Source organism: Molossus molossus, unplaced genomic scaffold (assembly GCF_014108415.1).
Source record: "Molossus molossus isolate mMolMol1 unplaced genomic scaffold, mMolMol1.p scaffold_m16_p_12, whole genome shotgun sequence".
NCBI lineage: Eukaryota > Metazoa > Chordata > Mammalia > Chiroptera > Molossidae > Molossus > Molossus molossus.
In genome coordinates, this window is record NW_023425347.1 from 28,061,111 (window position 1) to 28,133,199 (window position 72,089).

Below are 72,089 nucleotides of genomic sequence, written 5' to 3' on the forward strand. Positions count from 1 at the left end.
AAAAAATGGAAAAATATCCTGGGGTGAGGATAAAAAAAAAAAAAAAGAAAGTACATTTAAATGTAGGAGCAAAGCACTCTGGGAAACTTCCCATCCTTCCAGTGTAGACACAGCCTTCCCACCCCCTTCATGCTTCATGCTAGTTTCTGTCACAACCCACAGAAAGCAGCCAGGTAGGATCCCTGCTGGATGGTCAAACATAGTGCCCAGAATTCAGTCCAGGATGCCCAGCTGTCCAAGCAGGGAGAGAGAGAATATTCTTGCCTGCCTACCCCAGAGTTCTCTGTGGCCATCCACTTCAATGACCTTGCAATTAGCTGATCTAATCGGTGGAGAGTAAGCAAAGAGCATGTGAGGAGGGGAAAAGCAATGTGTTGTATGGGAAAAACTGTTTTGCTACAGAGGCATCTTTCAGCAATTAAATTCATAAAATCTGTTGGAGGATATGGAATATAACTAAAGAAAAAAATAGTTAAATTAAGACCTCTAACTCTATCCCACCCCATCTCTGCTTTCTTTGTTACTTTCTTCCTCAAGGGCAAAAAAACTCCCAGAGTTATCACCTTATCCAGGCAGATTCCCAGAGTCACATGTCTAACCTGGGTATCACATCTGCACTCCATACCTTCTTCTCTACTTTTCTGTCTAACATCCTTATTTGCTGGTCCTAAATCTCAGTACGTCAAAATGTCAACCTCAAATGTCATCCTCTTGACTCATCTGTTTTCATGACCATTTTTACTGGCCTCCTGTTTATTCAAGACCCTGACTTCTTCCACCTTGTCTCTCAATACAATCAATTGCCAGGTTATTTTCTTCTACCTTGGTAATAGCCCTCAAATCACTTTGCTACTTTCTAGTCTATGTCATAGAGCTTTAGGCCATTATTTCTCCTTGAATTAAAGATTAAATTAGTTTTTTTGTCTATCTCCTGCCTATCCATGTTCCCAGCCACGGTAAACACTGCTGCCAGAATAACATGCTTCTTGAAAACATTCAGTGGCTCTCTCTTCCACCAAATAGAGAAATAAAAATCCCAGGAAAGAAAGGAAACAAGAAAATAAACTGTTCCTTCCAGTTTCTAGGGGATTCCGCAGTCTGATCTCATCTTATATTTCTGTCCATCACTCTAAACCAAACTCCCTTAGGCACAGTGTCTGTGTCAGGAACGAACTTGCTAGAGTGTTCATCTCTCTGGAAATGCTCCTCAGTGCTCACGACAAGTCTCACCTCCTTAACAAAGCCTTCCGTGATCTCTCCCCTGGATATGACCCCTTTGCCTTTGAGCTGCCTTCGAATATCCTCATGTAGTGACTTTTAACTCTTTTAAAATATATTATGGTAATTTATAAACCTGTGATATCACCCACAGGTTGCTGGTATGCTCAATCCAGGAGCCATATGTATGCTTACACCTTCTGTGGTACTTATCCCAGAATTTTACATTAGTGGTCTCAATTTTTTGGTGTATATTTCCATTTTTTTTAAAAAAGGCTTGAGCATATGCCAATCCTTTTTTAAAATCCACAAACCTTTTGTGGGCTGAATTGTGTCCCCCAGGAAGATAGGTTGAAGTTCTAACCCCTAGTCGCTGTAACCGTATTTGGAAATAGGGTCTTTGCAGATGAATTGATACTGGATTATGGTGAGCCCTAAATCCAATGACTGGTGTCATTACAGGGAGAGAGGAAGATTAGGAGACAGAGACACAATGACACAGAGGGGAAAGGCTATGCAAAGACAGAGACAGAGATTGGAGTGATGCAGCTACAAGCCAAGGATCACCAAGGGTTGCTGACAACCAGTAGAAGTTAGGAAGAGATAAGGAAGCTAGGAAGTCCTGTGGCCTTCTATGGGATTGTGGTCCTGACAACACTTAGATTTTAAACTTCAAGCCTCCAGAATTGAAGAGAATAAATTTCTGGTTGGATTTTTTTCTTTGTTTTTAAGATTTTTAGAGATTGGGGAAGGGAGAGAGAGAGAAAAAAACATCCATGTGAGAGTGGAACATTGATCAGCTGACTCCTGCTTGGCCCCTACCAGAGATTGGCAACCCAGGCATGTGCCCTTACCGGGAATAGAAGCAGTAAACTCCTGATGTGCCGGATGATGCCCAACCAACTGAGCCACACTGGCCAGGGCAAGTTTCTGTTGTTTTTAAGCGACACAATTTACGCTAATTTGTTATGGCAGCTCTAGGAAACTAATACAAACACCAAAATGTATTATAATTTATTTATATATTATATACCTGAAGTACTGTACCAATATATTATGTACATTATAAAACATAGGCAAAGATAGATTTTAAAATGTATAAGAAAAAATGTAAATAAGTTATTATGTTATATTTTTTCTGTATTTCCCTGGCATTGTGAGGACTTCAAGTTGTTACCTGCTTAACACATGTCTTTTTAATTTAATTAATCTCTTAGAACTGGGTATAACTATTTTGACTTTCCTATTGAAATTCCTTTTGTTTTTGTTTTCTAATTTTATTGCATTATGATCAGAAAATACAATCAGGATAAGATTGATTCTGCAGAATTTTTTTTTGAAATTTTCTTTCTGGCCTATGTCATGGTCAGTTACTGCAAATATCTCACATAGTTTTGGCATATAGATATATATCTCCTCACCTGGATATGACCCCTTTCTCTTTATTCTTGACAATGTTCAGGTGGTCTTATGATGACTTCCGGAAGCACCCTGACAGTCACACAGCCGTTACGAGGGGCCTGTTGCTTCCCGCCAGCTGTGCCGGAAGTGCTTGGCGAGGAGTTCACGAAGTGCCCGATAGCAGTGTCCTGAGTTATTATAATTTCACATTTCGTTTTGAGCAAGTGTTTCATACATTTCTTTTCAGTAAGTGCCAATATCGTCAGTGTTGCATGTAAATAATTGTGTTGATTCTTTTACTCTAGTATAGATTCTATTTACAAAATGCTTGTTTACAAAGTTTTATGGACATTTACAGTAAAGTGTTTACAATTATTTAATAAAACACTATGTATAAAAGAGGCTTGCTGTGTGTGTATATATATATATTTTTTAAATTATATAATTATAAATTGTGTTACAAATTCTATTTCTTTTTCTTTTTCTTTATTGTTGAAAGTATTAGAAGTCTTCCCCTCCCCCCCTCATTAACTCCCTCCTCCCTCACCCATCCACCTCCTGTTTTTCCCAAACTATTGTCTGTGTCCATTGATTGTGCATATATGCGTATCAGTTCTTTAGTTTATCTCTTCCTACCCCCCTTCCCTCTGAGGTTTGTCAGTTTTTTCCCTACTTCCATGTCTCTGGATCTATTTTGATTGACTGCTTATTTTGTTCATGATATTCCATAAATAAGTGAGATCATGTGGTGTTGTTTTTCCCTGACTCGCTTTTTTCTCTCAGTATAATACTCTCCAGGTCCCTCCATGTAGTCTCAAAGGGTAAGGGATCTTTCTTTCTTACAGTTGCATAGTATTCCATTGTATATAGGTACCACTGCTTTTTTATCCACACATCTGATGATGGGCACTTGGACTGTTTATAGATCTTAGTTATTGTAAATAGCACTGCTATGAACATAGGGGTGCATATATTCTTTCTGATTGGTGTTTCAGGCTTCTCAGGATATGTTCCTAGAAGTGGGATCACTGGGTCAAATGGCGATTCCATTTTTAATTTTTTATTTTATTTATTTAATCCTCACTGGAGGACATTTTTGCATTTCAGATAGAGTGGGAAGGAGAGAGGGAGAAAGAGAGAAACATTGATATGAGAGAGACACATTGACTGGCTGCCACCCACACAACCCCAACAGGGGCCGGGGACAAACTGCAACTGAGGTACATGCCCTTAGCAGGACCAGAACCTGGGATTCTCTAGTCCGTGGGCCGACGCTCTAACAGCTGAGCCAAACTGGCCAGGGCCCATTTTTAATTTTTTGAGGAAACACCATATTGTTTTCCATAGTGGCTCTACCATTTTTTGCATTCTCACCAGCAGTGTGCTAGTGTCCCCTTTTCTCCACACCCTTGTCAACCTCCCTCACTTCGGTGTCATCTATCTCTGGGTTTCTAAGAAGGACCCAGCAGTCTCTGTTACTTCTCCTTCATATATTTTTATGTTAATAACCTAGGCATCTTTCCTATATTACCAAGTATATTACAAAAAATATATCTTTCACAATAATTATTTGATATTTTAGTAAACAACTTTCATAAATAATCTCAGGTTTCCCAAAGTTGTTAAAAATTCAACAGAACTATTCTAAAGAGAATTAGAAATGGTCATTAAAACAAGGGTTTGCTATGTCAGTTTTTATTTCCAACTGGTGGTTTTTCATAGTTCCTATGTCTGTTTCACGCTGTGGAGCATCCTTACGATCATTACTCTGAACTCCGTATCTGATCAATTGCTTCTCTCTATTTCATTTAGTTCTTTTGAAGAAGCAAGGAACAGACTGATGAACTCAGAGGAAAGGAGGTGGGGTAGGAAGAGATGAATCAAAGAACTTATATGCACATATGCAGAATCAATGGACACAGACAAAAGTGTGGGGAAAGGGGGGAGCAGGGTGAAGGGTGTCAATGGGGGAAAACGGGGGTACATCTATAATGCTTTCAACAATAAAGATAAATTAAACAACAACAAAAACCTGGGATTTGCTCCCACCAGTAAGTGACATAAAGGCTGATAGCCTGCTAAACACGTAAAAATCAGAAAAAGCCTTGAATAGTATATAAACATCAACAAAGAATTGCTAGTGAGCTGTAATATCTTCAGCTAACAAGCAAACAGAAGTCACCTACATCGTTTGAAGTTGGAGAAGTACAACAAGGTGGGCTTCCCCACAGCCTAGTTAAGAAGAAATAAAGTGCAGCGACTGCCTGCCTGTATTAAGCTTATACATATGTGCTGACAGAAATAAAAACAGAAAACATCTTTCACAATTTACAATTTTAAAAAAAGCAAAACTGCTACATTATTAAGGTTCTTTTAAAAAGGCTGTTATTTATTGGTTAAGAAGATTGTCCCAAATCGTTTCCTCTGAGAATTACACATTGGGCTATTTAAGGATTTTTTTGTTTGTTTATTTGTGCCTTCTCTCCTTGAACTGTGAAATCAAAAGACCAGTGGAATGGAGGAAACCAAGACAAGCTAATTCAGCCGACCCTGGCAGCTGTCTGTCACTGGAGCTGGTTGCCTTGAAAGAGGAAGTTGTTTTTTTCCACTGCACCAGAGAAAGCAATGTAAGCGAGGGTGATGGTGAGGTTATCTCAGACTTACTAACGTAAGGGAAATAGTTTTGCTTTTCTTTCTTTACAAGTTGTCCTTAGTGAGATTATTTGAAAAGAGAATGAAAGACAAGTAAACTTTCTATAATTACTTGAAAATAAAATAATTTTGAAATGTCTATTTAGTAGCTGACAAGGATAGTAATTAAATGCATTAATAATCAATTATTTTGAACACAAAATATACTTCTCAAATATCCAGCAAAGAACAAATAATCTCAGATTTCATTAGTGAGGTTAGAGTACAGTTTGAGCAAATCAATATTTCCACAAGAAATACAGCGAGGTACCAGAGGCCTTTCTAGAATATAATTTGTATATGCATCCTTTCAGGTGTGTAGATACAGGTCACTTGAAATCCTACACATTGATTTCTAAAATATATTGGGTTAAATCTCCATTTTAAAAATTTTGCCTTTTTTCACTTTTTATTTTAGTTTTATAACATGCAGAAAAATTTCAAATATTCAGGAAGTTAAATAAATTTTATACCAAACACTGAACAGGCAATAAGATTCTACCATTGAATTTCACTACATTCACTTTATCAAATATCTATCTACCCCTCTTGGGTCACCACCCCCACAGAAAGCTCACTCATGCAAACTTTAGATTTTCATCTACCTTAGATTTAAAACTCACTTTTAAATGCCACTTAATGCCTTTGTGAATGCTTATATCATTCAGAAGTAGTTAAAATTTTATATAATCCTTTTAATTTTAAAAGTAACCTATCTAATGAATATTCTGATTTGTAGACCAAAACATCAGAGTCCACCATTCATGGAGAATCATCTACCTTAAAATAGAACACGTCTGAGTGGCATTTAAAATCACTGGGTGAGAGAGCTCACCTCTTTGGGGTCAGCTCTTCATTTGTAAAATGGGGATATAAACACCAGCTCAAAACTAAACTCAGGAATGTTGTGAGGGTGAGAAAAAAAGCAGTCAACAATTGCTTAGGCAAGTATAATATTTTCCTTATTTGTAACAATAAGGAAAACTGAATTATTAAAGGCATGTTGCAGGTGCAGCCTTGGAAATCACATAACTTCCCAAATAAACATTATGAGCTTTATTTCCTGGAAACTTGGTAGCTTCACATAATTGGCTTAGTGTGCTATGGTTTCATTTTTCTCATTAAAAACATTCAAATTCCTGCACTGAAAAGGCATGTGAAACCACCAACTGTTTTTAGCAGTGGTCTTTTCATAATAAGGCTTATTATTAGTGCATGTTACTAATTCAAATCAATTTTATTTTTTAATTCTTATTAACTAAATGGGGATTTAAGAATAAAATAGAAAACATTAAGGCCTTTTCCCCATATTTTAGTTATAGGTCACTTTTAAAATTCTTGCCTCAAAATTTTTCTAGGTATCAAGCACATGAAGCATTTCAGATAAAAGTCAGAAAATTAGTAAAATAATAATTTACTTATTTCCCTCAAGTTAATCACAATGCTTGCAATAAACTGAGCATGGTATTAAAAATATTTTATTTTTATTTTTTCCTAATTACAAAATAATGTTTTTATTTAAAATATAAGCATTGTAGACATGCATAATTTAGAGAATAAGAATTCTTGTAGTCTGATATTTCAGAGAAAATTATTATACGTTTGTGAAATATTTTTCTACACACACGCACACCACACCTTGGAAAAAGGCTAACAGCATGAAATTAGACATACCTGAGTTTGATTCCTAGCTATGCTGTGTGATCATTTGTGAAATACAAACCATAATAAAGGGCCAAACATTATTTTTTCTAAATCAGCTTGTATGTGTGTGTGTGTGTGTGTGTGTGTGTGTGTGTATCTATATACATATATATGTGTGTGTATATATATTTATATATACACACATTTTAGAACAGAGATGATGTATTTTATTTGCTGTGTTTTAAAATTTTTTAAATTGTTTTGAGAGAGGAAGGGAAAGAGAGAAGTATCAATGTGGGAGAAAAACATGGATTGGCTGCTTCCTGCACGCCCCCTACTGGGGACTGAGCCAGAAATCCAATCTATCCGGGACCCCTCAGTCCATTGATGACACTCAATCCACTGAGCCACACCAGCCAGGCTACTTGCTGTTTTTTTTGTTGTTGTTTTGTTTTGTTTTTTATCCTCACTCGAGGATATTTTTCCATTTTTTGTACAGATAGAGTGGGAGGGAGAGAGAGGAAGGGAGAGAGAGAGAGAAACATCGACGTGAAGGGACACATCGAGTGGCTGCCACCCGCACGACCAACCAGGGCCGGGGACAAACTGCAACCGAAGTACGTGCCCTTAGCGGGAACCGAACCCGGGTCTCTCCGGACCGCAGGCCGATGCTCTAACCGCTGAGCCAAACTGGCCAGGGCTATTTGCTGTTTTTTAAACTTTCTTTTCCTTTATGATATGTCAATTAATTATTACCGCATTCCATTTTAAAAAATGACTTCACAGAATGTCACTGTACAGATAAAACATAATTTACTTATCAAACCCTTGTTTTTACTATTTGAAGCTATGCTATGGTGAAACATCATGTCTCTGCATCTTTAACTTCTGTGAGTATTTCTACAGGTTTAATTTCTAAACATTGAATTGCTTTTTATAAATAATGTAAAATATGTTGGCAAAGATCCATTCATGGTAGCCACAACACAAGGATAACAGCAAGAAAACAACTAACACAATTCCCATAAAGTAATATATAAAAAATATTATGAAACTCTACTGATGGGCATGTATTAATAAATTCATGAAGGGAGACATACTTTTCTTAGCAAGAATAACTCAATGTTTAAAACATGTCATTAATATATAATTTGAACTACAAATTAAATTCACTAGCAAGATACTGTCTCATAAATGCTTACATATCTTGGGGAGAAGTTGCATTTAATTACTCTTCTCTTTCAGAATTTTACTCACTATATTTATTTCTTTGTTTATTCATCCAGATGAAATTTAGAGTCATTTTTCCAACTTCTAAAGAAAGACATTTTGTTGGATTTTAACTGGAATTACACCGAATTTATTAAACTTATTTTCAGGTATTTTATGATTTTTAGTTTTGTTGTTGCTAATTGTTAGTGGGGGTTCCCCCCTAAATTTGGTGTTTCACCACGAAGCATGTTTGACACAATTAAATCCTGTTAGGAAAGCATCCAGTAACCTGATAACTTTGACAAACAGGAAAAGATGGGATTTTTATTTTTTTTTTAAGTTATCATTTTGGAAGCTTTTGAGATAATTACAATTTCCCATCGGATGGGTTTTGTTACTTAGAAAATCAGATAAAAGACAAACAAGTACGAAGTGAAATCAAGAAAGAGCACCGGACAGGAATCCAATGACCTTCAGCAAACCCTGGACTTAACAGGATTGACCTTGGGCTGGTCTGTCACACTCTGTGTGTCCTAATTTTTTTTTCAGCTTTACGTTATCTAATTGATTCATTTATTTTTGTTGCTGTTGTTGTTGTTTTCTTTATTGATTTGAGAGAGAGGGGAAGAGAGAGAGAGAGAGAGAGACAGAAACATCGATGAGAGAGAACATTGATTGGCTGCCTCCTGCGTGCCCCCCACTGGGAATCGGGCCCACAACCTGGGCATGTGCCCTGACCGGGAATCGAACTGCTGACCTCTTGGTGCATGAGTCAACACTCAACCACTGAGCCACACCGGCTGGGCTAACTGATTCTTTATTGGGTTAAAAACACTACCTGTTGAGTGTTTGATTATGCGCCAGGCACCATATTGAGAGCTGGGAAATCAGCACCCTGAAGAGACAACACAGAGAATTCAAGCAGTTTGGTCTTTGGTTTCCAATTTCTCATGTAAATGTTACTGTTTTTTAGATTCCTAACTAGAGATGTCAGTTCACATCTCTGAATTGCGGTTTTGGAGGTTGTGGAGCAGTCATTTGTCCAGGGTGTGGTTTGAGGCAAGGAGCCTGGGTTAGTTTCTCCTCTAAGTAAGATCATTATCGGCTCCCGTTTCTCCTTTGTGGATACGGGGCTTTTCCGGTTCACCTTCTATGATTCTCTAACTTCGTGCCGTTTCACATTGGACCAACCAGCAGAGATAATCAGGAACAGGACATTTCTCTGAGCCAGCGATGCTCACGCTTTAATGCACCTAAGAATCACCTAGGATCTTGATAAATTAGTAGGTCTGAAGTCAGACCCAAGACGCTACATTTCTAATAAGATCCCAGGTGAGAACCAAGCTGCTCTTCACAGATCACAGTGGAGGTGGCAGCGGGCCCATTCAGTCGAGAGACTGAGAACAAGGTGTTTTCCCTGCTGCCTAGCCTCCATGGGCAATCTTGCCACAGCTGATCAAATTCATCTAATTGAGCAGCAACAGGTCAAAAATCTAATCAATTCTTTTCTTGTCATTCAACTTGGCCGGGAGCATTTTTCTCCTCCCAGGCAAAATGACTCAGTACCAGAAGGCTCCTGCTGTCTTACATCTCAAAGTGGGTAATCAAAGTGAGGCTTTAAGCAATCATCAGGGAAGGCAAAAAATACTGGAAAAAAAAAACCACACACCCACATTTGCCAACCACCAAGAGTAGAGAAATGAAAGGGACAAACGAAAATGTACCCCTCGCCTTTACCATTCCCCAAATTTTAGCTTTTTAATTCCCCCTAAATTTTAATTCAATGAGTAACATGCTTATGGTTAATAATTTGATGAGAATGGAAAACAATTAAGAATAGAGTAAAAATTACTTCAAATCTTCACATTCAGATTTAGCCACTATAAATATATTGAAAAACATAATTCTAAATTCTAAGTCTATTTCACTCTATACACACACACACACTCGCACGCACACACTGAATTCAATGTTACATAATCACATGCAGTATTCATGTTGCATTGCGAATTGTTTTTACAAAAATTAAAATTACCAATTGATAAGTCTTAGTACTAATATTTTATGTATTTATTTTACTGAATACATTTTATGTATAACATTGTGTAAGTTTAGGGTGTACTGCATGTCACTTTTTTTGTATCCTCACCTGAGGACATTTTTAACTTCAGATAGAGCAGGATGGGGAGAAGAGGGAAGAGACAGAGAAACATCGATGTGAGAGAGACCAACGAGTAGTTGCCACCCACACAACCCCATCCGGGGCTGGGAACAAACTGCAACCGAGGTAAGAGCCCTTAGCAGGAACCGAACCCGGGACTCTCTGGTCCGCAGGCCGAGGCTCTAACCACTGAGCCAAACCGGCCAGGCCCTGCATGTCACTTTGATACCTTTATATATTGTAATAGTTGTTGATATAGTGGTATTAATCACATTACACAATTATGGTACAATATAATTGTCTATACTTCTTATATTAATCATTAGATCTCAAAGCTTATTTAACTCGTTATAAGTTTGTACCCTTAGACACCATCACTCACATCCCCCACCCCATCCCCTGGGAACCACCATTTTACTCTGTTTTTCAAAGGTTTAACTATTTTAGATTCTACATATAAGTAATATCATGTAGTACTTGTCTTTCTCTGTTTGATTTATCTCACTTAGCATAATGTGCTGAAGGTCCAGCCATGTTGACACCAATGGGAGGATACCTTTCTCATGGCTGAATACTCTTCCATCATGCAAGCACCCCATCCTTTTATCTACTCACCCTTGATGGGCGCTCGTGTTGTTTGCATATTTTGACTATTATGAACAATGCTGCTATAAATAAGAGAGTGAATATATTTCATCAAAATTCTTTCCTTGGGGTCTGTACCTGGAAGTAGAATGACTGGATCGTATGGTAGATTTATTTTCAATGTTTTAAGGGAACTTCACATTGTTTTTCACAGTTGTTGGACCAGTTTACATTCCTAACAGAAAGGTGTATGGGTTCCCTTCATCCCATCCTTGCTTGCACTTGTCTCTTGTCTTCTTGTTGACAACCATTCCAACAGGCTACACTAGTACTTTAAATCGCTGCTTAAAATTTCATGGCATCGCTGCAGCATAAGCATGTTTTCTTTTGAATGTTAGAAGACACACTTTAAAGAGTATTTTACTAATTTTATATACCTTGCTAACTGTATAAGTTCCAACACTATAATTATAGAGGGGAAACAAACTACCACCTAAGCCCTGGCCAGTTTGGCTCAGCGGTTAGAGCTTTGGACCAAAGGATCTCAGGTTTGATTTCCAGTCAAGGGCATGTATCTGGGTTGCAGGTTTGATCCCCAGCCCCGGTCAAGGTCATGCTGGAGGCAACCAATCGATGTGTCTCTTTCACATCCATGATTCTCTCTCTTTCTCTTCCTTCCTCCCTCCCTTCCTTCCACTCTATCTAAAAAATAAATAAAAAATACCCTTGGGTGAGGATTAATGACAACAAATATATATCACCTAAAATTTAACTCTGAAATACCTTCCCTAATGTTAAGTGAGTAGCATTCCTGAAATATTTTCTATACACATATATACAGTTATAAAAATAGCTAGATAAAAAAAATTTTTATAACAATGAGATTATAATTTTGAGTAAAATGTTTCAATTTTAATTATAATTAAAGATAAAAAAACTGAAGTCAAAGTTTATAAAATTGTTTCCATACATGAAAAATGTTACTTCCACGATCCACCACTTAACTTTCTGTAGGAACTTGGGCAAATCATTTAATGTTTGTGCCTCAGATTTATGACCTGTGGTATAGTATTTATAGAACCTAAGTCTTAGGATGTTGTGAGGATAAAAAGGGATAATAAAAACAAAACATTTTGAACAGTGTCTAGAATACAGTGATTTATAAATGTTAATCATTTCTATCTTAGTTCAATTAAATAGACTTATTTACGGAACCGCATGAAAAACTTCAAAGATGGGAGCCATATTTGTGGGTTCGGTACATTTTTTAAAAATAGCTTTTTCCTATGAAAGTTGGAGAAATTTATCATTTTTTCCTCCCTCCTCTCTCTCTCACCTTCTTCCCACTCACATCCTGACTTCTATTTTATTTTTATTTAGCTAAGAGCTTGAATATCTACACTCTCCTCTACACCCATAATTCCAACAGTTGTTTAATCAGGTTCTACCTGGAAATTAATTCAATGCTCAGTACTCGTCAATTTAGTTCAGTGATCTCCCTTTTGGAGGTTGTTATTTTGATTAATCTTTTACTTGCATAGATTTCACTTCGGAGTAACTACTTTCAGCAAAGGCCGGTGGGTGCACTACCCCCTGAATTGTTTGCTGAATAAGAGTGTCTGCTGCTAATTTAATACTTGAGCAAAAATTTTAGCTGAGTATTATATTCTTCTGTAATGCTTTTCCTCAGATTTTATAAATGTTTTTATATTATCTCCTAGAATTTAATAGCAGTTATTTTTTCTCTTTGTAACTGAATTGCATTTCTGCTGGATGACTAACGATTTCTTTTCACTCGTTACACTTAATGTTCAGTAACTTCTTTGTGACATGTCTTGATGTAGATCTTCCATTAAAGTAAATCTTCCAGAACACCAAGTGTCTTTGTGTTCTGCAGATTGAGTTCTTCCTATATATAGGAAAATTCTTCTACTATGTCTTCAAAAAAAAAATTGTGTAAGATATTTTATATACAGGTGCAGTTTCGGAAATCCAAGACCACCCTGCTGTTTAGTTATTTACTGGAAGTGCCCACCGAATGCAGCAAAGTTGTTATACTCACAGTAGCAGTTGATTGTAGCAAAAAGATACAGACTAAAATCAGCCAAGGGGAGAGGCCCCTGGGGCAGCATCCTGGACACAGATGTGAGGTTTCAGGTGTTCTTTTCCAGTGGACTCGCACAGACAGGGCTCACCAGTCCCAGCGATGATGTGTCAACATGCACAGAGTATTGCCAAACAGGAAAGGTGAACCATACCCTGGTATCCAGGATTTCACTGGGGCCAGACACATCCACGTGACAGACCACCTATATGGTTGACCTCCATCTCTGGCCTCTCTAGAGGTCAAACTAATACCACATTGTCCAATGCCTCCAAATAATACGCACATTCTTACCAGGCAGGGCATTCTAGAGGTGGAGGGGTTACTTCTCAGAAGCTAGTGAAGGGCCAACCTTTCTTTAGTTAAGGTTAATTCTTACAGTTTAAGAAGAAACTAATACATATACAGGTAGATTAGGTAGTTAAGTAGATAGAAAGATAGATAAATATAAGATAGATGATAGATAGATAGATGATAGATAGATAGATAGATAGATAGATAGATAGATAGATAGATAGATAGATAGATATAGAAGATTTAAGAACATTAATTTAAAAAAGAGACTTCCGGTCAAGATGGTGGGTAGGTAAACGCAGTATCGCCTCCTCCCTCAACCAAATCGAAATTACAACAAAACCACAACACAACCATCATTTAGAACCGCCTGAAATCAAGCTGAATGAAAGTCCTACAACTATGAAATTCAAGCAGCAGCCACACCAAGACCAGTAGGAGCGGCGGAGGCGGACAGGCTGGTCCCACACCCACGTGTGGCGGATAAAAATCAGGAGGACACCTCGGCTGAGAAGGTCCTCCCTGAGGACTGAGGGGTCCCCATCCCACACCAGGCATGCAGCTCAGGGTTCAAGTGCCAGCAAGAGAAGTCCCCATCACTTCTGGCTATAAAACCAGTGGGAACTGAGGCTCAGGGAGGCTGCGGCTGCAGGAGCCCCAGGCAGCTCCTCTTAAAGGGCCCGCACAAAGACTTACTCAGACTTGCTCCCTCTGAGTTCAGAGGGGAGGAAGCTTGAGGGGCGCCAGAGACATACAGGGAAGAACTGAGCTGTTTGGCCTCTGGACGAGGGCTGGAGGGATAGCTTTCTCCTGGATAGACGTGCTGGCGGAGGCTGTTGTTCCTTTGGTGAGCCCTTCCCCCACAGGGCAGGCAGATGCCACCATATCTGGGACTCTAGCAACCTGGCTCACACTGTTGGCTCCACCCTGGTGATTTCCTGAGGCCCTGCCCCAACCAACTTTTGGGCCACCGAAGCTGTTTCCAAAGGCTTTACCATAGGATTGGCCTGTCTTGGATTCTGCTTCAGAGTTTCCTAAAATCTTTTAAACAAGCAGCATCTGGTCTCAGCCAGCCTTGCTTCACAACTTGGCTTTTCCTGGACACTTCCAAGCCCAACAAAAGAAGAAGCCATCCGCAGATCACTTTGTAGCTTACGCCGGGTGGCCATGGGTAGAACACAGGCAGTGGGTGACCTTGCCCCAGAGCCAGCACACCCAGTGGACAGTTTCAGACCACATCGAAACACCACCACCCAACCACCTCCACAAGTGACACACTCAACGAGTAGACTCAGTGGGTACCAGAACCCTGATGAAGTAAGTTTTGTTCTGTGTGTTGGGTCCCTACACAACTGATCCTCCAAGGTAGTCAGAGACCAGAGGTCAGTGGGCATAGTCAGTCCTTGGAATTGATCAGCCTCAGTAAATCCCTCCCATTGACATGCCAACAACAATTAAGACTCAAATACAACAGAAGGGTGTACAGTCCACATTAGGTGTGCACCTTGAGAGCCCAATTGGGGTGATCGAGGAGACTGTGCCATTGGATCCTACAGGACACCTACAACAGTAGGCTACCCTACGAAGCCTAGGAGACATAGCAGCTCTGTCTAACACATAGAAACAATCATAGGAAAGCAGCCAAAATGAGGAGACAAAAAAACATGTCCCAAATGAAAGAAAAGAACAAAACTCCAGGAAAAGAACTAAACAAAATGGAGATAAGCAATTAATCAGATGCAGAGTTCAAAACACAGGTTATAAGGTTGCTCAAGGAACTTGATGAGACATTCAAGAAACTTAGTTAAACCTTCAAGGAACTTAAGGAGACCTCTGAGGAACTTAGTGAGAACATCAACAACATAAAAAAAGACCAGTCAGAAATTAAGAATGCGCTAACTGAAATGAAGAATAATTTACAGGGAGTCAATAGTAGAGTAGATAAAGCCAAGAAGCAAACCATTGATTTGGAATGTAAGGAAGCAGAAAACTCCCACCCAGAACAGCAAAAAGAAAAATGAAAAAAAAAAAAAAAATGAGGATAGTGTAGGGAGCCTCTGGGACAACTTCAAGCATGCCAACATTAGCATAATAGGGGTGCCTGAAGGAGAAGAGAGAGAGCAAGAAATTGAAAAACTATTTGAAACAATAATGACAGAAAACTTCCCTAACTTGGTGAAAGAAACAGACATACAAGTCCAGGAAGCATAGAGAGTCTCAAGTTGAATCCAAAGAGGTCCACACCAAGACATATCATCATCAAAATACCAAAGGTTAAATACAAAGAGAGAATCTTAAGAGCAGCAAGAGAAAAGCAATCCATCATTTACAAAGGAGCTCCCATAAGACTGTCAGCTGATTTCTCAAAAGAAATTTTGCAGGCCAGAAAGGAGTGGCAAGAGATATTCAAGGTGATGAAAAGCAATGACCTACAACCAAGATTATCCTGCAAAATTATCATTTAGACTTAATGGACAAAGAGTTTCTCAGACAATCTAAAGGAATTCATCACCACCAAACTAGTATTACACGAAATGTTGAAGGGTCTTCTTGAAGGTGAAGAAGAATAAAAAATATGAACAATAAAATGGCAATTAATACATATCTATCAACAATTGAATCTACAAACAAAATGAACAAGCAGAACAGAAACAGACTCATAGATACAGAGAACTTTTTGTTGCTTGCCATATGGGTGGGGGCTGGGGGGGATGGATGAAAAAGATGAAAGAATTAAGAAGTACAAATTGGTTATTAGACTGATGAACATCAAAGGGAAGGGAGGAGGGAGGGCGAGATAAGATAAACCAAAGAACTTCTATGCATATATGCATAACCAATTGACAGTGACAATAGTTTGGGGAAGCAGGAGGGGGGTGGAATTGGGGAACAGGGGGTCAATGGGGAAAAAAGGGAGAAACTGGACAGTATGGCTCAGTGGTTGAGTATCAACCCACGCATTAAGTGGTCACCAGTTCGATTCCCAGTCAGGGCACCTGCCCAGGTTGTGGGTCAAATCTCCAGTGAAGGGCATGCAGGAGCAGCCAATCGATGTTCTCTCTCATCAATGTCTCTCTCTCTCTCCTTTTTCCTCTCTCTCTAAAAAAATTAACAAAGAAAATAAATAAATAAATACATAAATAAATAAATAACCAATGTATCCAGCACCTACCACCCAGATTAAGAAATAGAATATATTACTATTGAATTTTCCCAGTTGTATTACTGTTTTTTTCCATCAGAAATAACCACTCCTCTTTTGTGTTGTGTATTCTCTATCCCCCTTCCCCTTTATCTACCTGCTCTTAGTTTTGAAGATCTGAATAGCAAACATAATCCTAGTTATGCTGGGAAAGTTCTCAGTGAATGGAGAAAACATAAATTGAACATTCTATTCTCAGCTTCAGCTTCCCTTATAATTAAGAACTGTCTCCTCCTCTGGGGAAATAAGTGGGCATGATCACAACTGAGTTCTAGGAATCACAGGGTTTAGCAAGATGGGACACTTGGCAGGTGTGAACTGTGGGGCTGGATCTGGATATCTGATACAAGTATGGTCGGAGAGATTGAGCGACTTGGTGTTTTTTGCTTCCAAGTTTATATAGCAGAGATATTGATTGCTCACCATGTATTCACGTGGCCTACCACATTTCTTAGAACCATTGCGGTTAGATGGGGTCATGTTTCTAGTCCTTGCCAATGTGCAAGGAGTTTAGGAGATATATTCTACTTCTGTGTGTCAGATTCAAGACGAGGTGCTAGGCCACCTATTTTAACCTTCCGAAGCACCTGCCGAAACAAGATGTTAAGAATCAAAGTGTTTATCAACCTGGGTGCTCAGTGACTATGTGTAGCAGATATTCATCCCAAGCCACATGGACATGTAGTGTGAGTGAGTGATAGATCCACAAAGTTTGAGAGTTAATTTGTCAAACAGCATAATCATAATTAGTATGATTAACACATAAGGTCACTGCCTACTTTTAGCTCTAGGTTAAGGTAAATGTAGCACTCTTGTGTGGTTTGAAATGACTGTATTTAGATGGTCTGTTATTGGAGCCCGGATGGGGTAGCAGGACATCTGCAGCACACAGTTAAGCAATCCAAGACACCCACAAATCTGGAGCAGACACAGCCAGGCACTCTGGGTTAGATGCAGCAGGGACCCTGATGAAGACTGTTTTCTCCGTGTTCATTGCTTGAGGTACACTACTTCAGACCGGCCTGTTGCCCCTAAGCTGGGCATAACGATTATTCTGATCTTTCCCTTTTCCTTGGGAGTTCCTGAAAATTATCTGCATTGAATGACCCATTTTCTATATCTATGTCTTCCTCTGTCTTAGTTTATATTCTCATTTGAAAGGAGTGCTTCCCCCAGTAGCTTCTTGTGAAAGGGTGCATTAGGTTAATTTTTTGACATTTACATGACAGCAATGTCTTCCTTATACTCTCAAACTTGATTGTAGTTTGGCTACCTATAGAATTTTAGATTGGAGATATTTTTCTTCAGGATATTAAAAGCATTGTGCATTTCTTCATGGTTCTGGTTCTTGTTGAGAAGTCTGAGAACATTCAGATGTCTGATTCTTTGTATTGAACCAGTTTCTCCTCCTTTGGAAGTCTAGAGAGTCTTCTTTTTGTCCTTGTTATTCTGAAATGTGATAACAATGTGCCTTGTTTGCATCTATTTTTATTCCTTATACTGGAAATCTAGTCCATTCTTTAAAAAATGTTTCGCTCTGGCCAGTTTGGCTCAGCGGTTAGAGCGTCGGCCTGTGGTCCAGAGAGACCCGGGTTTGGTTCCCGCTAAGGGCACGTACTTCGGTTGCAGTTTGTCCCCGGCCCTGGTCGGTCGTGCGGGTGGCAGCCACTCGATGTATCCCTTCACATTGATGTTTTTCTCTCTCTCTCCCTTCCTCTCTCTCCCTCCCACTCTATCTGTACAAAAAATGGAAAAATATCCTCGGGTGAGGATAAAAAAAAAATGTTTCAATAAAATGCGGTTTACATATAAATAATGAGATATGTTACCTATCATATAATTCACTCATTTAAATTATACAACTAAATGGGTTTTAGCACACTCAATTGTGCAATTGTTACACAATCAAAGTTAGAATATTTTTATTATCCCCTAAAGTCCCATACCAATTAGTACCGACACCCCACTTCTCCAACCTAAACTCTCAGTGCAGGGCATCCACTGATCTACTCTATATGTCTCTATGGATTTACCTATTCTGGATATGTCATATAAATGAAATCATACAGTGTGTGACCTTTTGTGACTGGCTTTTCTCACTTAGCACAATGTTTTCAAAATGCATCCATGTTGTACCATGTGTTAGTATTTCATTAATATTTATTGCTGAATAATATACCATTACATGGATATACCACTTTAGTTTATCCATCCCTCAAATGATGGGCTTTTTGATTGTCCCACATTTTGGCTACATAAGTTTCTGTGTAAACTTGTGTTTTCAATTATCTTGTGTATATGCCTAAAAGTGGAATTGGAAATGCTGTTTTATCTCTATGCTTAACCTTTTGAAGAACTGCTAGACTATTTTACAAAGCAGCTACACTGGAAATGTAAAACATTCCCATCAGCAATGTATAAGGGTTCTCATTTCTCTGTATCTTTGTTGACACTTGTTATTGTCTGTGTTTTTTTTACCATACCCATCCTATTGAATGTGAAGTGATAGCTCATGGTTTTGATTTGCATCTGCCTGATGGCCAGCAACGTTGAGACTCTTTCCACGCATGTGCTGACCATTTGTACCTCTTCTTTGGAAAACTGTCAATTCAGACCCTTTGTCCATTTTTATGAGGCTATTTGTCTTTTTCATAACATATAATTTTATTTGGTAATACATGTTCTTCTGTTCTGGGACATACTTTTAAATCATTTTATTGATGACTTCGTCTGCTCAGTTGTCTTCATTATATCTTTGTGAAGCTCCTCTTATTAATTATGGTGTTAGATTCCTGAATTGGTCCTCTAATTGTCTTATATTTTCTCTCAATCTCTCTTTCTATATGACTTTATACAAAACTTCCTCAATTATATTTTCTAAATCATCTATTGAGTTTTCAATTTTTATTTCACTTTTTCCATTTATAATAGCTTTTCTTTGGAGTTCCTTTAATGCTCCTTTTTAAAGAGTATTGTAATTTTGTTTCAAGGATGCATTATCTTTCCTCATCTCTCTGAAGATATTTGTATTACAGTTTTTGAAGACGTTTTTCCTTCATAGCTTTTTTTTTTTTTTTTACAAGTTTGAGAAATAATTGACATATATTGATGTATAAATTTAAATTTAAAGTGCACTGCATGATGGTTTGATTGACATATATTGTGAAATGATTACCGTAAAAAGTTCTCATATAGATACACCCATGTTCTCCTCTAGATGCAAAAAAAAAAAAAAAAAAAAAAAGAACAAAATTTCTCCTTGTGATGAGAACTTTCAGGATCTTCTCCCTTAACAACTTTACTGTATATCATATGGCAGTGTTAGCTATAGCCATCAAGTTGTGAATTATACCCTGGTCCCCATCTATCTCCTAATTGCAAGTTTGTACACTTTGACCACCATCTTCCAATTCTCCTACCCACCCCCACCCCTGGTAACCACAAGTCTGATTTTTTTTTTCTATAAGTTTGGCTTTCCCCACATTCCACAAATAAGTGAGACCAAACAGTTCTTGTATTTCTCTGTCTGACTTATTTCATTTGTCACAATGTCTTCAAGTTTTCAAGATCCATCCATGTTACTGCAAATGGTGGGACTTTTTTATGGCTGAATAATATTTCATTGTATACACATTTGACCCTTGAATGACATGGGTTTGAACTACGTGGGTCCACTTATATGTGGATTTTTTTCAATAAATATATAGCCATTCCTCTATATTCCTAAATTTTATATCCACAGATTCAACCAACCACAGATAAAAAGAAATAATTCCTATTAGAGGTTGGATGCAGAAGGCCAACTTTATTGCATTGTTCTATGTCACTTTATATAAGGGAATTGAGCATTTTCAGATTTTGGTTTTCTGTAAGGGGTCCCGAAACCAATCCCCTATGGATACTGAACACTGACTGAAATTTTGGGGAGTCAGAAATTATATATGGATTTTTGACTACACAGAGGGGAGGAGGTTGGCATCTCTAACCTCCCCCGGTCCCCGTATTCAAGTGTCAACTGTGTATACCACAACTTTGTTATCCATTCATCTAATGGACAGTTTTTTCCATGTCTTGCCTACTCTCAATAATGTTGCTATGGCCCTGGCTGGTTTGTCTCAGCAGTTAGAGTGTTGGCCCATGGACCAACGCATCACGGGTTCAATTCTGGTCAAGGGCATGTACCTCCGTCGCAGTTCAGTTCCCCGCCCTGGTCGGGATTGTGTGGGAAGCAACCAATCGATGTGTCTCTTTCACATCAATGTTTCTCTCTCTCTTTCTCTTCCCCTCACTCTATCTGAAGGTAAACAAACAAATATTCTCAGGTGAGGATTTAAAATAATAATAATGCTTCTATAAACATGCAGCCATTGATATCTTTATGATTTAGCTTTTTTTTTGTTGTTGTTACTTTGGATTTATTTCCAGAAGTGGAATCTCTGGATCATTTAAAAATAGTGCTAATTTAAATATTTTTAAGGATCCTCCATATTGTTTTCCATAGTGACTGTATCAATTCACAGTCCCACCCACAGTGCACAAGGGCTCCCTTTTCTCTACATTCATGCTGGCATCATATCTCTTGTCTTTTTGTTGATGACCATTCTACCAGGCATGAAGTACTGTCTCCATGTGATTTTAATTTGCATTCCCTTAATGACTAGTGATGTTGAAAATTTTTTATGTACCTGTTGGCCCTTTGTATATTCTCTTTGGAGAAAAGTCTATTCAAATACTTTGCCTATTTTTAAATTGAGTCTTTTGTTGTTGTTATTGTGTTATATGAGGTCTTTATATATTTTGGAGATTGTCCACTTATGAGATAAAAGGTTTGCAAATATTTTGTTTCCATGCTGTAGGCTGTCTTTTCACTTTGTTGATGGTCTCCTTTTCTGTGCGTAAGCTCTTTAATTAATGTAATCTCACTTGTTTATTTTTTATTTTGTTGCTTATGCTTTAGATGTCATATAAAAAAGATCATTGCTAAAACATGTCAAGGAGCTTTATTCCTATGTTTTCTATGAGGAGTTTTGTGGTTTGGGGTCTTACATTTAAGTCTCTAATCCATTTTGAGTTAAATTTTGTGAGTGGTATAAGATATGGGCTCATTCTTTTCCACGTGGTTATCTAATTATCCCAGCACCATTTATTAAAGAGACTATCTTTTCTGCGGTGACATTCATGGCTCCCTTGTCAAATATTAGTTGACTGTGTATGTTTAGGTTTTTTTCCTGGCCTCTTGGTTCTGTTTCATAGATCTGTTTGTCTGTTTTTATGCCAGTACCATACTGTTCTGATGATTGTAGCTATATACTATTGCTTGAAATCAGAAACTGTAATCTGTCCTGCTTTGTTCTTCTTTTCATGATTTCTTTGACTATCCAGGGTCTTTTTTGGTTCCATATACCTTTTTTTTTTTATCCTCTCCCGAGGACATTTTTCCATTTTTGTTCAGGTAGAGTGGGAGGGAGGGAGAGGAAGAGAGAAAGAGAGAGAAACATCGACATGAAAGGGACAAATCGAGTGGCTGCCTCCCGCACGACCCCAACCGGGGCCAGGGACAAACGGCAACCGAGGTACGTGCCCTTAGTGGGAACCGAACCCGGGACTCTCTGGACCGTAGGCTGACTCTCTAACCGCTGAGCCAAACCGGTCAGGGCCCATATACCTTTTTAAGAGTGTTTTTCCACTTCTGCAAAAATGCCATTGAAATGTTGCTAATGATTGCATTGAATCTATAAATGGTTTTTGGTAGTATTGACATTTAAAAAATGTTAATTTTTCTGCCCTGCCCCGTGGCTCAGTTGGTTGGAGTATGTCCAGGGTGTTGTGGGTTCAATTCCAAGTTGGGGCACATGCCTGGGTTGCACATTTGATCACTGATCAGGGCACATACTGGGGCTCTTGCATCGGTGTTTCTCTCTCTCTCTCTACCTCCTTCTTCTTCTCTCTAAAATCAATAAAAAGGAGAAAAAACGTCCTGGCTGTTGCAGCCCAGTTGGATGAAGCATTGCCAGTACAACAAAAGGTGTTGGGTTCGATTCCCAGTCAGGGCACATACACAGGTTGCAGGTTCCAGCCCCATTTGGGGCACACGTGTGGGAGGCAACTGATCGATTCACATTGATGCTTCTCTCTTTCTCTCTCTTCCTCCTTCCCTCTGAGGTCAATTAAAAAATAATATAAATCAAAAAAGGGAGAAAAACACATATTCTTGGATGAAGATAAAAAAAAAAAACCCACAGAAATCTTCATTTGAAAAAAAAACAATATATTAATTCTTCCAATCCATGAACAGGTAGGGGCTAAAGGGGGATGCCTTTCTATTTATTTGTATCTTCTATGATTTCTTTCATTAATGTCTTGTAGTTTTCAGAGTAGAGGTCTTTTACCTCCTGAGTTCAATTTACTCTTAAGTATTTTATTGTTTTTTTGTCGATGCTATTATAAATGAAATCAATTTCTCTTTTTCCCCCAGAGAATTCATTCTAGTGGACTGAAATGCTACTGAATTTTGTATGTTAATTTTGTATCCTGCAACTTCTTTACTGAATTAATTAGACACCCCCCCCCCCTTTTTTTGGTCAAGTGTTTAGGATTCTCTCTATATAAAATCATGTCATCTGCATATAGAAGTAGTTTTACTTCTTTCTGATTCTTATGCTTTCTGTTTGTCTGACTGGTGTACCAAGGACTCCAGTGATTTGCTAAATAGGAGTTGTGATGAGAAAAACAACTTTTGAGGAAAACTTTGTTTTTCTGAGTTGCTGCGTAGGCATTTTATATTATGATAATATTGTTCCCACCCAGGGTCTGGACATGTAGATAAAGACTTGAATTTAGGATGTCCACCACAAGTTCCTGCTTTACTTTTCCTGGAGCACCTTTTAAAATAACCAGTTAGGGTTACGTCCATAAAAAGCAACGGCCCCCTTTCCCCCGCAACCACCAGATAGTAATAGCTGCTTGCTGCCCTGCTCCTCTCTCCTGCTCGCTCATAACCTGGGACAGGAGACAGCTCAAGTCTACCCTCTCCCTTCTGGGATCTATGAGCAATAAATCTTGGTACTCTTCTTTCTTCGTGTGAATGTAATGACTGTGCCTTCAATCAAAATGACCCCGAGGAGCTTCTGGTCTCCAAAGTGGGAGCTCAGATTCTGCGAGAGCTCTCCGCCACCCCCCCCCCCCCCCCCCCCCCCCCCCCCCCCCCCCCCCGGTGAGTGGCTTGTGCCTCCTCATTCAGCTGGTCAGAATCTGCATATTCTCAATTCAATGCCCCAGCTCCAGCTTCTCAGCAGAAGAATGGTGGGAGTGGACACCTTGTCTCCTTCCTGATCTCAGAGGAAAAGCTTCCCACCTTTCACCATTGAGTGTGATGTCAGCTGTGGGCTTGTTTGGGCTCTAGTTCGAGATTTTCCTTTTTATTTTTTCCCATTTTTATTGTTGTTGTTTGTGTTGGCTCTATTTTTTGTGTCAGAGGTTATTCTTAGGTTCTGTTTATGATCAAGATGAGTTACTAGCCCTGGACGGTTTGGCTCAGGGGTTGGAGTATCGGTCTGCAGACCAGAGAGTCCCGGGTTTGGTTCCCGCTAGGAGCACGTACCAAAAAAAAAAAAAAAAAAAAAAGGTAAGTTACTAAAAGCTGACTGGAAGCCCTGTGCTTATAGATTGGGTTTGTGTATTTGAGCTTCGTTGTAGGATGGCATGTGTGGGCTTCTGTTGGCAACTTTTAAATATCACGGTCTTTAAATATGTCCCCTTGGACTGATTAGTGTCCCAAGTCTTCTCTTCTCCCACCTGGAGAATAAAGGCCTAAATGTTATCATGCTGGGAACCAAACCAAAGCTGGGGTGGTGAAGGGGTGGTGGTCTCTGCAGTCAGAAACAAGTGCATACAGACACTGAATCTAACTTCCAGAGAAGAGGCCTCAGGACCTAGAACGGAGTGGGGAAGGGGACTGGGCAGCTAACTCTGCAGACAGTTTCTCATCACCCCCTTTGTTTTGGTATCTCTCCCATTTACTTCCAGCTCTAGCAGCATCTGAGGCTGCCAGTTTCTGTATCTTTTGAAAATTCTGTAAAGAAAATTGTCTTGATCCTCAATTCTCTTCACTATTGGCTTGAAATTTGGTTTTTTCATATGTGTTGAATCTCTTATCATTGGTCCATTTGCTTTTCAGTTTCTGAATTGTGTATATTATTCTCTTTGTAGGGTTGTTATTATTATTATTATTATATGGTTATGAAGGGATATCAGAATGGGAAAAAAAATTATCTGCATGTGTTCAGATCACCATCCTTACCTGGAGCTAAAATAAACATTTTGTTGTTGTTGTTATTTTTGTTGTTGTCTACGTCAGGGATAGGAACTCTCTTGATGGTAGATTGTTTGTCTATCTTTTATATCTATTATCTTCTTTCTAATTGCCATATCTGTTTGCTCATTTCCTCAGCTGTCATTATGATTATCTAAAAAGCTTTCCTCTTAATTTAATTTAATTTCCAGTCATGTTTAATCATTCTTCATTCATTTCTTATTTATTTCTTAGCAAGGCAATGGTGAATTTTTGGTTGTCAATTTGTTTCCTCAGCTGAAAAGAATTTTCCCGTTCCTTCCTATTACATAATTTTATTGTTTTAACATTGAGTCCTTAGTTTATTAAATTTATATTTGTTTAAAGCTTTTCTATAGCATAAGGCATGCAGACTGGGAATTTTCATCTGTCATTTGGTTTATGGCTTCTTTCATTGTTTCTTTCCTTTTGTTCCTGATTAAGGTGGGCCACTCTGTCCAGACTTAAATATTGCTGATGCAGTATGAACTAACATTGGTTAACAACATTTCAAATTCACCTGATACCAATGAACTAATGTGTCTTCTCCTTTAACCTACAGTTTAAGAGTAGCAATACTTTTGTTTTATTTGCTTTTTTGTAGTTTGTGGAGACTTGAGGGTGGCCAAGGAGATGGGAAATAATGCAGACTTTATTGAATTGTGTAGACTCTGTCTTCTCTTCTAAGACTGTATTATGTGTTCTGTTTCAGAGTTGACTCTTATTTGGGATCTATACTCTGTTCCCTTTATGGGGTACCTTGGGCTACTCCATTAGATGTATAGCCCCAACAAATGAGCTATGGTGGTATTCCTTGCCTTTGCTGAGACCCTGGAATATTAGGTAGATGCTTTCATCAATTATTTTTTTCCCCTTGAATTTTCCCTCAGTTACCTACTTAGTGCTAGTCTGGGCTTACCTAAATTGAGATATGAGTATTAGTGAGAATTTTTGCAACATTTTATTCACGATATAACTTTTGAGAAGTAGCTATAGGGTCAGCTGATGTAGTCACAAAAAAATTTTCAGTTTCTTTGTTGTCATTTTTGAGGGAAGATTATTTGCCCTTTCATTTGCTTAAAAAAGATTAATGCTTAAAGCTATTTTATATAAAATTTTTACTAGCTTAGATTTACTAACTTTGATACATATACCAGATAAATTGTTAAGAAACAATTTTGTTTATTCAAAAGCGTGTATTAATAGAAGACCCTAAAGATTCCACCAAAAAAACTACTAGAATTGAAAAATGAATTCAGTAAAGTAGCAGGATACAAAATAAATATCTAGAAGTCAGTTGCATTTTTATACACCAATAATGAACTATTAGAAAGGAAAACTAAAAAAATCCCATTTATAATTGCTTAAAAAAAGCAAAACCTAGGGAATAAATTTGACCAAGGATGTAAAAGAACTATACTAGAAAAACTATAAGATGATGAAGAAAGATATCGAAGAAGATACAAATAAGTGTAAGCATATACCATGTTCATGGAGAGAAAGAATTAACATTATTAAAATGTCCATACTATCCAAAGCAATCTATAGATTCAATGCAATTCCTATTAAGATACCAATGGTATATTTCACAGAACTATAATGAATATTCCAAAATTTATATGGAACCAAAAAAGACCCAAAATAGCCACAGCAATCTTGAGAAAGAAAAACAAAATTGGAGGTATCATGCTACCTGATATCAAACTATACTACAAAGTCATAGTAATCAAAACAGCATGGTACTGGCAAAAATCAAAGCAGACATATAGATCAATGGAACAGAATAGTGAGCCCAGAAATAAACCCACAACTTTTAGTCAGTTAATATTTGACAAAGGAAGCAAAAACATACAATGAGGTAAAGATAGTCTATTCAATAAATGATGTTGAAAAATCAGACAAATACATGCAAAAAAAAAAAAAAAAACTAAAACAAACAAACAAAAAAAACTAGACTACCTTCTTACATCATACACAAGAATAAATCCAAAATGGACTAAAGACTTAAATGTTAGACTCAAAAACATAAACATCCTAGAAGAAAACATAGGCAGTAAAATCTCTTAGCAATATTTTTTCTGATATATTTCCTTGCACAAAGAAAAGAAAAGAAAAAATAAACAAATGGAATTGCATCAAACTAAAAAGGTTTTGCACAGCAAAGAAAATTATCAACAAAATGAAAAGACAACTCGTTGAATGGGAGAATATATTCACCAATACATCTGATAAGGACTTAATATCCAGAATTTATAAGGAACTTATAAAACTCAACACACACACACACACACACACCAATCCAATTAGAGAAATAAACAAAGGACCTCAATAGACACTTCTCCAAAGAGGACATACAGATGGCTAATAAATATATGAAAGGAACCCTGGCCGAATTGGCTCAGCGGTTGGAGTCTCAGCCTGTGGACCAGAGAGTCCTGGGTTCAGTTACTGCTAGGGACACGTATATATATGAAAGGATACTCATCATCACTAATCATCAGACAAATGACAATTAAAACCACAATGAGATATCACTCTCACCTGTCAGAATGGCTATTATCAATAAATCAACAAAAAACAAGTGTTGGTGAGGATGTGGAGAAAAGGGAACCCTGGTGCTCTGTTGGTGGGAATACAGAGTGGCACTGTGGAAAGCAACATGAAGTTACCTCAAACAATTAAAAATAGAACTGTTTTATTACCCAGCAATTCCACTTCTGGAAATATATCCAAAGAAACTCAAAACACTAATTTGAAAGAATATATGCACTCCTATGTTCATTGCATCATAATTTACAGTAGCCAAGATTTGGAAGCAGCCCAAGTGCCCATCAGTAGATAAATGGATAAAAAAGTTGTGGTACACTTACACAATTCAATACCTCTCGGCCATATGAAAGAAGAAAAATCTTACCCTTTGCAACAGCATGGATGGACTTGGAGAATATTATGCCAAGTGAAATAAGCCAGTCAGAGAATGAAAAATACCACATGTCACTTATATGTAGAATCCAATAAACAATATAAACTAACAAACAAAGTGGAGAGAAAATCATGAATACAGAGAACATACTGACAGCTGTCAGAAAGGAGGGGTTTGGGGGCTGGGTGAGAAGGGTGAAGAGATTAAGCAAAAAAAGAAAATTCATGGACACAGGCAACAGTATGGTGATTTCCTGAGGGAAGCAGGGTTCAGAGGAGGTAGAAGAAGGTAAAGGGGTAGCTAAATGGTGATGGAAGGAGACTTGACTTGTGTTGCTAAATACACAGTACAAATATACAGATGATGTAGTGTAGAATTGTATATCTGAAACCAGTGTAATTTTATTAACCACTGTCACCCACTGAATTCAATTTAAAAAATACAATAAAACATAAACATTTCTCTAATCCATTGTTAGTTGGGTTTCTGTTACTTGTGAAAAAACTATCCTGTACAAGTTGTACTAATTTATCTACCTAACAACATTTTATGAGAATCCCAGTTTCACCACAGTACTGCTGACACTGAATATTTTCAATCTTTAAGATTTTTCCAATTTAGTGAACAAAAAATTGTATCTCATTGTTCTAATTTTTATTTCTCATTGGTGAGGTTGATCAGCTTTCCATATACTTATATTAATTTTTGTTCATAATTTAATGATTAATATCTGTTACTCATTTTCTAGTGGGTTGTCCTTAGGTATAACAAACACTTGGATTTTGAGGAGCTGTATTGGTCTTTTTTCTCATTTTGTGTTTCTTCTGGCTGTACTAAGCATATGGTCATTTCAGTGTTAATGAACACCTGTGCCAGAGAGCAGGTGGAAGGAAGAAGAGCAGATGAACTCCAGTCCATCCATCTGTGGTCTTGTTGCACGAATCTCCCCACTCTTGCTTGTATTGCTAGGGCATTTTTTGAATTCATAGTGCAAAGTGAAATCGCTTCTCATTGAGACATGATTCTTATGCAACCCAAGTGTAAAACTCACATAAAAAGCATCAATACCAAAAGTAAAATAACGTATCCCTCACACAGAATAAACAAAGAGTGCGTGAGAGTGCATGTCATAGCTAAAGGCATGTTTAAAGACAGTAAACACTGTTTTTAAAAAAGTTTGGTGCTTTCCAGTACTGATGTTTGAAATAATTATACAAATATGGATATTTACAATCATAGATACAAATGACTTTAAGGTATAAATTGAAAAGTTGACAACTATTATATATTTATAGCTTTTACTTTTTATTTTCTGTCAATTAGCTGATGATACCTATGGTATCATATACATGAAAATAAATTGCAATTAAAAATTAACCAGGGTTTGCTTCATAGTAGTTGTTCCGTGCCCTGCCTGAATTCTATGAGTTTTCCTAGCATTAACCAGTGATAAAACTACCCCTCATTCAAGTCTTAATTTATTACAATATTTTGTCTATGGTTTATTTATAGCATTTTTTAAAAAGAATGTTAGCCTATTATAGAAATTAATTCTATTTGGAAAAATAAACCTACATCCATCTTCCTTCCTAACTTCCTTCCTTATATAAGTATTCACCACTTTTAAATAATGTAGCATCTATTTAGATATATAAGCAGACAGATTGTTTTTCTCCTATTATACACGTACATATAGATTTAGAGATTATATATATATATATATATATATACATATATATATATATATATACACACATATATGTGTGTGTACATATATATACGTGTGTGTGTGTACTGTTCAAACCTGAGATAGTATTCCCCAAAATTATCCCTAGGTAAAAAGGGTATTGCTTTATAATCAAGTCCTTAAAAATTCTTGTGTATAATGCCATTTCTTAGTATCTTAAATAGTAAAGTGACATTTGGGAGAAGGTACATTTTTTCCCCAGATGATTTCAATCAATTATTAAAGATAAAAATTGAAATGTCATGCTGGCTTGCTAGATTGCCTAATATTAACTAACTTTTGTCTGTGTTTTCACTAGCTACCTTATTGAACATTTTATGACTTTAAATTTTTTATCAATATTCTTGAATATCCTATTGTAAAAATGATACTGCTTTCAAATAATGATAAATATATTTTTTCTAATATTGAAAACTTTGTTTATTTTAATGTATGATTTCTCATTTCTGGCATACTGATAAATAAAGGTGGTGGCATTGTATACTTTGTTCCCAATAATAATGTGATAAATCAAATATTTCATCATTAAGTATATGTAGTTTTTGTTTTTAGACTAATACTGTTTATTATGTTTAGGAAGTATGTTGTTATTCCTAGTTAACTAATAATTTGTGAGAATTATTTTCTGCTTAGCATAAAAATATTTTAGGAGAGTTTTACTTAAAGTAATTTGATGTTATGGGCTTAACCTTTTTACAAATTTCTGGTGTTAATGTAATAAGATAGGAAAAAGTTGTCTGTATAGCTGTATTTTTTGAATGTATTAAGGTTTTCTTTGTGGACTAGTGTATGACCCTTTAAAAAATAATTCAAGGGCATTTGAAAAGAATGATCCCAATACAAGCACACACACATATGTACACATACCTGCACATATCTATATTAAATCCAGATCTATTGGTTGTATGTATTTCACTTAAGGATAGATTTTTGAGACTTAAAGTAAGCACAAAAGCATTTGAAGGCAGCCATTCTTGTTTTTCCATTTCATAGACTCACATCTGATGGATCGTGCTACATTATTTGTAGCAAAGGTTATGATCATACATACAGTAAAGCCCTGTTTGTAAGCTGTAACACCCAAGGTTATGATATTCAAGGAACCAAAAACATTTCGGGGGTTATTGTCAATGTGTTTCAAAGTGTAATGGATATGTCACATCGGGTGCAGGAAACTCACAGTATAACTGTCGCGGTTACCTATTGCCGTCATGACAACAACGCTGTGCTGCTGCACAGTGATGTGTGTTTACCACGTGAGGTTAACCAGGAGCTTACTTGTCTATTGGGGGCTGGCTGATCTAGGATGGCCGTGGCTGAGAGTGGACAGCTCAACTCTGCTCAATGTGTCTCTCATCTTCTGGCAGACTAGCCAGGGCACGTTCTCACGCGCTGGCCGGAGAACAAGAGTCAACAAGCATACATTTGCAAAGCTCCTTGAAGCCTAGGGTCAGAACTAGCTCACTGTCATTCCACTCATTCTAAAGGTCAAAGCAAGGCACATGGGATGGAGAAATAGTCCATCTTTAGAGAAGAAACTCTAAAGTCACTTGCCAAAAGATATGAGAACAAGAAGGAGTAAGGAATTGGGACCATAATGCAATTTATACATTTTCTGCAGGAGAAATTCTATCAGATTCACCCAACTTTCTTATGCCAATCAAAAGCACTGGCCATCACTTACAGAGGTCCTTGATGAATACAACACAGTATAATGAATTAATATTTAATATTCGGAGCTCTATTAACAAAACACTTCCAAATATAGAATTGATGAGAAAATAATGATAAATGTCAACCTTCAGTGTGAACATTTTGAGTGCAACTGATACATTTGATGCTAAAGAATATGTCCTGGGCCATAAAGTAATAAATATAATGATGCTCTGGTTTTCTATTCTAAAGTTCCTATTTGTAATCTGATTCCCTACAATGATGGCCTAGTTTTCTTCCAGACTTAGTGGGACCTAGTTAATTCAGTTTGTTGGGCAAAAAGATACACCTCTTTTCTTCAATCTGTTTCATATTTTTATTTTTGTGAACCAGAGGAGAGTGGGCAAAGCACTCAGTACTTTAGGATCTGGAAGCCCATCTTTTTACTTTTAGAGATAACAGAAAAAGTAAAGTTTAATTTTTCTTTTATTTTGGTATTTAAATTCATGATAAAAGATAGCTAATCATAGGCTATTTTGGCTTCAGAAACTGTGAGATTTTTATGATGTCAATTTTCAAGTATTCTACTGAGTTCTTGTAAGCAGAATAGAATCACAGAACTGCAGAGCTAGGAGGGATTTATAAGCAAGCCCTTGACATATTACTCTTTGCAGGAATTTTTTATAGAACATCATTGTTAGAAGAGGAACTGACCTCAGCTTGAACACTTTCAGTAATAGGGAGCTCACTTCTGTAAAAAGAAGACTTTCATAAATATAGATGACAATATAGCAACCTACTTCTTCTGTTAATTAATATTTCCTGCTTGAACCTAATATTACACTCTGCAGCAACTAATCTGTTTACTCTTCCACATGACAGATTTGTTTTTTATCCTCACCTGAGGATATATTTATTGACGGGGGAGAGAGAGAGAGAAAGAAAGAGAGAGAGAGAGAGAGAGAGAGAGAGAAACACAGAGAGAGAGAGGGAGAGAGAGACATCATTAATGTGAGAGAGCAACATCCATCGGTTGCCTCCCATGCATGCCCTAACCAGGGATCAAACCCAAAACCTAGGTATGGGCCTGACTGGGAATCGAACCTGCAACCTTTTGGTATCTGGAGTGACACTCCAACCACCTGATCCACCCATTCAGGGCATAACAGATGTTTCTGTGCGTGTTTTTAAAAATCCCACTCAAGGATATATTTTTCATTTATTCTAGAAAGAAAGGAAGGCAGAGGGAGAGAGCGAGAGAAACGTCAATGTGAGAGAGAAACATCGATTGGTTGCCTCCTGTATCAGTGCTCTGATCAGGAATTGAACCTGCAACACTTTGGTGCACAGGATGATGCCCTAACTACTGAGACACACCAGCCAGGGCAACAGATGTTTCCTAGCTCAATATCATGTATTCATTCAGTCTTCTCTTTCCCAGGTTAATCATAATTGTTTTGTTTATTATTACTTATGTGTTCTGTTTCAAGACCTGTGCAAATCTGACAGTGGTATTCTCTATGCACTTCTGTTTATTAACGTTTTGTTATAGACAATTACCCACTTCTGAACACCTTGCGCCAGGCACAACCCAAAGAGCATGGAATCTCATAATCCTAGTACCTCCCCTAGAACCCCATGGTTAGAGATGGAAGTGGCTATAGAGAAGGACTAGTAACCTAATGTAGAGTAGGAGACCGAAGCCTAGAGAAATGATATGGCTTGCCAAAGGGTCATCAGATAATTAAGTGGCAGGATCAAAATAAAAATCAAATGACTAGAAATGCAAAATTTGGTCTAGAAATCCCAGTGATACATGCGTTCTAATATTCCCTTTGTTGATTTTATGTAAGGGCCATGACTGACCAAGGTCATGGAAGAGACACTAGCTTATCTTAGTTTCCTCATCTGTGTCAGGTGCTGCTCTAGACATTTTATGCTATCACCACATTAAATTACCAAAACTGTCCTTCGAAGTGAATGCTAAGATGCCTATTTTGTAGGTAAAGAAATTAAAGTTCAGAGAAGTTAAATGACTTGCTTGTGTTTCTTACTGGTTAGAGAAATAGCTAAAGTTCAAGAAAAGTTTCTTCCAATTGTTAAGTCCATGGTATTTGGTGGTTTTAGTGTCCAACAATAGATCCACAGGCAGGTGACAGAGAAGTTAGAGTTTGATGATTCCTGGTGTAGTGATAGACACACACACACACACACACACACACACACACACACAGGTATATGTATATGTGTGTGCGTATCAATGCAACAGAAGAGCGAATTAATAAATGAACTCTTACATTTAGAGTCAGTTAATTTTCAACAAACATTTCAGGGTAATTCATTAAGAAAAAACTATTGTTTTTTCAACGAATGCTGCCAGAACAATTAGATGTACATATGAAAAATGTATTTCCAAGTTACCTCACAACATATACAAAGAAATCAACTAGAAATAAATCACTGACATAAACATAAAAACTAAAAGTATAATACTTTGAAAAGATAGCATAGTAGCATTTTTCTCCCTTGTAGGAGGAAAATATTTCTTAGATATGACACCAAACATAAACCATAAAAGAAAAATTGATAAATAATATTTTATTAAAATCTCAAAGTGCTTTTCAAAAGACACTGTTAAGAAGGAGACAAGTCACAAACGAGGAAAATATATTCACAGTACACATATCAAGCAAAAGACTTATTTACAACATACAAAGATGCTAACGATCATTAGTAACCAGAGAAATAATTCAGGGATCCCCCTCCTCACCACTGAGAAGGCTATAATCAAAAAGACTGGTGTTACCAAATGTTGGTCAGAGGACAGAACATCTGAAACTCTCATACATTGCTTTTGGGAAGGTAAATTGATATAACTACTTTGGGTCACAGTTTGGAATTTTGTTTACTTTATTGATTTTAGAGAGAGAAAGCGGGGGAGAGAGAAAGAGAGAGAGAGAAAAAAAATGTCGATTTTGTTGTTCCACTAGTTTATGCATTCATTGATTGCTTCTTGTATGTGCCCTGAGCAGGGATGGGGGTAGAGCCCAATCGTTGGCACACTGATGACGTATTAACTAACTGAGCTACCTGGCCAAGGCTAGTACTTGTTTTTACTTATTTATTTATTTTAAATAAAGTTCAATATTCAATTACAGTGCTATTCAGAAAATCCATTTCAAGGTATTTACCTAAGAAAAACTAAAGCATATGTTCAGAGAAAGACTTTTACACAAATGTAATTTGAAGCTTTATTTACAATAACCTAAAGCTGGAAACACACCAAATTTCCATTATTAGTTGATTAGATAAACAACAAATAATTACATAAACAAATTGCTTGGTATCTTTAAAGTCAATACTCAAGTAAAAAGTAACAAACTCTGATGTATGTATCATGTTTAAATCTCCAGAAACATTATGGAAAAGCAGATAAACATAAAAGACTACATACTGTACGATTCTATTACATGACATTTTCGAAAAGGCCAAACTGCCCCTTGGGGACAGATGCTGACCAGTGGTTGTCGGGTGAAGGTGAAGAGATTTCACTACAAATATTCTCTCTTGGTTGTGGTGGATGTTACATCAGGGCACCATCTGTCAAAAGTCAGGAAATTATGCCTTAATCAATTTTTAGAATGTTTTATTTAATTGTGAAAGTAATACAATCTTTTATACAGAGTTTGAGAAACAAAAAAGTTCAAATTAAAAACAAAAACTGTTCCTTTACATACAGAAAAAAAACAAATGTCATAATTAGGGTATATTTTCTCCCTTTTTTTGCGTATGTATATTAAAAATACATGTGTATTAAAACTTATATTGCATTACTGGATATTTGGTTCTGTATAATATTTAGTTGGAATACATAATGCCAGGATTAACTTTTCATATATATGTTTTAACTAAGTTTACAATAATTTTCAGAGGCACATTATTGGTCATATAATATAAAAATTTTTAATGTACTTACTATACATTGTAGAATTACTTTCTAGAATAGCAATATATTCCTACTAACCATGTGTGAGGTGAGACTTTGACCTTTGCCGTGTCCTAACCATCATTGCTAACATTGAATTACTCTTTGGTAATTTAAACAAAGGTCATTTTAATTTGTATTTTTTATAACTAATGATACTAAATATTTTTTTTAAATACATCCACAATTACTTGTGCTTCTATAAATTCTACTCAGTCCTTTGTCCATATTTTTTTGTTAGGGTTTTATTATTTTTTACAGACATATATGAGTTTTTTATCTTGTAAGGACATCACCTTTTGTGGGTCTTATGTGTTGTTAATATTTTTCTCAAATTTTTTCTGTTACTTTGGATGTTAAGACTTTTTAAAAATTTTGTGAAATGGCCTTTTATTGAGCACATGGCAGCATGACAGTCTCAAATATCAGACATTAAAAGAAAAATAAACTGGGCTCTAAATATAAGACATTTAAAATAAACAAACCAAAAAACTCAGCCCTAGTAGGAATGAAAACTTTGGGAAACTTGAACCTGCCTTAGGTTTGCCATGACAAATATATCAGCTACCATCTTAATAAGAAAGATGTGATATAGAAAACTGAAGAAACTGAAGTACGGAAAGCAAGGCGTATTATGTGGTGTTTTGGCATATGCCACTTACAGACAGGAGTATAAAGAGGCGGAGGGTTAAGGCTGGCTGACACATGTTTAAGGTCGGATGCTTGAAAACTCATTGCAGCGGATCCTACAGAGCTATTGGCTTTCTATAGGGACCTCGCAGTCAGAGGGATTTTTGGACATTGTTAACCTGACTCTTCACAAGACAACAAAATAGGAAGAATAATAATGAGCCCGAATTTAAGATATTGCTGCACAAATCATTACATAAATTTGAAGCAAGCAGGCCATGATGGGGTGTGGTCCAAGAGTTTCAGATGATGTGAATGATGTCTTGTGCATGAAGAGGGAATGTGACCATAGAGATCTTTCTAATCTGTGTGTGAGCACCGCCTGCTGGCCGTCATAGGGACCCTGGAAAAGTCTCATACAGAGACATTAAACCACAGACAAAATACCACAGTCTTTAAAGTAGTTGGGCTTTATGGAAGTTACAGTGATGACTCATTATGAAAAATATTTTTGCCTTCAAAGTGTATTGGAATGTGAGGTATTAAGAATGATTTTTCTAAGTGGAGCAAATATGAAAAAAATTATTCTCATATATTGTTTGTAAGCACATAAATTGGTTTAATTTTTAAGAAGTGCCATTTGGCTGTGTGTATCAAAAATTAATTGAACCCCCCGCTCACTCACTCACTCATTCACACGCTCACTCACTCACTCATTCACACGCTCACTCACTCATTCACTCACTCACTCATTCAAAAAAAATAAACAAACAAACAAAAAAATTAATTGAACCCCCCAATTCTACTTTCAGAAATTTATACTAAACACTTAATCAGAAAAATTAGCAAAGATATACTGTAACAGTCTTTTACAGAGCATTATTGGAATAGTGGAAAGAAAATGAGGTGAAAACCAAGTGCATACACAGATTTAATGCCATCCTCATCAAAATCCCTATGAAATTTTTTAAAGAATTAGAACAAAAAATTATCAAATTTATATGGAACCACAAAAGACCCTGAAGAGCAAAAGCAAACTTGAGAAAAGAGAACGAAGCCAGAGGTATCATACCACCTGACTTCAATTATGTTACAGGGCTGTGACAATCAAAACAGCATGGTATTGGCAGAAGAATAGACCAATGGAACAGAATTAAGAGCCCATAAATAAAACCACTTGTATATGGGCAAATAATTTTTGACAAAGAAGCCAAAAACATACAACAAAGAAAAGAAAGCCTCTTTAATCAATGGTGCTGGGGAAATTGGAAAGACACATGTAAAAGAATGAAACTAGACTAATTTGTCCCCATGTACAAAATTAATTCAAAATGGATCAAAGACCTAAATACAAGATCTGAAACAAGAAATTACATAGAAGAAAACATAGGTACTAAACTCATGGACCTTGGTCTTAGAGAGGGTTTTATTAATTTGATCCCAAAGGCAAAGGAAATGAAGGCAAAAATAAGTGAATGGGACTATATCAACCTAAAAACTTCTGTACAGCAAAAGAAACCATCAATAAAACAGAAAGGCAACCAATGAATGGAAGAAAATAATTGCAAACAACAGCTTTGACAAGGAGTTAATATTCAATATATATAAAGAACTCATAGAACTCAATACCAAACAAACAAACAAACAAGCAAACAATTCAAGTAAAAAATAGGCAGAAGACCTGAACAGACACTTCTCCCAAGAACACATACAAATGGCCAACAGATACATAAAAAGATGCCCAACTTCATTAGATATTAGGGAAATACAAATCAAAACTACAATGAGATACAACCTTATACCTGTTAGAATGGCTATTATCAACAAGACAAGTAATAACAAGTCTTGGAGAGGTTGTGGAGAAAAAGGAACCTTTATTCACCGCTGGTGGGAATGGAAACTGGTACAGCCACCATGGAAAACAGTATAGAGGTTCCTCAAAAATTAAGAATAGGGTTATCAAATGACCTAGCAATCCCTCTTCTGGGTAGTTACCTGAAAAATCTGAAAACATTTATTTGCAAAGATATAGACACCCTATGTTCACTTAAGAAAAACATAAAAACCGTGGGTAAATATTTAAAAGCTTACCATCACACAAGTTTATTGCTCATATTCATGTCTGTTATAAGGCAGACACAGCTTTTCTCCCTAATCTCTTCCTTGGAGGTGTGGCCCCAACTTGGGGCCTACTGACCTCAGCAGAGGGACAGACGAGCTGGCAGAACCGCACTGGCTCTTAAAGGTTCTGCTCAGAGCATCGCTTCTGTTCACATTCCACAAGCTAATGCTAGTCACACACCAGCCTCATGTCAGTGTATATAGGGCTTGTTTTCTTTGTATTTACCCTCAAAGATATTAGGTTGCAGCATTGGTTAATCTTAGTTCGCCTTTGGGTTTTTAAAGCTTTGACTACCTCTTCTTTCTGGTGGGCCCTGTGGCCAAACTCATGAGACTACTATACCTTTAAACATAAGACCTCAGGTATTCAAGATTATGAAACTATGAGATCATAAGAATATTAGTCATCCATCAACCATGAGACCACAAGCTTTTGTCTGTCAGACATGGCTACACATGAACAAGCACCCATGAAACAAGACTAGGACAAAATAGAAATAGAACTGACACATGCTACCACATGCATTAACCTTGACCGTATTATGATAAGTGGAAGAAGTCTGGCACAGAAGTCCACGTATTGTATGACTCCATTTACATGAAAAGTCCAGAATAGGCAAATCTATAGATACAGAAGGTAGACTCATGAGTGGGAGAGCTGGGAGAGATGGACAGGAGGGCTTGAGGATGAGGGGTAGAAAGTGTATGATGACAATGTTTTATAATTGATTGTGGTGATGGTTACACAATGCAATAAAAACGCTCAAAGCCATTATAAATGGGTGACTTGTTTGTAATATGAATTATACCTTAATAGAGCTGTTAAAATATGCATTCATTTTAAAGAAAATTTAGATCTATGTCATTTAACATCAAGATGAGATAAAGCAACCATAAATGTAAACAATGACCAAAAAAATACATAACAGACAGCTCAGAAGTTTAAAAAAAAGTTAATATTTTTTGTGCTGTATCTTACTAGAGTCTCTCTGTAAGCTGTGCTAGGAAAAATTTCAAATGCCCATTTACCACTCTCTGACCGGCTGACTCAGTCTGCAAATAGTATGGAGCATCTCCCTGCTGCCAGAGAACCTACTGAACACGGGCTGGAGAGATCAACAAAAGCACAGTTCACTCAGGGAATGCATGGTCAAGGCTCCGTCTTTTTAGAAGAAACTGAAGAAGTTAACATTTGTCAAACACATTCTACATGCCAAACACCATGCAAGGCATTGTACGTAGGTTTAAACTTGTAATAACGGCCAACCGAAAAACCATGTATTACACCGCAGTTAATATTGGTTGGCTATTAAGATAATTGAAGTTGTTGAATTGTTCAGTGCAGTCAGGTGGATAATATTTACCCTTCTAAGTGTGACCTTTTTTTCTGAGAACAAATTGCTTTACAAATATTGTCTGAGTTCAGAACCCCAGCAGAGAGACTGGGAGATAGGGACTGGTATTAAACCATTTCACACCTGAAGAAAAGCCAAGAAAAAGAGGCTGTTCAACCGAGATGTGTTCTTAACTACTAGAGGCAAATGGTCCAAAAAATAATGTGAGGATGAATTTGCTTCCTGCATCCCGACAATGGCCACGCAGCCCACAGAGTTTGGGGGTCCTTTGCTTAAACTGCATTGCAAGAGGCACCTTGTGCAAAGTGGTGCCAGACAACAGCGCCTTGATCCTAGTGGGCTCTTGACAAGTGATTGCTGAATGAGTTTTGGAAAACGTAGCAGTGATTTTCTAGAACGAACAATAGAACAATTGCTGTAAGCATGCTGCATAAGACAGCCTCCACATTAATTACCCTTGTCACCATATAGGGAGATGTTGGTGGCATGAGGTCACTTGAGATGGACTTGGATTACATCTACGTATAGAAGGATTTGGAAAATTTTTAAGGTTCAAGATATAAATTTTTTTCAGTTTTCTTTAATGTATCAGTCAAGCCAATTTCACATTAATGAAGGTGTTTAAATGCCTTTCTCCTGAGTCATGCTTATCACAGATATAAACTCAAGGTTGGCTTTAGATAAAATGGTAAAAAGGCAACATTTGTTATCATGTCCCCAGTTTATCTGATATGTTTTCTTAACCTCCCCCAAACCCCCCTCTTGTACTTTCTCTCCTGTTCTCCAGAGAAAACTGTCAGTACCACCTACCTGAGGTAACCCATCAAAATCTCTTAGAAACAACTACTGAAATTAACTCACCATCACCTCCTTTTGTCTCAGTGTATTTCCCCTCAAAGCGAAACTGAATTTTTACAAGAAACAATGCCCAAGCTTCTCACATCAGGGTATCTTTAATCTTAGGGCTACATTTGGTCTGCTGGAGTATGCAATGCCTCAGGAAATTTATGATACATCTTTAATGTAAATGTTAATTTGTATATTAAAACAAGCATAGCTTGCTCGGCCATTGTGGCTCACTGGTTGAGCATCAACCCATGCACCAAGAGGTCACCGGTTCAATTCCCAGTCAGGGCACATGCCCAGGCTCTGGGCCCGATCCCCAGTGGGGGGCTTGCAGGAGGTAGCCAATCGATGTTCTCTCTCATTGATGTTTCTATCTCTCCCTCTCCCTTCCTCTCTCTCTAAAAATCAATAAAGGAAAAAAAAAAGTATGGCTTTATAAATTGTGATTGCAAATCACTCAAAATTGTAAAGATAAAACACAAGACTGAAAAGATATCTTACAATTGTGATAGGCTATTTGAGTTAAAACCCCAATGCCATTCATTCTGCTGTTATTCGATATTACATCCCTCTGCCATCAGACAGGAATCGGTAGAAGAATTAAAGTAGCACAGGCTAAAGAAATGAAGTCCTAATGTGTAATTTCAGTACCATCCAGCTAAAGAGATAAACTAGCAAGAGAATGATGACTTTGATTTCTCAGAAAAAAGTTGAAGTTCCAACACTTATAGACTGCAACCTCTTGAGCAAATTCCCTTCTCTGGGAATCGGGAATGCACTCCCCCAGTTCAACCTTCTTCACAAGAACGGGCAAAGCTGAAGGAAGACAGCTGTGAAAAGCTTTGTAAGTTACACAATGTCTGCTGGTCTCCAGCGCTGGTGGGGGCACTTGTGGGTTTCCGACCTCAAGTGGAGCGTCAGCCTAGGGAAGGGTGTCCGCACTGGATCATCAATAATCCTCCTTGGCGTGGATTGACGATTTTAGGCAGATATGGAAAACCATGCCTACAGCTGAAAGAATCTGTGCGTGTGATTTTTGCTCACCCCTCTCCTCCGCCTGAAGGGTCTGTGATGAGGAATACAGGGTCGGTTCTGCAGTGCCTGCTTCAGAGGTGGAAGGAGCTGCAGAAATCGCATGCCTTTCTCGAGGACTAGGATTACATCTATCTTTGGTGTATTTGCCATCTGTGCTGGTAAATCTTTTGGGGAGAGAGGGAGATGTGAGACTTTTAATTAGCTATTTGTAAAAATAGAAAAATGTCTTAATCTAAACTTGGAATTCCTGGTAGTGGGCTTGGGTTTTTTTTCGTTGTTGTTGTTGTTGTTGTTTTTAATGCCACTTTCTATGTAGAAAGGCAAACCGTGCATATGCACACAGAAAGATCATACAGGGTCTTTCACTCCTAAAAATTATCCCAGTACAACTGTTGGGTTGGCACAAGTTCCCTTCCATTGCTACGGCATCGTCTTCGGTGTGTGGACAGCTGGCAACTCGAGTCTGTCCCAGGGCTTAGGAGCTGTTATGTAAAAGAGAGAGAAAAACAATGCATGACCACATGAAATCTCCAAGAATAGTACCTCTCAGGAAAGGGTGTATTGGCAACCAGAAAGTGAGAGTGTGTTTTCCAGAAATTCTTCCAGATGATCTGATCTGATCCATTCTGCTCAAGCTTGAGAGTTAGCACATCTGGCCTCTCATCGCAGTTCCCCCCCTGATGGTGCAGCTGACAGACGTGCCAGGCTGCTGCCCAGATGGCATCCAGGGAGGCTTCACTGAGACAGGAAAGGTGGACGCACATTCTAAGGGGGTGAGAATAAGCCCAGGTCTCGTCTTTCCTTTAGCTTTAAGACATTCATTCAAATTCCACCAACTTACTTTCAATTTATTTTAGGACACATTGCTCTTTTTTTCTTTTCTTTTCTTTTAAGAGATTAATTTTTTTCACCTAATTTATGATTGCACAGATATTACAGGCTCATTCCCAGAGAACACAGGTAGATACAAAGAGAAAAATAAAAAGAACCATTGTGAACATGTTGAAATATTCCTTTCAAGGCTTTTAGCTATGTATAAAAAATAGAATCATAACTTATGGAGTCATTTGCATCTCCTCACTACTTGTATCCTTTGCCCCAATTTTAATGAGCCATCAATCTTTTTCTGATTGATTTACAAACATTGAAGATTGTAACACCTCATTATAAATGGAGCAATTTGGTGTCTGATTTATTCTTGTTCTTTAAACCCATTCATTTTTAAGTAAAAGTTAATTACATGTTTTTTTGAATGACAAAAGCAAAACTTGTCACTGTGAAACATTAGCAAATATCAGAAAGTAAATAAAAGAAAATGTTGAAAAATAAAAATTCACATTAATCTGCACCTTGCGATGAGCACTATTAGCAGCCAGTGTGTTTCTTTCTTCACACGTGTGTCTACAAGTGCGTGTGCATGTGCACATGTTCGTCCTGCTTAGGTTCACCTGAAACTTGTGGCCCGTTATTTTCATTTTGACTTGGTCATGTCCCTGTACCTTGGGTCTAGGACTGAAAGGCTCCACATAATTGGATTCTGGATTTTCCCCCCTCTAATTTAAGAGGCTTACTATGGTTGTTTAAGCATTTATTCTTCTAAAATGTTTCCCCCTTGCTCTTCTTTCTCTTTCAGTCTAAAACCTTCCAGAAGCAAGTCCTTGCTGTCCGTGTTGACTTAGAGTCAACGTGAAGAAGGGTTTGTGGGAGATGCCTCTGTGTCCTTGTTACTAATTTTTCAGGTAAACAGGGAGAGTGAGTATTGTTCTTAGGATAACTTTGCATTGTCAGTGGAGCTGTCCTGGGAACCAGGTGGCTGGAGAAAAGCACCACCAGCAGCCCAGACTGTCGTTTGGAGATGTGACAGTGGCTGCGTGCAGGAGAAAGCCTGCCTCTCCTCGGGTCTGCCCTGCAGACATTTCTCTCTTCAGAAATCATGGCAGGGAAAACCCATGCCGGTGTGTTCTTTGCGGCTACATGTGGTGGCCAGATCAGGCAAATAAACATGCAAAATGCCCAGTTCAACTGGGATAAACAAAAAATAATTTTGTAGGATTCGTGTGTCCTATGTAATATTTGGGACATACTTTCCTAAAAAGTTATTTATGGTTTACCTGAAATTGAAATTTAATTGTGCAGCGTGTATTTCATCTGTCAACCTTAATATTTAGCCCAGTCCCAGCATTAAATTCTTCTCTGCACAGCCAGGCTGTCAATATAAATCATCTGGAGTAAACAGGTGAGTTGATGTCCGTTTAACATCTTACAATCCTCATCTGTCTGGGTCCATCTCACCACCTCTCCCATGGTCTTCAAATGTGTGGAAGATCAACAGTGCCCTTCTCTATTTCCAGTGATCACACAGGTTTTCGTTATCTCAAAGGGACTTCGGGATGAATATTAGGTAACTGTGATAGAGTCATCTTGCTACCTAACCTGGACAGTCAGGATCATTTTCTTGAACTGAAAATGTATTCTTGTACATGGTCAAATGAACATGTTCCACCATAAAAATTTAATTATCATATAAGCCCAAATATTTGACATATATATAGGAATGTCAATGATTTTATGAATAAATTATTCTTCAGGTTGTAAAAGGCAGTTTTTAAAAATAAATCTTTAAAGAAATTGCCTCTTGCTCCTAAGTTTGAGTGTGGGGCATGCGCGACCACTAGGATTTGCTAAATGAACATTGTGAACAGGATCTGTGGGGAACACAAATGGAACTTTGGTGATTTCACATTACGAGAATTCATTTCTTCCTCAACACACACAGACATCAAACTTCAAATGAGAATACACTGAGAATAAAAATTATTTAGGTGGCACCTCCAAAATGATCACATATGGCCTCTTTCCTTCTCTGCCTTTATCTCTTCCTCTCCATGGGTGATGCCTGACAGAAAACCAGTATTCTACAGCATTAAATCGGATTTCATCTGCATGGTTACAATCATATGCATATCAATAATACATGTCCTACTCTTGCTGAAATCGTGGACATGATAAGGAAAGTGTTCCTTTGGAGAATTTAAGTTTTTTCCTCAAACTTTTATAGGTATTTCTTGCTAGAAATATAAGATTTTAGTCTAGGTATTCAGGATTCATGCTTTCATTTGAAATTATAAATAAATACTAAGGCCCCTGGCCAAACCTATTATGACATTTTAAATACAATATTAAATTACACATTTGATTCATTTTCAGGTGAAAAAAGTATATTGTTAACAATGCCTTATTCCTCCTGTAGTAAAGAAATTACTGTTCTTTTTTGGTATAGAAATAGCCTCAATTTTTAAATTTTAAGTTTTATGTATAATGCATATTTAAATAAAAATCAAGCCCTGGCCAGAGTGGTTCAGTGGTTAGAGTGTCTCTTGCCCATTGAAGAATAGAGGGTTTAATTCCACTCAAGGACACATACCTGAGTTGCAGGTTTAATCCCTGGCCCTAGTCACGCACTAGCAAGTAGTGAAGCTAGGTGCTGTTCTACATTTCTCACCTAATGATATATCATAGGTACCTTTTCATATTAACACATATCAAAATAGATACATCTTTTTATGGCTGCATAATATTCCATTAAATGGTTATATAACACTTTATGTAAACAATCTCTTTATGATGAAGTTTAGGTTTTTTTAAATCTAAATTCATTGGGGTGACATTGGTTAATAAGATTATATAGGTTTCAAGTATACATTTCCATGATACATCATGTGAATATTGCATTGTGTGCCCACCACCCAATGTCAAGTCATCTTCTTTCACCATATATTTGGTCCCCTTTCCCCTCTACTGCCCCTATGCCCACATCTTCTGGTAACCATCATAATGTTGTCTGTGTCTATAAGTTGCAGTTTTATATCCCACACATGAGTGAAATCACATGGTTCTTGACTTTTTCTGACAGACTTATTTTGCTTAGCATAATATTCTCAAAGTGCATCCATGTTGGTCTAAATGGCAGTATTTCATCTTTTCTTATGGCTGAGTACTATTCCACTGTATATATGTACCACTTCTTCATTATCCAATCAATCTCTTGAAGGACACTGTTGTTTTCCATGTCTTGGCCACCGTGAAAAAATGCTGCAGTTGACCGACTATTAAAAGCAAAAGTAGTAAGAATGTACTGTAGGGCTTAAAACATATTTAGAAATGAAATATGTAACAATAGAACAAAAGCCAGGAGGGAGTGTACATAAAATTATGTTGTTTTAAGGTCTTTGCATTATATGTGGAGTGGTATGGTATTAACTCAAAGTAAACTGTGATAAATTAAAGATGTATAATAAAATCCTTAGAGGAATCACTAGAAAAAATATTACAAATAGATATAGCTAAAACACCAATAGCAGAGAGAGAAAGAACAACTGACAGATACTTGATTAAGACAAAGAAGACAGGAAAGAAGGGGAAAAAAGCAGCAAAGAAAAGAGGGGCTTGATATAATACAAATATACCAGCCTTGAACCTACTAATATCAGTAATACATTAAATGTAAACAGATTAAACACTCCAATTACAGGGCGAAAGCTGTCAGATTTGACATGGATGAGGACTAGATGGTCCCAGTTTGGAAGAAGGAGTGAATTTAAATTTTGCAGTAGAGAAAACTTATGCATACAATAACTCATGGGAAAGTTGCATGTCCAAAATTTAAAGTGAAACTGTGGAAAGTAGAAAATCTGTTCCTATCTTTCTTAAGAAAGAAAATCCTCTTTAGTCTGGCCTGTGTGTCTGAGATAACAGCTTTCCACCTGGTCAGGAGACAGAATGTATTTAATAATATGGGCTGGAGAAAAATTTGGCTTCTACCTGTTTGCAACTTCCTTGGGTGCTGATAAAGATAAACATAACACAGCTTTTGTGTGTGTGTGTGTGTGTGTGTGTGTGTGTGTGTGTGTGTGTGTGTGTGTGTTTTCCCCAGACAGCTTCTAGACAATGACAATCTGAGTTTATAAAGCTTAGATTATAGACCTAGGGAAAATACTCATATGTCAATTAGTAAAGAGTTTCAGGATTAGTGGCACATTTGCACATTTGGTCCCAAGAGAAATTTGTTATCAATGAATCTAGGTCTATTCTCTTCATAGATAAGAGAATGCAGATGTACATAGTTCTCAGTCATGACCCTCCTAGAAAAGATGAAGCCATTCAAACCAAGAACACAAAATATAAGGAAAATTCCATCGCGATAAAAACGTGTTGGATGAAGCAGCTTTATATTTGAAATGTACCAGCTGTTACTTGAAAGTAAGGAGCCTGGCATGTGTTTCCTGCAGCTAAGAATTCCTATGACCTGACATGACTGCATCAGTCAGCTGAGGGAAGCTATACTATGCTAACAAATGGCCGCTCTACTTAAAGGCTTACAATCACACAAGTTCATTGCTCATATTCATGTTTGTTATAAGGTAGACAGAGCTTTTCTCCCTAATCTCTTCTTTGGAGGTGTGGCCCCAATTTGGGGCCCACTGACCTCAGCAGAGGGACAGAAAAGCTGGCAGAACCGCACTGGTTCTTAAAGGTTCTGCTCAGAGCATCACTTCTGCTCACATTCCACAAGCTAATGCAAGTCACCTGCTAGCCTCATGTCAATGATATCGGGAAGTTTAGTTCTCCCAAAGGATGGGCCGGGACCATCAAAAACCAAAATACAATCCACCACACTAACCCAATGTGTAATGGGCCAGATAGATCCATCTAGGCTCCTTTGAGGAGCCTGGGCTTCTGAGTAAGACTAGACCACTAAGTTTGGTTTCATTTCGAGGGTGGTGAGTATGTTCAAGCTGGAAAGAGTTCAAATGTTCTTTTACAGGGTTTAATTCAAAACAGCTAATAAGAAATGCAAAAGCCATACAGGAAACCAAGATGCAAGTGGATTTTCTGCCTTCTATCTCCACCCTAAGTTTGGAAGCCTCGGTCATTTATACGGAGATCAGTGATTGTGCTGACTTTTATACCCTCAGCTCTGGCAGGGCCCAGACACCACTCACACCACCAAATAAGTTAATTTGGTTACTTGGCAAGTTATAGACAACCCAGGCCTGAGGAGCAGCATCTGGGCCTTGAAACCCTCGCTGTGCCACCTGGAGGCCATCAGCGTTCCCTCTGCGCTGGCGGATGGCCCAGGATTTCCGTTCATGTGCGTTTAGGGCACCTTTGGCCTCAGTCCGCCTCAGCTTCAAAGTCAAAATCGTCTCAGTATAAGTGAATATACAATCACCTGATAATCAAAATTTTCCAAGTGATCATTTTTTTCCTTTTCTATATCTCTTTGGTTTTCAGCCTGTGGTCTGGGAGAAAAGGTGGGGATCCTTCAACTACTAAGAAGGACAACACCTATATTTTGATGAGAATGTTTCTGGTGAGATGTCATGCCCACCCTACCTCACTCTTCCCGTCTAGGACTGGACACAATATCTTCCTTGTTATATAATTCCAGAAGGTGAAAGAATTCCGTTCTCAGAAGCTGATGGGAAAGAACCCACCCCACTGCAGCATGGGTAACAGAATGATGGATGTCCTTCTTAGGAGAAGGACATAACCTGAGAAACAACTTCTCTACCAAGGAACATCTCCTCCTACTCAGTCAAGTTCAGCACAGTCAAGACAGATATCTTACCGTACTGTTATCCCCAGAAAAACAGATATCTTACCATACTGTTATCCCCAGAAAAACAGATATCTTACCGTACTGTTATCCCCAGAAAAGGGCATGCAAGATTTGAGCAACCGTCTTTAATATAGACTAATGTTGTTCAGTCTTTCTGCCTTCTGATTTTCAAGACTGTGTCCTGCTTGCTTTTGTGTTGACTGGTGTTGTTTCAGTCATCATGTTTTTTTTAACCTTGTTACTGCCAGTGTAAGAAAGTGTCCATTTTCAAAGTTCCAAGACAAATATGGGACCACCATCCTCTTTTAGACCTTAAGATTTTTCAGTGGAACAGCAGAATCTCAGATTGCTTTCTTCGAGAATTTTCTAGGTTTAAAAATTTCTATAGGAAATGCTAGAGTCAAGCATGTTTTCTTTTCTTTTTTAATTAATTTATTTTTGTTACAAATGTTTCTCCTTTTTTCCCCATTGAAACACTCCTCCCCATCCTCCCACCCTGTCCCCAACTTTGTTGTCCATGTCCATCGGTTATGTGTACATGCATAAAAGTTCTGTGGTTTATCTCCTGCCTCCCCCCCAATTCCCTCTTCTGAGGGTTGTCAGTCTGTACCCTACTTCTATGTCTCTGGGTCTACCCTGCTCTTCAGACTGTTATATTCCACAGATAAGTGAGATCATGTGATATTTGTCTTTCTCTGTTTGGCTTGTTTCTCTTAGGATAATACTCTTCGGGTCCCTCCATGTTGTCTCAAAGGGTAAAAGATCTTTCTTTGTTACAGCTGCATAGTACTCCATTGTGTATATGTACCACTGCTTTTTATCCATTCATCTACTGATGGACACTTGGGCTGTTTCCAGATCTTAGCTATTGTAAATAGTGCTCCTACAAACATGGGGGTACATATACTCTTTCTGATGGGTATTTCGGGCTTCTTAGGGTATATTCCTAGAAGTGGGATCACTGGGTCAAATGGCAGTTTAATTGTTAATTATTTGAGGTAACACCATATTGTTTTCCACAGTGGCTGCACCAGTCTGCATTCCCACCAGCTGTGTACTAGAGTCCCCTTTTCTCCACCCCTCGCCAACACTTGTTGTTTGATGATTTGTTGATGGCGGCCATTCTGACAGGTGTGAGGTGATGCCTCATTGTTGTTTTAATTTGCATCTCTCTGATGATTAGTGATGTTGAGTATTTATTCATATGTCTCTTGGCCATTTGTCTGTCCTGTTTAGCTCCTCTGCCCATTTTTTATTTGGGTTCCTTGTCTTCCTTTTGTTGAGTTGTATGAGCACTCTCCATATTTTGGAAATTAATCCCTTATCCGATGTATCATTGGCAATTATGCTCACCCATACAGTGGGTTGCCTTTCCATTTTGATGGTTGTTTCTTTTGCTATGTAGAATCCTTTTAGTTGGGGTAGTCCCATGTGTTCATTTTTTCCCTTTGTTTCTGTTGCCTTAGGTGATGTATCAATGAAAATTCTACTGTGTATTATGTTAGAAATTTTATTGCCTACATTTTCTTCTAAGATTTTTATGGACTCACGGGTCACATTTAAGTCTTTCATCCATTTTGAGTTTACTTTTGTGTATGGTGTATGTTGATGGTCTAGTTTCATTTTTTTGCATGTAGCTGTCCAATTTTTCCAACACCATTTATTAAAGAGGCTGGCTTTACTTCATCGTATGCTCTTGCCACCTTTGTCAAATATTAATTGAGCATAATGTCTTGGGTCAGTGTCCTGGTTCTCTGTTCTGTTCTACTGGTCTATATGCCTGTTCTTGTGCCAGTACCAGGCTGTTTTGATAACAGTAGCTTTGTAGTATAACCTGAAATCTGGTATTGTGATCCCACCTACTTTGTCCTTCTTTTTCAAGATTGCTGTGGCTATTCAGGGTCTTTTTTGGTTTCATATGAACTTTTGAAGTATTGGTTCTAGTTCTGTGAAATATGTCATTGATATTTTGATGGGGATTGCATTGAATCTATAGATTGCTTTGGGTAATAAGGACATTTTAATTATGTTAATTCTTCTAATCCATGAACAAGGTATGTGCTTCCACGTTTTATCTTCCTCTATTTCTTTTTTCAATCTCCTGTAGTTTTCTGCAAATAGGTTTTTTACTTGTTTGGTTAAGTTTATTCCTAGGTATCTTAATTTTTTGCCACAATGGTAAATGGGATTGTTTTCTTAATTTCTCTTTCTGTGAGTTCATCATTGGTGTATAAGAATGCCATCGGTTTCTTGACGTTAAGTTTGTATCCTTTACTTTGTCAAAATTATTTATTAAGTCTAGTAGATTTTTGATGGAGTCTTTAGGGTTTTCTATGTATAATATCATGTCATCTGCCAATAATGACAGTTTCACTTCCTCTTTTCCAATTTGGACCCTTTTATCCTTTTATTTTTTCCTCATGTCTAATTGCTGTGGCTAAGACTTCCAGTACTATGTTAAATAAGAGTGGCAAAAGTAAGCATCCCTGTCTTTTTCCTGTTCTTAAGGGAAATGCTTTTAGTTTTTGCCCATTGAGAATGATGTTGACTGTAGGTCTTTCATATATAACATTTATTATATTGAGATATGATCCCTCTATTCCCACATTGCTGAGCATTTTTTTTTTATCAGAAATGGGCACTGGATTTTGTCAAATGCGTTTTCAGCATCTATTAATATAATCATGTGTTTTGTATCTTTCATTTTGTTTATGTGGTATATCACATTTATTGATTTGCGAATATTGTATCAGCCTTGCATCCCTGGGATGACTCCCACTTGGTCATGGTGAATAATTTTTTTGATGTATTGCTGGATCCAATTTGCTAGTATTTAGTTAAGGATTTTGGCACCTATGTTCATCAGGGATATTGGCCTGTAGTTTTCTTTCTTTGTAGTATCTTTCTGGTTCTGGAATTAGAATTATGTTAGCCTTGTATAACGAGTTTTGAAATCTTCCTTGTTCTTGAAATTTTTGAAATAGTTTGAGGAGAAAGGGTGTTAGTTCTTCTTTGAATATTCAGTAAAACTCCCCCCATGAAACTGTCCAAGCCTGGGCTTTTGTTTGCTGGGAGCATCTTAATTATAACTTCAATTTCCTTAGTTGTTATCGGTCTGTTCAAGTTTTCTATCTCTTTCCGGTCCAGTTTTAGGAGACTATGTGTTTCTAGAAATTTGTCCATTTTGCTTAGATTGTCAAATTTGTTGCCATATAATTGTTCATAGTAGTTGTTAATGATCCTTTGTATTTCTGTGGTGTGAGTTGTTACTTCTCCTCATTCATTTCTGATTTTGTGTATTTGGGTTCTCTCTCTTTGTTTCTTGGTGAGTCTAGCTAAGGGTCCATCAATCTTGTTTATCTTTTCCAAAAACCAGCTCTTTGTTTAATTTATTTTTTGAATTGTTTTTTTGATCTCTATGTCATTTATTTCTGCTCTGATCTTTACTATTTCCTTCTTTCGACTTGCTCTGGGGTTTTCTTTTTGTTTGCTTTCTAGTTCTTTAAGTTGTGAGGTTAGATAGTAAATTAGAAATTTTTCTTGTTTCTTGAGGAAGGCCTGTAGTGCTATAAACTTCCCTCTCAGAACTGCTTTGCTGCATCCCATAGATTTTGTGTTGTTCTGTGTTCATTTTCATTGGTTTCCAGGAAGTTTTTAATTTCTTCCTTGGTGTCCTCGGTAACCCATTCATTGTTTAATAACATGCTATTTAGCTTCCATGTGTTCAAATGTCTTTGCATGTTCTTGTTGCAGTTGATTTCTAGTTTCATGCTACTGTGATCTGAGAAGATGCTTGATATAATTTCAATCTTCTTGAACTTGTAGAGACTTAGTTTGTGCCCTAACATGTCGACTATCTTTAAGAATGTCCCATGTGCACTTGAGAAGAATATGAATTCTGTAGTTTTGGTGTATAATTCTCTGTAGATATCTATTAAATCCATTTGGTCTAGTGCTTCATTTAGAGTCTCTGTTTCCTTGTTAATTTTTTGTCTATCCAGTGATGTCAGAGGAGTATTGAAGTCATCTGCTATAATTGAATTCTGTCAATTTCTCCTTTGAAGTCCTCCAGAAGATTTTTAATATATGTTGGTGCTCCTATATTGGTTGCATATATGTTTACCAAAGTTATATCTTCCTGTTGGATAGATCCTTTCAATATTATGTAGTGACCTTCTTTGTCTCTAGTTATGGCCTTCATTTTGAAATCTATTTTATCAGATATGAGTGTTGCTACCCCAGCTTTTTTTTCTTTCCATTTGTTTGGAAGATTTTTTTCCATCCCTTCACTTTCAACCTATGTGAATCTTTTGTTGTGAGGTGGGTCTCCTGTAAACATCATATATGTGAGTCATGCTTTCTTTTTTTTTATCCTCATCCGATGACTTTTTTTTCTATTTTTTGTTCAGATAGAGTGGGAGGGAGAGAGAGAGAGAAACATCAAAGTGAAAGAGACACATAAGAGTGGCTGCCACCCGCACAACCAACCATGGCCGGAGACAAACTGCAACTGAGATATATGCCCTTAGTGGGAACCAAACCAGGGTCTCTCTGGACCATAGGCCAATGCTCTAACCACTGAGCAAAACTGGCCAGGGTGAGTCATGTTTTCTTATTCAATCAGCTACTCTGTGTATTATTATCGGAGCATTCAATCCATTTATATTTAAGGTGATTATTGATATGTACTTATTTATTGCCATTTTTGTTTAGTGTGGTTTTATTTCTCTTCCTATTTCTTCTATTAATTATAGCAGTCCTTTTAACATTTCTTGCAGTGCTGGTTTGGTGCTAATGTATTCCCTTAGCCTTTTATTTTTATTTTTTTTGCCTGGGAAGCTCTTCATTTGACCTTCTATTTTGAATGATAGCATTGCTGGGTAGAGTAGTCTTGGATTCAGATTCTTATTTTTCATGACCTTGATTACTTCATGCCATTCCCTTCTGGCCTGTAGTGTTTCTGTTGCGAAGTCAGCTGAGAGTCTTATGGGTGTTCCTTTGTAGGTAACCTGTTGCTTATCTCTTGCTGCCTTTAGGGTGTTCTCTTTGTCTTTAATATTTGGCATTTTAATTACTATGTGTCTTGGTGTGGGCCTGTTTGGGTTCTTGTTACTTGGGCCTCTCTGTGCTTCTTGAACTTGAATGCCTTCTTCTTTCACCAAGTTAGAAAAGTTTTCTGTCACTATTTCTTCAAGTATATTCTCTAACCCTTTCTCCTTTTCTTCTTCTTCGGGGACTCCTATGAAGTGAATATTATTACGTTTCCAGTTGTCCCACAGTTCTTTTAAGTTGTCTTCCTGTTTTTTAATTGTTTTTTTCCTTTTTGGTTTTCTGATTGGTTGATTTTTTTCTACCTGTCTTCTAATTCACTGATCCGGTCCTCAGCTTCCTCTACTCTGCTGTTTAGTTTTTTCAATGCATTCTTTATTTCTGCTATTTCATTCTTCATTTCCACTTGGTTGGTTTGCAATGCTTCTATATCTTTACTCATGGTATTGAGGTCCTTACTCATGTTGTTGATCTTCCTCCAGATCATGGCTCTGAACTCTAACTCTGATAACTTGCTTAGCTGGATTTCATTTATCTCATCTTTGGTAGAGGTTTCTTGTTTTTGCATTTAGGATTTGTGTCTTTGTTTCACCGTTTTGGCTATCTCAGTGAGTTTTGGAGCCTGCTAAATTTTCCCTGTGGGTGTTGGTGTTCTGTTGTTTGTGGCTCCCTCTACTGGGTTTGGATGGGTGTAGGAGGACTCATGTTAAACACCACTGTCAAGTCTTACTTTCCTGGGTAGATTTGCAAGCCCAGGAACGGTTCAATTACCCTCTAGCCTTTTGCCTGGAGATTATTAGTCTCAATTACTTGAAGAGCCTTGGGTTTTCAGTTGAAAGAAAAACTCCCTCAGGTGTTCAGCTTAAGAGGATTTCCTGAGAGTGGGGCAGATGCTGGTTGTTAATGAGCTTCAATTTGCATTTCTTTGGCCCATATGGGTGAGGTTGAATATCTGAGGGAGGTGCTGCTGCCTTTCTCCAGAGCCATGGGATGGAGTAAGATGGCCACTGTCCTGCATGGCCGCAACTCAGCAAGAGCTCTGAGCACCCTCCATATCCTGAGTGTCCCCAGACAGCTTCAGTCCAAACCACCCTCCTTCTGCTGGAGCCCAAGGTGAGTGGCTGTGGCTAATTTAGCACTCTGTCCCGGCTCTCTGCGCTGTGGAGCCAGCTTGGGATTTTAACCCTGAGGGTGCTGCTCACAGCTTAGACCACTGCTGTCCATGGGCTCCCAGCCCCCCTCTCATGCCTCCACAACCCTACCAGCATTGATTCAGTGTCCTGGCTACATGGTCCTCACCAGCTGCTTTTCTGTTGCTTTTTCCTGACGATTTGTCTTTATTTTAGTTGTAATTCCACCTTGGTCCTGAGAGATGGTCTGTGTAGCTTCCATTCACTCTGCTACCATTTTGGAATCCTTCAAGCATGTTTTGTTTTTTTGTTTTTTTAATATGTTTTTATTGATTTTTATTTTAGAGAGAGGGGAAGGGAGAGAGAGATAGAAACATCGATGTGAGAGAGATACATAGATCAGCTGCTTCCTTCACACCCCCTACTGGGGATTGAGCCTGCAACCCGGGCATGTGTCTTGAGTGGAAATTGAACTGGGACTTCTCAGTCCTTGGGAGGAGATCAACCCACTGAGCCACACTGGCCAGATGAATCAAATATGCTTTTATTGAATTAGTAAATTTTACAATGGGTTGAAAGGAAACTCATTCCAATTAAAATCATCAGGCATTTATTAAATGGTTATGTATATAAAATACAATATGGAGATAAAGATAAGCTAAGGTCTATCCCTTCAAGAGACTTTTAGGAAAGTGCCTAATGGCTACACGACAGGGCAGTGCGAGAGCAGTAAAGGAGAGAGGCTGTGAAAGGTGCCCTTTCACAAAACAATCACGTGGTGAAAACTCCTTGTTTTATAAGTGGATTGAGCATCACCCCATGGACTGGTCCTGGTTCCATTCCTGGTCAGGGCACATGCCCAGGTTGTAGGCCCGATCCCCAGTAGGGGGGTGAAGGAGGCAGTCAATCAATATTTCTCTCTCACATCAATGTTTCTCTCTCTCCCTTCCTCTCTCTAAAACAAAAAATCAGTAAATGAATAGAAGTTTCAAATCAGTTAAGGAGCTTGACTAACAATAAAACTAGTTAGTGACAGAGCTGGTTCCTCTGCTCAAATTTATTTCTACTGCCTAATAGAATGGTCAGCACAGGAATGGTTCTCGGGTCTGTTGATTGGATATTCTTTCCATTGTACTATGCTAATTTATAAAATTATAGATTTTAAAGAGTAAAACAGCTTTAAAAAACTTGTCTAAAAAATCTCCTTTTAAAAATAAGGGACTTGAAACCAGAAAAGATCAATGACATGTAAAGTCACATACTAGCTAAAAGCTGGTTTAGAATAGAGGTCTTTTTAATTCTCAGCCATTTGTACTTTGGCCATAATATATTAATACAGAGAAGACACTGTGCAAAGAGTATTAACCACAGTAAAAAACCAGACCTTTGACGCAAACTGCTTCTCTTCATTTTTCACTCAATTACTAAACATATTAAGCACCTGTTATATGCAGTATCTTGTGCTTGATGCCAAGGAGGACAAGGTTCTCGGTCTCAGGAAATGTTTTATTTACCAGATATTTACTGAATATATATGATGTGCAAAGCCCTGTGTAGGGAAAAATGATAAAACGAACACAGTCTTTGACATCAATAGCTTAAAGTGATGGTAGTCATGACAAAACATATGCCCAAATAATTATAATTAATGAGGACATAGGAAACCAAAGTGATACAGGTATTCAAAATGAGAAGTTATGTTACCATATCGGTACTGTGAGCCACTCATGAAAAAGCAGCTGAGGTTGACTTTGAAAGACGCTGAGTTTTCAACAGAGATAAATGAGAGCCGAGGAGACATCCAGCTAATGGGTGGCACAATGAAAGGCATGGGAGTAGGAATTCAGTCACCTTTTGGGTTAAAGGATGGTGCGATGTATGTGGAACATGGGTTACATTGTAGGACAATAGGAGAGAGAGACAGGAAGGTAGATAGGAACTGATAATGTAGAACCTTGAATACTTGTGCACAGAGTGTCGGGTTCATTCTGTTGATCAGGGTTCTCAGGTGTTAGCATGTTTCAGAATCACCTGGAGGGCTTGATAAAACACAGATTACTAGGCCTCACCCTCAGAGTGTCAGATTCATGGGTCTGAGGTGGGGCCGAAGACAGTATTCCTTACAAGCCCTGCAGAAGACAGAATGGTGTCCTTGGACATGTCAGGCCTCTCATCGGGGCAGTAGGAAGTTTGTGGCAGGAGGTAGAATGGGTTGGAGGAAGGAGGCTTTGGATTAGGAGAGACAAAGTCTACTCTAGTGTGAGCAAAGGAGGCCTAAACTAAGGTGGTGGGAACAAACATGGACAGGACAAAAGAGACATGAGCTATGCCATGAATAGAATCCCCCCAAGGTAACAGAAAAATGATGTCCTACCACAGGATAGTATTGCCAGCTTCTCTCTCTCATATTTATCGGTCCAATCATTGTCACTTTTCCAAATCCTCTGGCTGAGCTACCTTGTAGAAGACTACTGCATGACGTTGGGCTTTAGTTTTCTGAACTCTAAATTGAGAGAGTTAGAAAAATCCATGGTTTCCATCCATTTTTTATTTTTAAAGAAACAAGTTGGACTGTTTGACTTGAATTGAGCCAGACCTTGATACAGCGCCATACAATTCCAGGGGCTTCTGGGAGCAGAGTCTGGAAACCACTGCAATCTTTTCCACCCTCTTATAATTACAAAGTAATAGAATTCTTACCCCGCCCCCCCAAAACAAAAAACAAAAACAAAAAACAGACATATGCTTAGTGGTAGCCAGGGATTCTGGTTACTGAGAAAAGCTTCAGAAAAAGCATACCCAGTTTGTTAATTATAAAATAAACAGGTTTCAGCGTGTCCTAAAATAGATATTGCTTTGGTGTTATTTATACCTATGAAGAGCTAGACAGAAGGGGAGAACAGTGCAGCTCAGAGCCACACTGCTAGTTAATTCTCAAAAGGTTAAATTACTGATCATCAGTTCACCTATCCTCATTCAGAGAATTAGACTAAACTAGGTTTTATATTTGTAAATGGAGGTTTTGGTTATATTTTAGACTTACTCTAGGAACAAGGTTCTGGATTTAAAGACCTTGAATTAGGAGATAAGCCTCTTATAATTACAGCAATTACATACTTTTGCATATATCCTCTTTTTTTTTTTAACCAATAGCTACATTTTTGCTTTTATTTCTATCATTATTGCCTGATAGAATATAACCATTTGTCTTCAAAAAGAAATATTCAAAAATTAGTGTAATATGTTTCTGTATTTACGATTAATAGAAAGCACCCCTCTCCTGGGCACACTGATGACACTAATAACACCAAATGCCCAGGAGAGAAATGACCAAACATAATTTAATTGCCTCTGACACTAAAGCTGAATTTGGGTGCCAATATTCTCTTTTTAAACCATAGCTTTTTTTTATGATGAAAAAAGTACTTTAGCAATAACAAGTTTCAACAGAAACAGTCGATGAGTGGGAGGACGTTGAAAACAGGGACAGGCGGAGCTCTCTGTTGGAGGTGGATTGCTCCCTTCCCCCACATGTCAGTTCTCTACGAACTTAATCGCAGCACATTGCCTTCTCCTTGCAGCTTTTCATGACTTTTAAAACCCACCTGGTTGCTAATGTCAGTTCCCTTTTTCTAAAAAAGAACAATTGTTCAGAGCGTGTGACGCTTATTTGAAAATGTTCAAACCTGCTGGGTTCAGACGAGGCCACGGAAACTGGGCCCTAAACTGTGGCCAGAGGTCATCTCGGACACACGTGGCTTCCCTTGCGTCACAGGAGAAGTCCCAGAAATACAGAATCATTATCCGTTTCGAAAGAACCTAGGGATGACAACAGACATTCGACAAGAAAGGAGCTTGAGGGAGCAATTCTTTTCTTTTTATTTTTTTATATAAGTACAGATTCAGTTGAAAAAATGGAGCGTATCCTACATAGAGATGTTCTAAGTTGAAGATGTTATACCTACCTGGTCACCACAGAGATACGCTCACCTCCCACAGCTCCTAGGAGAAAATGGAGATAGACAATTTTGATAAAGGAGTTGAGGAACAGCTGAAGAGTGGTTTGCAAAGAGAGACTCAGGAGGCAGGAAACGCTTCAAGAGGCACAGTCTTCAGAAATCGCCGTGGCACGCAGTTTTACCTGCATTAACACCTGGTTCAGTTCCTGGAACTCCACCACTTGATGTGCGCACGGTATGCTTGGCATCTTGGTGGTCCTTCGGTAGTTTATTGCTTACAAATGTCACCACACTTTCTGCCGTAGAATTCCAGGTCCTCTATGGTACACGGGTCGGTCATCTGAGCGAGCCAAGCCTTCTCAGGGGAGAACATCTCGTCTAAGTCACACAGCTCCAGCACAGGTGGCAAGTCCTGAGACTGGGAGGGAAAACCACCGGCTGGAGGGCTGGCAGCAGCACTTCACATTGAGGTTGGGTGAGCGGGAGAGGTTCATGTTCCACATTTGGCTGTTCATGAGCTCTGATGACCTCGGGGAGGGAGGTAGTGTTCAGCTGGTAAGTGGACAGGATGAGAAGGGTGACGGAGTCCGGTGGGTTCTCATCGCCCTCCTGGGGACAGACTCCAAGCCGCCCTGGCAGGGTGGCTGTGTCGGGCAGCAGGATGTAGTCGGACACCTCCGGGTCCTGAGCCTCAGTTGGTGCAGGTCGATGTCTTCTCTTGTGAGCCACTGGAAAACAACATGCATGACTTTGTGGATTTCTTTTTCTCCAAATACTGGTCACTAAACATGTGGCAGGAGCCAAGCCCTGCCAGCTTCCCCTCCTGGTGCCTGGAGTGCTTGAGAGTCAGGTGGGTCTGGCAAGGGGGACCAGACAAGACCTGTAGAGGAACGCCCACTGCTGGTGTCACGACACCCACTGTGCCCCCGAGGGGATCTGAACATGAGAGGCGGCCCTGCTCCCATGGCTCTCCTCCCGATGACTCCAGGCACCGCCTCCCCGCAGCGGGCTAACTTCCCCATTCAGACTCCATTGGAAACTAGAGCTTCTTTAGGATAGAAATACTTACACATTTTTTAAAAAATATTTTTTAATTGATTTTACAGAGAGAGAGGAAGGGAGAGGAAGAGAGAGCTAGAAACATCGATGAGGGAGAACATCGATCAGCTGCCTCCTGCACGCCTCCCACTCGAGATTGACCAGCCACCCGGGCATGTGCCCTGACCAGGAATGGAACCGGTGACCTCTTGGTGCAAGGGTCGACGCTCAACTATTGAGCCACACCGGCCAGGTAAAATACCCATTTCTCACCACAGAATCATTACCCATGACTCCATATTCTTCTAGGAGAAAATTAACACTGGTGTCATATCTGTATGCCCCCCCTCCTAGCATCACAAGAATATCTCCATCATGTCAAGGTATTTCCTCAGGACCTCAAACTCAGCTGCAGTAAGTTCTTCCGTTGGCCCAGGTGTAATTCACAGGTTCAGCCCAATTCTGAGAGAGAGAAACATCGATGTGAAAGGGACACATCGAGTGGCTGCCACCCGCATGACCCAACCAGGGCCAGGGACAAACTGCAACCAAGGTACATGCCCTTAGGGGGAATCGAATCCGGGTCTCTTTGGACCACAGGCCAACACTCTAACTGCTGAGCCAAACTGGCCAGAGCAGTGACTCCATCTTTTAAGCTCTGAAACTTTCAGTTGCTCCAGAGTCTCTTCTACATGAATTTATATCTATTGTTGGTGCAAAATATTTCCTCCAAAGCTCTTCCTCCATGGTTGCCTGAGGCCCTTTGACTACCCTCACCTGCCACCTCCCAGCATCCTGCGGCCAGGTATCCAAGGCCCAGAGGCATGCTGGGAAAGCATGGACAGGGGCCGAGCAATTGTTTTCCTAAACTATTCATATTGTAGAAAAGAAATTGAGTTTTGAGTAAATTGAGGGGCTTACTTACAGTCGCCCTGTTATAGTGACAGAGGTAGGACAGTAACCTTCTGAACGGTGTTATCATCACGTGCCCACACACAGTGCTGACAGACTGGGCTCTGGGTCACCCTGCTGGTGCGCTCTCCCGCCATGGAGCACAGGCCACCCACGCGAATGGGGAGGAAGTGGTTGTGCATGGCACTGTGATGTTTCCCGTCTTCCCTTTCTTTGCCTTTTCTTTAAAATCCTCACCCGAGGATATTTTTTCATTTATCTTCAGATACAGTGGAAGGGAGGGAAAACCTCAACCCAGGTCTGTGCCTTCGGCCAGAATCAAACCCATGACTCTTTGGTCCATGGGCCAATGTTCCAACCACTGAACAACACTGGCCAGGGCTCTTCGCCTTTTTTTAAAAACAACTTTTTTTGTGGGATGTGTGCCGTTTTCCATGAGATGAAGTGAAGAGCTTTCGCTGAGTGACGGGAGGACGGCCGAGTTCACAGAGCACTGGGGAGCAGACCCTGTATCAGACGATGTGAGTCGTCTGCCCCTTCCCGAGGGCCGCACTACCTCCGTAAGCAGACATCATAAAGGTGTTGAATATCGATTGCACCTTTCAGTTAATGCTTGAAGCTTGAATATCCTTGTATAGTCTGGAATTAGATTACTTTAAAAAATTGATACGAGAGACACACAAGATGGAGACTGGCATGTGGCTGGTGACAGAGGCCGAGACTGCAATGATGCAGCCGTAAGCCAAGGAACGCGCAGTGATGCCACCACCAAAAGCTGGAAGAGGCGAGGAAGGACTCTCCCCAGCCGTAGAGGGGGCAGGACCCTGCAGACACCTTGATTTCAGGTTTCTAACTTCTAAAACCATGGGAGAATACATTTCTGTGGTTTTGAGCTACCCACTTTGTGGTACTTTGTTACAACAGCCATTGGAAACTAATACTCGGACCCTCTATGCTGTCCTAGCAACAACCGGCTACAGCCTGACAAGAGCGCCTTTGGACGGTGCCAAGCACCGAACTGAGCACTTTACCCATGAGCTCACTGAGTCCTCACAACACCCTCTGAGATGAGGTGTCCGCTGATCTTTCCTGTCTGCCAGTATGAGGGCTTGAGGACAAAGCCAGTAAGGGGGTGCTGAGGAGCTCCAGTGGACAGGACAGAGAAGCCCAGGTTCAAGCCTAATTATCGGTCAGTGATGAGTGAGTCACTGATGACTGAATGAGTGAATGTCCTGTGAACTGTGGTATGTGATCACCTAGCAGTCTCTCCCAGGGGGATCTCACAGCCCTCTTATCAGAGAACACAGAACATTAAATACCCTACAGATTCCCTCATCCAGCTGATTTTAAAGGTTTTAAACAAGAATTCCCATCCATAAAACCCTTCAAGAAATTTTTTTTAAAAATGATTGAATTAACATAAAATATAATATATGATCTAAGTGCTCATTTTGATGAGGTTTTTTTACTCTTTTTTTTTCAATATTGACTTTAGAGAGGAAGGGAGAATGAGAGAGAGATGGAAACATCGATGAGAGAGAACATGGATTGGCTGCCTCCTGCATGCCCCTCACTGGGAATTTGGCCCACAACCTGGGCATGTGCCCTGACTGGGAATTGAACTGGCGACCTCATGGTGCATGGGTCGATGCTCAACCACTGAGCCACACTGGCCAGGCCGCATTTTGATGAGTTTTTATATAATCTTCAACATTTCATTATGAAAATGTTCAAACATGGAGAAAAATTGATACAGCGATTCTATCAAGACACGTGGAAAGGCACCTTACTCCAGCTCTTGCTTAGATGACCACACTTTGCATCAATGAAAATAATGTCAAGTTAAGATAAAAACCTTTAACTACATATTTCTGCGGAATGATTAGTGTCCTAACTCCATAAAGTAGCAAAACAACCTCCAACTAAAAGTTCTATTAGGTACTTTTAGATCAAATAATAAACAAAATTCTGAATATGCCAATTTGGCCTGTGCCCAATGGATGATGAAAATTGGTATTTTCCAAGGCCTCATTGGAGTTTATAAGGCTGGTTTTAAGTATGATTATTACATAATGACAGTCTCCCATAAGTACTACCTTTTGCAGTGCCTGTTCTAGAAGGGCCTTTTGGAAACGTGTCTGAGATATGATAGACTACAATGGAGCAGGTTCGGGTTGGGACAACGTGTACTATATCCACAAACCCTCTGTCATCTGGTTTCCCTGCCTCATTGTTCTGTTTGGACCTTAAATAAACCTTTTGCCACAGAGCTATTGTGTCTATTCTAAATCCCAGGCCTGTTGTACCTGTGTCCTCCACAAACTCTTCCTCTGCCGTCCTGTCTTCTGTAGCTCCACACCCGCAATGCTCTTAATAATGGTTAAAGAAATAGTCTAGGTGCTTCTTGTACAGTATCTCTAGTTTCTTAGGCACTAATATTAGATATATTTTCTTATATTCATTTTACAGTTAAGAAGTTCAGAGCCCGGCCAGTGTGGCTCAGTGGTTGAGCATCAACCGGTGCATCAAGATGTCACCGGTTCGATTCCTGATCAGGGCACAAGCCCAGACTGTGGGTCCGATCCCCAGTGGGGGGCATGCAGGAGGCAGCCAACTGATGTTCTCTCTCATCGACGTTTCTATCTCTCTCTCTAAAATCAATAAAGAAAAAGTATTTTTTAAAAAAGTTCAGATTCATTAAGAGATTTCCACTACCCCAGGCTGGGAAATGGCTGTTTGGGGATTCAGTCTGTCGTCAGCCAAGCCTGTGCCCTTCCCTACTGCACCACACTGCTTCCCGGGTTCAAGGGCACCATAAACTTCAATACAGTGGGAGGAAATTCCAGAGTTCGAACTATTGTCAAGGTAAGTCACATATGTAGTCTTTATATTAGCCAGCTTGATAAGCTGCAAACAGCTTCGTACCTATTTCCTGTTGTTTCCATGGTAAACCTCGACTTACGGAGGCGGTTTAACTAAGTCACTAAATTCTTTATGGTGAAACACGGAATCAGGTCACTTCTAGCTTGATTTATGCAGGCGTAGATGGAAAAGACTGGGCAAATGGCTGGATTTTCTTTGTTTAGCCTATCTTTGGTTGAGCCTGTAGGAGAAGTTAAAAAAAACAACACAGAAATAATTCGAAAGAAAAAGAAAGCCATCTAGTTTGGTTTATTTTCTCAAGATGATTATTTGAGGTTAATAATCTACAGATGAAGAATTTTAATGATCAAAACTTAGAAGTATGTGTTGTGCTCCTTTGAGTCTGTTGCATTAAAGCATAAAATTGCTGGAGGTACGAACGTTTTTGTTGTTTAAAATAGCATACACTATTAATGATCTTTTCAGAGTTGCTCAAAATGACCGTTTAATTCAGAATTTTATGTCTGGCTACCAGAAGATATGGTGATGTTTTTGCTTCTGGGTTTTTTTTTTTGTTTTTTTTTTTAATTTCTTTTTTTACAGATAAAGCTCAACACACACACCATCCACACGGCCTTCCATTGTGCTCTGTTGCAGGAAGTTCGCTCACGTTCTTGGAATGTGCAGTTGTTCCCTGCTCAAGGTTTTTGTTTTCCCCCTTTCACAGGGAGGATTGTTCTTCACAGTCTACCAAGGGCACATCGATAGAGTCACTGTCACTGCTGATGGATACTTTCTGTTCTATTGACAGAACAGCGTGCAAAAGGACTTGCAGCCTTCTTTACGTAACACAGTAGGTGTCAGGAGATATTTTGAAAACAAAGAATAGACATTTTATTTCATCAGGCTCATTGTGAATTCTAGCAATTGCTTACTCCAGTTCTTCACTGGAAAAGTGTGTTTCCAGACCACTGTCTCACAAAAGGAACTTTTCTTTGCCTAACTAATATATATAAAAACTATGTTTTTATTAATTTTTTTAGAGAGAGAGAGGGAGAGAGAGATAGAAATATTGAGTAGAGAGAAACATGGATCAGCTGCCTCCTGCATGCCCCCCATGGGATCAGGCCCACAACCTGGGCATGTACCCTAACCGGGAATTGAACCGGTGACCTCTTGTTGCGTGGGACATGCCCAACCACTGAGCCACATGGGCCTGGCTGCCTAACTAATATTTAAATCAAAATTCGTGTTCTTGGCTTCAGCACTTTTGTGATATACATACATATACATCCTCACACATACATGTAATTTGCATTATTGTTTATCAATTAGGTGTTTTTCATCAGTAACATAAGTTTAGTGACCTATCTTTATTAAAACTGTCATTGGACACACAGGAACACCACAGATCCAGTATGGTCCAAATAAATTCTTCATTCAAAATTTAGTTTTCCTAGGTAGCCAAGTACTGAATGATTTTTTTTTTTTTTTAAGTTTCACTTTTGCTAGAGGCTAAGCCTGATAAATGAGATCATTTAAGTGAAAATATTTAGAATTATAAAAGTAAGGATATATTTTATGTGTGTTCTCTTCACAGATCCTCTGTTATCCTCCAGTATTTTAGGCCTATAGCCAGGTAGAAAATGAATGAGAAAGATTGGGAAATTTGAGTAGAAATAAAATTTATAACTTTTATAAATTTAACCCTCACCCAAGGTCCTGCTGCTGGGGGAGAGAGAGAGAGAGAGAGAGAGAGAGAGAGAGAGAGAGAGAGAGAGAGAGAGAGAGAGAGAAGAAACATCAATGTGAAAAAGAAACATAATATATCGGCTGCCCTCCTTACATGCCCCAACTGGGGATCAAACAGAAACGCAGGCATGTGCCCTGAGTGGGAATAGAGACCGGCAGCCTTTCAGGGTATAGAATGACACTCAACCCACTGAGCCACTCCAGCCAGGACAATTGTAGGTTTTTTTTAAAAAAAATTCTTACCCTGGCTGGTTTGCTCAGTGGTTAGACATTGGCCCGAGAACCAAAGAGTTGAGGGTCTGATTCCCATCAAGGTCATGTACCTTGGTTGTGGTTTGATTCCCAGCCCTGGTCGAGGTCATGTGGAAGGAAATCAATCGATGTCTCTCTCACATCAATGTTTCTCTCTCTCTCTCTCTCTTTCTCTACCCCTCCCTCACACTCTATCTGAAGATAAATGGAAAAATATCCTCAGGTGAGGATTTAAAAAAAATTTCTTTTTATTAAATTTATTGGGGTGACATTGGTTAATAAGATTACATAGGTTTCAAGTACACAATTCTATGATACGTCATCTGTATATTGCACCGTGAGCCCACCACCCAAAGTCAAACTCCTTCCATCACCATAGATCTGGCCCCCCTTACCCTTTACTATCCCTTCACCCCCTACCCTCTGGTAGCCACCATGCTGTTGTCTATGTCTAAGAGGTTTTTTTGTTTTGTTTGTTTGTTTGCTACTTTCAGTTTTATATCCCTCATATGAGAGAAATCATATGGTTTTTAACTATTTCTGACTGACTTACTTTGCTTAGCGTGATATTCTCAAGGTCCATCTATGTTGTTGTACATAGCAATATTTCATCTTTTCTTTTGGCTGGGTAGCGGGTCCATTGTATATATGTACCACCTCTCCTTTATGACCCAGCAACCTCTCTTCTGGGTATCTACTAAAAATTTTTGAAAAAATTTATTCACAAAGATAGATGCACCCTTATGTTTACTGAAGCATTATTCACAGTGGCCAAGACATGGAGACAACTGGAGTGTCCTTTGGTAGATGGTTGGATAAGGAAGACAGCTGTAGGTTTTTAAGTAAGTCAGTGGTTCCCCTCTCAGGAGTGTGATTCTGCAGCATATATTTCTTATAGAAAAGAGTAAAGCCCTGGCCAGTTTTCTCAGTGGTTAGAGCATCAGCCGTGGTCCAGAGAGACCCGGGTTCGGTTCCCACTAAGGGCACGTACCTCGGTTGCAGTTTGCCCTGGCCCTAGTTGGTCATGCAGGAGGCAGCCACTCCATGTGTCTCTCTCACATCGATGTTTCTCTCTCTCTCTCTCTTCCTCTCTCTCTCTCCCACTCTATCTGACCAAAAAATGAGAAGGTGTCCTCAGATGAGGATTAAAGTAAAAAGAAAGAGTAAAGATAGATGTATGAGACCCTGTATCTGTGCATGAGGGACACTGAGAATTGGCAAGAATTGTGAGTTAGTGAAGAGAAAGTGGACAAATGAGAAGGGAGAGAGATGTTATATTGACAGAGCACTTTGAATAAAGAAAGCACACTAAACCTATATTACTGTGAGATGCTGAGGTCATTCCTCTGAGTGTTCTAATATTTTTGTCTACTGAGACATATAGGAGGATGACCAAAGAAGTGTTTGCTTGTGACTAGATGGCTGAAGAGGACTTCTTCCGACAAGTGACTTCAATGTATTCCGAGGAGGTCAGTTCTTGGGGTGCATAAAGAGGCTGTGCTTCCAACCCACCACTCCGAGCTAGCAACTCCGTCTTCCCACCTCTTTGATGAAAATACATTCCTTCCCCTTCAAACACTTCGTCTTCAGCTTTTGATGACTTCTGCCCACCCTAGCTCCCATCAATCAGACTTTACGTAACAGCACTGTGTTCACTTTCCAAAATGAAATCTGTTCTTTAGAACAGCTATAAGTGGAACGGGCTCAGAAAGAAAAGTGGATGTCAAACACTGTCATAGCCTAGTTACAACCAGACTTTCAGAAGTCATGTGCAATCCAGCTGTAGCTGGATATAACTGCAAGTTTTAAGTGGAGAAAGTCTGAACTTTTGGGGACAACATAAGAAGAAATTTTCCTTAGATTAAGACTTGGTATCCAAAAGTATCCCCCAAAATGGCAGACCAAATTCAATGTAAATTCCCCCCAAAGTCTATCAAAACAGTTGTGATTGTGGTAACCAAACTCATGTGGTAGGTAGGGCTGGAACTCTGAGAATTCAAATAATTGACTTAATGAACTTTGGAACTCAGATGCTTAGAAATGTGAAAAGTGGTTTTCTAATTGAATTTGAAACTGGAACTGTCTCCACCCCACTCCCCATTCCGATTACGACACTGTATTAATGAGAGCTGAATCTTGTGTGGTGGATTCTTGGGTCAGGGTGGGAACCATCCTCAGATCACCCTATGCATGCTGGCTCCTGCATTGTGTGCTCTCTGGTGAGAGTGTCAAGTTTGTCTTCTAGTCACCAAATCTGGTTTAATAGTCACCAAATCTGGTTTAACACTATGTCCTGGACACGAGGTGGAAGCAAACTGCTAAGTTAAACAATTTGCCAAGGGACAAAGAAACTCAGACCTGTTCTTGGTACCCAAAAGGAGACGAGGCCAATGGCATGTGGATACAACAGAATGGCATGAACGAATACAATTGGTTGCAAAGTTTCAAAGGCATAATTATAATTATTGTATCTTCTAATATTTGTGAACCCTTTTGAAGCTATATCTACTCACTTTTAAACTGCACAGAGCAGTGTTACACACCCATTTTTTTCTGGAATAAAAAATAGATAGACAAACAGGTATCATAGCTTTTCCCACTTATCTTGATAGATTATCTCTAAACCTGGGTTGTCAACTAATCTCCTCTTGATTTTTGTTCAGATAAGTACTTATGGATGTTTTCAGTGGTAATATTTAAATTCAAATAATTGAAAGTAATATAGAAAATAAGTTTACTCTCAGCCCAATGATTAGTAACATGCTGAAAAAAGGTATAAGCTGTTCCACTATGTACAAATCACCACTCAATGTTGGCTAAGGATATTAATTGCCTATCAAAGACTATAAGATTGTTACTATAGTTTTAAATGCAAAACAAAAAATCGAATCAATAAAATTTGACAGTGAGAAATCTCAGACAGATGCCGGTAAAATTCTAATTTTTAACATTTTTCCCCTATAAATCTTTTCTGTAATATTTCTTTATGAACTGTTTGTTCCATCCTGTTCTAGCTCCTAAGCAAACCCAGCCTCACCTTGGAGAAGTCAACACCTTGAAGATGTGGACTATGTTTGAGATTACTTAAACTGAGGTCCAGCTAAGAATAGCAAGTAATCAGTAATAAAGAGTAAAAAAATAAAGAAATATAGTAACAAATAAAGAATAAAGAAAAATAAGTACAAATAAATCAACAAATAAGTTTTAAAAAAACTAATTTTTTGTATGCTTCTATAGGACTATTTCTATAGACCCGGGACATAAAAATGGACATAAATAGAAACCCTAAAAAGAAATGGAGCAGCCCTGGCCGGTGTGGCTCAGTGGTTAGAATGTCAGCCTGCGGTCCCAAGAGACCTGGGTTCGGTTCCCACTAAGGGCATGTACCTTGGTTGCAGTTTGTCCCCGGTCCTGGTTGGGTTGTGCGGGTGGCGACTATTCGATGTGTCCCTTTCACGTCGATGTTTCTCTTTCTTTCTCTCTCTCCCTTCCACTCTATCTGAACAACAACAACAACAAATGGAAAAATGTCCTCAGTTGAGGATAAAAAAAAAAAGAAATGGAGCAGAATTCCCCATGACAGAACCCAGTGTTTCAGGAAAATCCCAGTGATATTGTATCTGGAGTGAATCCTCTACTTACTACCAAATCAATTTGTTATAAAGGAGAATTTGAAGTTTTGTGGATTCATTTTGTGGCCTTTAGATTGAATTAGGCTTAAGGGGTTTCTAAATTTCTGTGAAGTCTGAATAGCTCTTTGTGACAAAGCCATTAGCTTGTCAACTAGATATCACTTGAATCTTCTTAAAGAGTAAATGGAGAAATAAGAGACAATCACAATTTGCGTGGGGAACAAAATATTCTTTAGCTTAATATAGCCATCAAATAAAAATATTTAAAACATGGGCATTATATCATAGCACTAACATTTCCTTTAAGGATCTTACTTCTTTAGACTAAACCAGACATACATTGCCAATATTCTACAAGATAAAATCGGATCTAACAAAATATTTTCTGATTCATGATCTTAATTATATAAAAGTTATATAAAGGTATAAAATGATCATTTCACTTGCCTACATAACGCATTGCTTTGATAGAAAACAGTGTTTATATGAAAGTAGAATTTTCCAGAAAATGAGTGAGATATGGTTGCTGAATAAGTAAAACAAATTTAAAATCACTTATTAAAATTACTTATTTAAAAAGTTTGAGTTTTGCTAAATTTAACATGAATATTTTAAAAACCATAACAAAGTACTTCCCCCCCTATCTGGTTCTACTCTCGGCCAATACTTTCCAGCCTATGGGAGAGAATCCTTTTTTTTTTTTTGTGGTACATGCCCCTAGCGGGAACCGAACCTAGGACTCTCTGGTCCGTAGGCCGATGCTCAACCACTGAGCCAAACTGGCCAGGGTGGGAGAGAATTCTTATTTCTCAATAAATACACATGTTTCACTCTGCTTTATTCAATGGGGTCTATTTCTTCTCCTATCAGAAAAAAAGAAAGGGTGTCTACAAAGCCAGAAAACACTGGTAATTCTTTATACTGACATCTATTTTAGTATGCTTTAAGGAGTAGATACTTTTTAAAGATACTTTCCTCCCTCCTCAAACTCTCCCCCTGGTCCCCCACTGAATAAGACCTTCTTGAATTAGAGGGCTGGCCATGTTTCATATTCCTATGTCCCTTTCTGCCTATCACAGTGTCTGGCACATGGGAGGCATTCAACACATTTTAATTGAATGTAAATGAGCGACTCCCATTGCTCAGCAGTAATGGACAGAAACCCAAGTGGAAGTGAAGGTGTGGTGACATTCAGAAGGGGTTATTGAAACCACTCTGCAGGTAAAGTTTTCATCATGAAATCAGTCATTTCAATTAAACACTACATTAATGTTCATCTAATCAACTCCTGAACTTTGAATCTACAAGTGAAATAGTGAGAGGTGATGTATTTGGGTGACTTTTTTTTTTTTTTTCCCCAGTAGAAAAATTCAGTACCACTAGAGGTCACTCCAGTCATTAGCAACAGAGTGGAATAGTTCATCTACAGCAGCGATTTTCAAACTTTTGCATCTCATAGCACACATAAACTAGTTACTAAAATTCTACAGCACACCAAAAATATATATTTTGCCAATTTGACAAAAAAAAAAAAAAAAAAAAAAGGTGTAATTTTGCCCTAGCTGGTTTGGGTCAGCAGTTGGAGCATTGGCCTGTGGACCAGAGAGTCCCAGGTTCCCAGCAAGGGCACACCAAAAAAAAAAAAAAAAAAAAGGTATAATTTTTATTGATTTACCAAAAAAAGTAGCAATTAGTTACCCTTTTTGCTACAAAGTGACATTTAAAAAAATCAGGTGGCTATACTTGTATGTAAGGATTTCTGGTACCAAGAATTAACCAATTAGGCGCAACCTTATGCGACATGACCAATAAGCTGCAACTCTGTTATATGACCTATATATTTATGGTTCAAGACAGGACGTTCACAGCTGACAGCTATTGTGTTGGCTGTTATCACTTTTTTATTTGACAGTCTAAGGGAAAACAGATCAGTGCCCCTGACGGTTCCATGTTTTAAAACTTCTTGTGGCACACCAGTTGAAAATCGCTGGTCTATAGGATAAGTGAGCTCTTGCAAACCCTTAAAATTTACCATCAGCAGGAGGAGAATAAAAATGAACTTAATAAGTGGTCAGTGCACATATATGCTTTCCTCTATGTCTCTTCACCATCACAATTTATATACTTCTGCTCCATTTCTTGTGGCCCTGGCTGGAGATGGACTAACCAACAACAGAAGCTGTGCTTATTGTGTGTTTGTTGTGTATCAGGTAATATTTTAAGCGCTTTGCATCATTATCACCTTTACTTCGCACAGCAGCCCTAGGAGGCCCATACTATTACTGTCACCGTTTTACAGACGATGAAGTTGAAGCTGAGAGATGTCACAAGGCTAGTGAGTGACAGAGCTGAAATGTAAACCTGGTGCCCACACTTTTAACACTAATCTGAAACTGTTAATAACTATGGAGTAGGTTTGACTCTTCTCCTTTCCGTTTTAATACAAGTTCAGTGTCATACCAGAAAAGTCTAGGGGTGCATATACGTGGCAGCATGAAGCATGTTGGCATCCCTCAAATCATACTGCATAGACAGGTCAGGCAAATGACCAGTGTGAGGCGGGTTGGGGGTCTGTGTGGGAACAAAGGGGCGGTGCTATAGGGAAGAGTATGGGAAACAATCTAGCAAGTTCATGGTGGGATTTGCTGTTCAACAGACTAGAGGTGGCCAGCCCAGCAGATCCGCAAGCCCATCCTTCAGAAGGATATATCAAAGGGAAAAATAAAAAGGATTTCTCAGCTCTGCAGTTAAAGAGATAGCACTGACCCTGCACAGCATGTGGATAACATATCGAAAGCCAAAGAAAGTGGTTTTTTAGAGCAGCAATTTGCAGTGCGACCCAGGAGCCCCGATTCACACTCTGCTCTACATCCAAGAGGGCTCTGTTGGATAAATAAAGCATTTATTTTTTCAAGAAATTGTGATATCTCCATATTTACAGAACACCCGTCTCCGTGGCGTGCCCACTCACTAGGTGAGAAAGGGAGGCGAAGGACATTCAGAGAAACGCTCCTCCGTGTTCGAAGCCACACAGGCTGAGTTTAGAATCCACAGCCTCTGAGTTTCCACTCAGTTCTTGCGCTGCCGCTACCCTGCTTTATGCGCGTCTGTATCTAACCGGGTCCTCTCCATTGTCGAGTTTCCCCGCAGCACACCCTTCACCCAAAGGTGACAAGGAATGACAGCTTACCCTAACAAGGCACTCCTCTTAATCTCGTAATGCAACCTTCTTCATGAAAACCCACTCCAAGCCCCAGAACTATCAGTAACCAGGTCCATAGACCCTCCAGGCAGTCACCATAATTGGCACCTGTGTGGGAGAGTGCCTGTGGAATGGAAAGTCAGGATGGTATCAAAGTTTCATATACAATAACAGGAAAAAAATCAAACAAAGGAACATTTTAAGCAGCAGTCCCCACCTCTGAGCTGTTCCTTTCCTCTCGCAGCCAAAGCTCCGCATACCTCAATTCCCTGGAGAGCAGAGAGGACTATAAAACCGACATTTAAGGTTTTCTTTGCCCCACAGTAGAGGAAATACAAATTGTTATAAACTTTCGCTTCTAGCAAAACTTGCTGCCTCTTAGAACATTCTGAAATAGCGAGTACACAGTTGAAAAGGAGAAAAAAAAAATGAACTCCAAAAACTGAACCCCAATCTATTTAACTCACACACTTGAGCATTAATTTAAAAAGAAGTATTTGCTGGAAAGATGTGAAAACAGCATTTGGGTTTCAAGCCAACTTC

General features: G+C 38.7%; 1 pseudogene; it reads right to left on the reverse strand.

Annotated features, from left to right (window-relative positions):
• Nucleotides 1-39,424: 39,424 nt before the first annotated feature.
• Nucleotides 39,425-59,760, reverse strand: LOC118626252 (annotated as a pseudogene).
• Nucleotides 59,761-72,089: the final 12,329 nt, after the last annotated feature.